The sequence below is a fragment of the Rhipicephalus microplus genome, chromosome 8, assembly GCF_043290135.1.
Source record: "Rhipicephalus microplus isolate Deutch F79 chromosome 8, USDA_Rmic, whole genome shotgun sequence".
NCBI lineage: Eukaryota > Metazoa > Arthropoda > Arachnida > Ixodida > Ixodidae > Rhipicephalus > Rhipicephalus microplus.
In genome coordinates, this window is record NC_134707.1 from 19,605,110 (window position 1) to 19,666,844 (window position 61,735).

At 44.8% G+C, this 61,735-nt stretch overlaps 3 protein-coding genes across 5 annotated transcripts in view; 2 read left to right on the forward strand and 1 right to left on the reverse strand.

The window, feature by feature from the left end:
• Positions 1–785: 785 nt before the first annotated feature.
• Positions 786–28,617, reverse strand: LOC119165242 (alpha-(1,6)-fucosyltransferase-like). 3 transcript variants are annotated; one of them, XR_012885500.1, is made up of 11 exons: positions 28,474–28,617; positions 22,524–22,722; positions 20,810–20,895; positions 20,046–20,199; positions 19,011–19,125; positions 11,622–11,886; positions 10,876–11,065; positions 7,806–7,979; positions 4,715–4,754; positions 4,142–4,295; positions 1,244–1,604 (listed from the first exon to the last, which is right to left on the reverse strand). XR_012885500.1 is itself a non-coding variant. In XM_075871230.1 (10 exons), the coding sequence occupies exons 2-10, from the start codon at positions 22,712–22,714 to the stop codon at positions 1,230–1,232; spliced, it is 1,704 nt and encodes a 567-aa protein (XP_075727345.1). In that variant the 5' UTR covers positions 22,715–22,722; positions 28,474–28,617; the 3' UTR covers positions 786–1,229. The 3 variants fall into 3 exon arrangements, 2 of the variants coding, with proteins under 2 accessions (XP_075727345.1, XP_075727348.1); XM_075871230.1 differs by lacking the exon at positions 4,715–4,754 and having other exon boundaries at positions 786–1,604; XM_075871233.1 differs by lacking the exons at positions 4,715–4,754; positions 20,810–20,895; positions 28,474–28,617 and having other exon boundaries at positions 786–1,604; positions 22,524–22,655.
• A 9,814-nt stretch (positions 28,618–38,431) lies between these two features.
• Positions 38,432–39,667, forward strand: LOC142769382 (TNF receptor-associated factor 6-like). The gene has a single exon (XM_075872596.1). It carries the CDS (start codon positions 38,432–38,434, stop codon positions 39,665–39,667), a length of 1,236 nt encoding a protein of 411 aa, XP_075728711.1.
• Positions 39,668–57,309: 17,642 nt separating this feature from the next.
• Positions 57,310–61,735, forward strand: part of LOC119164224 (uncharacterized) — a 30,709-nt gene continuing 26,283 nt past the window's right edge. The window contains exon 1 of the mRNA XM_037416365.2: positions 57,310–57,947. The gene's annotated coding sequence lies outside the window, so the exon portion shown is untranslated. The remainder of the gene's footprint in view (positions 57,948–61,735) is intronic.

A 61,735-nucleotide genomic window follows, 5' to 3' on the forward strand; every position in this document is an offset into this window, starting at 1 on the left:
ATAATACAGACTATTTTGTCCGCTAATTAAATATTTTCAACTCAGTTTATGAAGACCTTAAGCCACCAATGGTAACAAGTTTTTAAGAACAGTACGTATTGCCGATACCCCCGACAAAAATCAGGAGACAAAAAAATAAACTTGATTCCTCATCAAAATTTGTTCACGAGGCTTCACAGACACTTGAAATGTTTCATTGAGAGCATTTAATGAAGATTGTCATGCTAGCATAAAACATACATTAGAGGTACGTAATTGAGAGGTGGAATGAAGTAAAATTAAGCGCGTAATTCAAAAGAACAAGGCCCCCTAAAACAAAAGGCCGCCACTTGCATGATAACAGGATATTGCTTTTATGCACAACTGGCATTCTAGTCATTGTGATGCTGGACCACACCGTTGCACCAAATTTAAGTCGCATGCTCAACCTCATAATGTACTAAACTTTTCTTTGAAAAAGTTGGGTAACGAAAAGAGATGTATATACTGTGGGGCTAGACACAACATCCCCAAAAGCCATCGTGTCGATAGTAACACACTTGACTTCCGTTACAATAAGTTCACCAATACACACACAGTAGTGGTTTTCTCAACCACACATTATAAGATAATACGAAACGAGCTTGTAGCAATGCGATAGTTTCCTGAACCGGTCTCACTGCATTACACTACGTCATTGTAGGATGTACTTTTCACATGGTGCTTTGCCTTCATTTGCAAGCAAATCAGCTAGAAGACCTGTCTAAGAACAAAAAACTGTTTTAAGAGTCAAAGCCATGGACTCGGTGATACTGACCCAGAGAGGAATCAAAAACGAAGATATCTCAATGCAGTTCTTCAGTCGCTTTCCATTTTTGTCACCATGTGAAGCTGTATTCTGGTATGAGGAAGAACATGTTCCGTACAACACTAATAATCAGGCATACGCAATATGGTTAAACCATGAAATAACCTCTACTGTCAACCATGGCAAGGTTCCGAATAGGAGTACGCTTTTTGGCACCCTCGCATTGGCGAAGCAGCACAGAAACCAGCTGTGCATGTCCACAGGATATACAGCCGAAATCTCAACTACCCGTTTCGGTCACCTATACGGGCACAACCTTGCCCCTTAGGCGTAGCACTCAGCTGACGACGTGATGGAGTCGCAGCTAACCTAACTGACCAGAAAATACTTCTTTGGAATTGTAACACACTGCACACCGCACTGCCCATCTACGCATCTACTACTACGTGGGCGAGTGGTTGAAAGCACCGTATGGCACCACGGAGTAAGTCCGCACTGTTTTAAAGCGCGGAAATATCGTGAGGATGCCGTTCACACGAGAGCCAGCGAGACGACCAGCGTTGAAACCGTCCGCGTGTATCTTCTTCTTCGCCTCGGATATGGGCATGATCTTATCTGTCCATTCTATCGGCAAGCCCGGAGCCGTCCACTCCAGCTCGTTGTGGAAGACGCCTTTGTTGTAGTACAACGTTCGTCGAGGGGGGAAAGGCACGTAGGCGTAAAAGTATTCGATGTCCACCGACACTGCCTTGGGCGTCGCGTCCGCACCCGTTTCCGCGTACCGGGCCTGCATCAGCTCGTAGGCGACACGGCAGAACTGCGTGAATGAAGGAAGGTTTCTTGCGTTGGCATAGCACATCAATCTGCATATAGAGCAACATAGCCGGTCTGATGGGGCATATACACACAAGAGCTAGCCCAATAGCACTGGTTGGCTATATGATTATAGAACCTAATTTTCCAAACTGCTTTTCTGCACCGAAATGCTTCGTTTCACCTATTCACATGTTTTGTTGAAAAGTGTTAATGGCTAAAAAGCACCTCAAAGGTAAGCGCACTAATGAATACCAGCCCAGAATTTCTTGCCCAGATATTTTGCATAACTTCGACACGGGTGTAGGGGAGTTCGGATATGACCGCTGGCCCAGCAGGACCTGCTTGCGTTCTACGAAGAGGTGATTTTTTTCACAAGTCTGCTGGTGTCCCTAAAATCAAACCGCAGTACACCCTTACTGCATAAAGCAGCTGCAACATCATTCGGAATGCATAACCGGCACGTGGCGCACTCTGGCGAATGTACAAAAGGGGAGAATAATGAAAATAAAAGAGCGTGGGAAGGGCCAAGACATTGTACAAGAAAACTAAAGCCAAAAAGAGTCGACACCTAACGGAGTAAGCAACACATGGTCACATCACAGTCTCTGCAGCAATGAAGACGAAAAATACTGAGGAGGGGCCCCGACATTACTCTAGAAGGAGCTTTGGTGAGCCAGGAAGTCGGCCGTTTTGACTCAGTAGATTCTCCTCTCGTTCACAGGTGAACTGTGCAGTTAATACAAGCTGTGCCGGTAAAACAAAGGACACACGAGAGATTTGCAAGTGTTACTCCGAACACAAGTAGAAGCCAACACTGATGGCCCAATTCATAACCACAGAAGCTTTTTACGTGTGTGGTGCGTTGATATCCTTTAATTTCTTGAACACTCGAATGCTTTCAAAAGAACTAATGCAACGGTGATAGCCTCCTGTGGAATAGTTACTTATGCTAATATTGACGTGGCAGCTGCGCCTGCTGCAAATGAAAAAAAAATTTTTTTGACACCATGTTTATGTACCACTTTTCTCCAAACCAGTAGGGCCGGAAACTTCGTGGTGAGGAGCCCAAACGCAACTTTCACATAATTGCGCATGTGTAAACATTCCCTGTAGAGTGCAAAAAATATAGTAGCCACGGTAGTCATTCGTCCGCCAAGGTCTATAATGCACATCCAGCAGCGGCTTAGCTAGGCTATGCCAGAATATGTGTAGCGTGAGCTAAAGGGTCACCGCTAACCTAACGTTTTATCTATAAAACTAATTACCAGTGTCAAGACTTTGAGGTGCCACAGACTTTCACACACGTTGCACACATATCCAAACGGATATTTTACGAAGTCCGTCACGATGGTCCGAGTCGCACTGGTGCTTTCGTCATGTTTCAGCACATAGTAAATCGGCCTCGTGGCGATGCCGCATTGCAAGACGTTCCTCGCTTTGCTCCAGTGTCTTCGCAGCATTTTTAGCCTTCTTAGGTGGCTTCTTCCTATGCTGTACTACGCCGCGATCCAATGAGTTAAACTTCTCCGCTCTTTTGCACCGCTGAGAAGCGATTTCGCTTCCTTCTCTATGGCTATAAGCGTGCAGCCTTGCCCTGTTCTTCCGAGGATGCGGAACTCCTTCCTGGCTGTAGGCTCTCCTTGGTTTGGTGACATTTTGGTGGAGTACCATACTGGCAGACGCGCCACTAAACGTATAGCACCTTGATATGCGCGACCAAAGAGAGCAGCATGGCTTGAGGTGCACGAGAGAAGGGTTATGACCAGAAGGTGTCTGCCGTGGCCATGACGTCACTCCTCTGGAATGCGCAGAGCGGTAAGGCGCGCGCTGTCGCTGCTCTTCGCCCATACGAAGCACGGCTCTTGTACGAGCTCGTGAAGCCACTTTGGCTCGGCCACTTACCCTATCGCTACAAAAACTCGCCCCTGTTTAGCAGTTTACCGCCGTAGCTGCAATGCCACTACGGTAGTACATATTTACAAGCATCATTCTTGCTTAATTCTGTCACAATACCAACTGCGAAGACGTTGTACAGACGGGTTCTTTCTGCGGTGTCATAGTAGTATTTCCGTCTGAAGAAACTTGGTGATTCACACGAAACAGCCACGAATCGCTTTCCAGTTAGTCACGAGCATATTTTACTGGCGTTCAGAAAGTAATATTAAGAATTGTTAGGGTTTACCGTTTCAAGACCACCATATGGTTTTAAGAGACACCGTAGTGGAGGACTCCGGAAATTTTGACTTCCTGGGGTTCTTTAACGTGCGACCAAATCCAAGCACACAAGCCACAGCATTTTCGCCTTCATCGAAAATGGCAGCCTCCACAGCCAGGATTCGATCCCGCGACATGCGGTCTGCAGCCGAGTGTCTTAGCCACTAGACCACCGGGGCGGGGCTACTTTAAAAAAGTGATCACTTATTCACTAAGCGTGAAACTTACACTGAAACAATGTCAAGATGGTAATAGCTCTAATTTTGAGCGACCAGGTAATGCTAGAATCTGTCCCCAGGAGAACAAGCAAGCCATTGGTCTTACCCCAGAAGAAAAGGCACACACGAGGTAATCCGACTCGGCCAGCAAATGAATGTCGATGAGCAGCCCGGTAAGAGCCGTGCTTTTAGCTCGAGCTTTCAAGTCAAAGGCCTCACGGGCAGAACGCCCATTGGAGATGATTTTGTACTCTGGAAACCTGCGTTGTCAGAAATAGGTACAGTGTTGACAGATTGAAGCATGAATGTTTAAGGCTAAGTTATGCCAGTGCGTACCTGTGAATCACCTAAATTTTGTGTAATTTTACGCAATATTGACTGGAGCACTTGCATCAGAGTTGAGAATAAATTCACGGGTCTAATTCTCAGCGACATACCGTGGTTATCAGAAGTACTAGCGTGTAGCAGTAGCTATACTGAAAAAATTTTAAAAAAGAACGATATCACATTTTGCGTGTACAGTAGATCAAAAGTGTCAGTGTTCCAGTTGAATTAACATAGAAAGCCTTGTCGACAAAATCAGCGAATTGGAAAGTTGCGCTAAAAGTGAGAAGGCACGAATCGAATTTGCTCAACAGCTTTTAAACATAATCGTGAAAATAACGGGCTTTATACTTACGCGAATTAACAGTTCCATGTTGAGCACTCTGAAAATACTTCTAAGAAAAAAGAGAGCAGAAAAAAATTTAGAAAGCTAATCACACAAAATTGAAAGTGTACTGCTCCTTTCGTAATTCCTTTAATATACTGAATGATCGGAAATTTGGCATTTTTGAAGGTACCTAGAAAACAACTGCAACATCGTTGCCTTATGCCACTTATGAATTTCTTGGATTTCTTGGATATCTCGGTACCCCACTTTATCTTTACAGTATTTGAACAGATTGTACATTGCACCTCTGACACAGGTGCACTTTGTGAACAACTCCATTTCCTTGAGAATGCGACTGACATATTCCCGCTAATATTTCTTCAGTATGTATATCCTTTACTACTGCTTAGAGAAACTTCTTAGTTGTTATCTAGCAATGATTCATCTCAGAATACCTTCAGAAGATTACTGCACATTAGCGCAACTATGTGCAGCGAGAAAACAATGCTTAAAGCTGACATAAACCATGATATGAAGCTTCTAAAATTTGCACTCATCCAACAAACACTAGTGACACCATACCATGCCCTTTATACAAAGACATGAAGCATGGCATGAACGATAGCCATAATTTCACTTGCGCATTAATCACTAGCACATGATATGATTTCCACGCACACATGTTCGGAGTCCAGCCGCGGTGGGGAACTGTTTATACACACAATACATGTGGGCAGTTCATTGTACACAAATGTTCCTGCGAAACAATGGAACACCACTAAATCTAGAGTGGCCATCAATTTTTGTACAAACAGGATGGCTGATTGGACGAGTGGGTAATATATATATACTATAAATAGCAACGCAAAACTACAAACCGTCTTTGTTTCTCTCTTTTTGTGCTCCAGCGCAATAACGCGCTCGTACTTTGAACACCATTTACAGAGGAATATAACACCTGTTGGTAGTTTAGCATCCCTAGGCGACGATATGGTTCCAACAGGCACCACAGCAGAGGGCTTCGGAAATGTTTACCACCTGGCATTGTTTAGCATGTGCTTCAATCTACGTTCGCGGCGTCTTTCGTAGTGAGGAGACGCTACGCCACATCTTGTGTGACGGCTGAAATGAAGAAAATTTGAAGAAAATTTTGAAATGAAAAAAATCACGATGTGGCGCTACGCCACATCGTGATTCTAGCTGAAATGAAGAAAATCATTTTTCTTCTGTTGCTGCATTTATTTTGGTACAATTTGCCAAGCAAAGCATGGCAACTGCTGCATTTTCTTGATAGGTTCTTGTAAGGAGGTTTCCATTCGTCTGTGGCAGTATTAATTATCTTTCATTTTGGTCCGTCTTGTCTTGGAGCTAAATACCTCAATTTAAAAAATACACAGGCATTCTAGTATTCCTCCTTGCTTTTGGAGACATGTGTGGGGGAAATCTGGACTAATTATTGCCCTTCAATTGCATTGCTCTCCTATCCTGACTAATATTTTACTATTATATTGTGTGCAGATATTGATGAGATTATCAACCGAAGCGCAGTTTTACTCTAGATAATTGGGTGCCCTGGTCATGCCATTAAAATAAGGTATGTGTGAGGTGCTTCTGCCGGAAAATTTATAAGGCTTCGATTAGCGGACCTACATTCACTTCCTACGTCTTTCACAGTGAAGGTGTTTGAGTTGTCATCGTCTCCTTTTTTTGTAATCTAAATTTTGAACGCGTTTTGATAGCACAACGGGAATATCAGTGTTGTGTTCACTTACTTTACTCTCGACTGCATCCAAATCAAAGGGTCGCCTATGTAAGATAACGGTCGTTTTTTAAATAAAAACTAAGTATTTGCTAAGACGGGCAACTGAACAAAAAAGTGCAAATTGTCACTGCTATCTAATACCACAGTATTTCATACCAGGTACATCAAACTCTAAACAGGTGTTGCGCACTAGTTGAACAAGCAAAACATTTCGATGTTCGTTCCTACATTGTCCAACGTATCCACTGAACACTTTAAAATTCACAGTGGGAATAGGCGGCCACAAGTGACCAAAATGTGCCTGCAACTAGCCCGCGGTCGTTGCAGACGCAGCTACGTTAAGTCTAAACACAGTGTAGACGCATGGCAACCGCCTTTACCCTCGTTCCTGTATCCTGCTCCTGCGGCTTGACAGGAGGATTCTTGAAATGGCGTTACATATAAAAGCAGGTATAATTCCATGATAGGAAAGAAAAAGCAACCCTTTTATACGAGTGCAACTCGTGAACACAAAACGCGGCACTCGTCTGACTTCGCGTCTTGATCGGGCTGTTATTTTTTTCTTCGACAGTGACCTCTATACTATTACAGCCTGCGAACTTCACAACACAGTAAATTTCCAGGACGCGCGGATCTCTTGCAGAAGCATCGCAATTGTAAGTGCTCTATTATGTTGGTACAAATCTGCCGCAAAAAAAAGCCCATTGTGAGAATATATACGCCCAAGCATTGGCTTTGCCTTTCGCACACCTTGGCCCAACTTTTACAAATGAGTGAGAAGTTGTCCACTAGTGCTAAACCATTTTTTTTTCTCGGCGCATGTGCACTTTGGCAACAACTCGGCAGCCTTTTAGACCATACCAAGCAGTGCGCAGTGCGAAGAAAAGAGCAGGCCACGCCGACCTCTGGAAACAAGGGCTTTCCGTGCAATATGGATGGCCGGAGAGAAACCCGCAGCACGCCCGCCATCTTGGAGGCCACGCCATCTATTTCATTCTCATCGTTTACACACTTCTTTACACTATCACAGAATAATAGTATTCATAATAAAAATGATAATAATATCACTAGGAATAATAAAAATTATATTGAAAAGAGGAAAGGCATACAGAAGTTTGGGAGCAAAGGACAATGACGAAAATACATTTTCTCCTAGTACAGCTCAAGTGCGTAGGATAGCTTCAATGCACCGCTTTTCTCTAACATGCGCACTTCGGTTAGGGTACCACTCGAATACAAAAAAATAGTGTGCAAGGGCTGAAAAGCAAAAATGAATTTTTTGTGGGACCAAATGGCGCTCAAACTTTCACCCGTGTCTGTACAGCGACTGCGGATCAGTAAGAAGTGTTTCCTTACTTCGATTTCAGCGTGGTAATCACTTCGGGGTCATCAGTAGCGACGAACACACGCTTCTGGACAAACTGGCCCTTAAGCGCCAGGGAGCTGTAAAACTCTTCAGCATGCTGCATGTACTCAGCCACGTCGTGGAAGCCAGCTTCCTTTTTCTTGTCCGTGCGCCGAATATGCATACTGTAAATGCAGCAACAAAGAATGAACCATATCATAAATCACAATGGCCAACACAATGCGATTTCTTTGTCAGTGCACTAATTACAAGGACGTCTCAGCAAAACCTACCCGTCTATTATTGTAGCTCAGGTAAGGGGGTAAGGAAATCAAAACGTCACCCTATCAACCCCCCCCCCCTAAAACACACTTCGCCTTCGTTACAGACTCTCCTCTAGGCACATATGACCGATTGATTTGATTTGATTTGTGGAGTTTAACGTCCCAAAATCACTATTTGATTATGAGAGACGCCACAGATGACCAAGTGAATATGAAAAAGATGAATACTTTGCTCGGAATGTCTATAAAGCCTACACTCTAAAAAAAGGGGGGGGGGGAGGGAGAATGGAGAAACGGGCTTTGTTTTCTCCTTCGGCGCAGCGACGTTCTCTCTTTCGGCCGCTTTACCCATCGCACCCTCTCGTGGCAAGGACCAAAGGAGCAACGTTTCTTCTTCAGTGTCCAAGTTTCTCCCCAACTACGGGGGTCTTGCCCGCGCGCATGCACACACCGAGCCTAGCCGGCCGCGGCCAGTCGCGAGCAATTACTATTACCTAAGATTTATGCAAGCAATGCTGGAGGGACGTTTATTTTTTTTATTGGTGCCTCTCTTTTTTTTTATTGCCTGGCACTCGCACGATGATCCACACACTTCCGTGTGTGTCAAGTGTTGTTTCATACTACCAATTTGTCACAAATAGAAAGAGCTCTACTTCCCTAAACAGTCAGTATTTATCAGTCAAGAATCGATGTATTTGCTAAGCCTACTCGCTTCGCTAACGTGGTGCCAGCCATCTAGATACTCATAGGGAGAAACACGTTTCTCCGTGGGAAAAGGAGCAACGTTTCTTTATTTAAAGATGAACATTGGGGACATCGCCGATTCTCTCTAAATGGAGTGAACGTCCCTCCATTTTTAAGAGTGTACCTCGATGAGCCAATCAATGCATGTAATTTAGATGAAAAATTGGGGCAACAATAACCTTTTCGTTTGAGAGCTGAATGCCAGTGTGCTATCCTGTGCTCAGTGCGTACTTCAGACAATAAGTCCATACTTTTCATTGTAAGATATATTGCTAGCGAGGCTTCTATTGTTGGTTATACAATCTCGTTGATAAAGTTAAAAGTGGCTTGTGTCAGTGAAGCTTTTGCATATGGCTGCTGTCTGTGTAATGGCCGGGTAGCACGCTTTAAACTCCGAGCAATTATGCGCGCCAAATTTTTTGCAAATTACTACTCACCCACTATGTGGTCTTATGGAAATACGCGCAGTAACGTGTGTGCCTTTTATGACGAATTGCTGGGTTTAATTAACGAGCTCTTTATAAAAATCACGTAATCTTACAGCCGATGACAATGTACGCTTGTACCACGCAATATTATTGCAATATTACAAGTCGTACTTGAAGCCTGTATAAAGAAAGCATGCATTTGCAAAGTATGCACGTTAGTTTCACTGTATTTCCAAGCAGAAGAAGTTAATTATTCATTTCTCCAAGCAAACGCATGGTTGTGCGATAGAACACCCGCTTGTCATGCAGACGGCCTGGCTTCTATCCTCAGTAGGACCCGAAAATTGTTAATATATATCTTATTTGCATTTCCCTCATCTCTCAGACACGCACTAGATGACGATTTTTGCTCACAGCCTACGACACCGACGCTGACTCCAAGACCGGAATTTCTGTGAAACGAGCTTTTCAACGTTGTCTCGCTAAAAATAGCTCGAAAACGGGACAGAGGAGGTCTTCGCGAATTCTCACCACCACGAGGAGCGCAAAATCCGAGATCTGGAATATGTATCGAAGACCAGAAACAAGAATATAAAAAGGCCAGCATTACACGCTTTGAACTGCAGTCCTGCAAAAGGAAATTGAGAATTGAGAGCGCTAATGGCATCAACCGTGACACGTGGCTGACAATGCAGTTGTTAATTTGTTGCCATCGTTCTAAGTACTTCACAAGTGATATTTTTGGTCCGGTTTTTGTTGATATTTGTGTACATTTTTTCTATTGCTAATAACACGCACACAGTTGTTCGTGACGATTCTACCGCGTGATCTTTTCTCTCAATCTCATTCTCGCGAGATTGATTGAAACAAGATGAAGACAAAATATTTCTTTAATTGATATTGCAGGGCGAGGGGCAGTGGCGCACCTAGGGGTTTGTACAACGGGCAAGTGCACCTGCCATAGCTTCTCTGCCATGGTATAAGCCGAGCACGAAAATGACACTCGACCATTTGAAAACATGTTTAAACTGCGCTAAAGCGGCATGTTAAAGATAGAGAACGCACACACTGATGCGTGCATGTGTCGTATCGTTTGCGTGTGTGTTCTACGTTTCCAACTTGTTGTTCCTTTTGTGCAGTTTAAACATGTCTTCAGTGAACCAACTACATGAACAGCACGCATTAATACATTCCGCCACATGTGCTTGCCCGGCCTCTGTGTCATATGAATGACATGCCACCACCGAAACAAAGAAACTGCGGAGAAGGGGAGAGGGGCGGGGCACTTTTCGACGAATAATATTGATTGACTTGTGGGGTTTAACGTCCCAAAAGCACGATATGATTATGAGAGACGTCATAGTGGAGGACTCCAAAAATTTCGACCACCTGGCCTTCTTTAACGTGCACCCAAATCTGAGCACACGGGCCTACAACATTTCCGCCTCCATCGGAAATGCAGCCGCCGCAGCCGAAATTCGATCCCGTGACCTGCAGGTCAGCAGTCGAGTACCTTAGCCACTAGACCACTGCGGCGGGGCTCAACAAATAAGAGGTTATTAGGGCTCCCCTTCGCTTTCGGAGCGTATTAATCGCGAATCACACGTGAATATGCAATAACTCACGCTACAATAGGATGCTTGTAGCCGTTCTTTATCTTGAAGTCTTCTATCAGCTGCCGTGTCGAATTCTGCAACCGGAAGATGTAAGCCATGATCTGGCCATACCACCAGGCGTACGGGTCACCGTGATTCGCCACCAGGTCCTTCGCTATAGACACTGGTAGATCCACAATGCGACTTCGCTCCTTCAGACCTGAAAAATAAAATAGTTGCCAAGTGGCACGATAACCTTACCATAAGTCAAGCTTGTATAAACGTAAAACAAAGTGGAGTCAGCCGATAAATTGCAGAAGGAATCGACGAGACGTGTACGGCTAGTTAGGAAGCAAAATGAAGGCTTGAATATGTCTAGGCTAAGCCATTTTTACAATTACACCAAAAATCCCCCCCCCCCCTCTATTCAAAAAGTACACTTTGCCTTCGCTGCAGCCAAACATTTGAAAATTGGTCTCCACACCAGCACTCTGCGTACTACGAATAAAGGAAAGCTCGGATATTGTTTATTCTCTGCGTACTTAGCCTGCCTCACAACAGAACGCGAAAGTGATGATCGCACCATTTTGAGAACCTAACTGCGCTGAGGACGAGACACAAAACTAGAAGAAGACGAAACGAGCGCTTCTGCTCTGGTGCAGCGTCTCCGATAGATGGTCGAAAATTGACCGGGCACATTTGATACAAAATGACACATATATATATATTTATAAACCGCAGTTATTATTAAGGGAGCAGACAACAAGACAACTAACCCGAATCATATCCAGGGTAGCCGTCGACTATCATGTTGTGAGAGCCAGCACCGTTGCAGGAAGGACCGGTGAGAGGTCGGAGTGCGTTTGTCCAGCCACTGTCGCCTGGAGCATAGTGCCACGCAGTGCTGTTGAGAATTAACGTGCGACCCATTTGCAAGGCTGCCACAAAGCACCAAAGTACATCATGGGCGCCGGCTGCGAAACCCCACGGGTTGTCAAGGAGGCAGCTCAGCTTGGGCGCTGACTTGCAGTCGACAGGGTTCTGTAAGACAGAGAGAAAGAAAACAAAACTGCATCCCCCGCTAAAAGGAACTGTGCGTGCAGCTGCGTTAACGCTTACACTGGCAGCAACGCTGATGACTGCGCTCATCGTGGCGTTACGCCGGAGACAAACCTGGGGAGGCGCAAAGAACGCAGTGATGGACCAGTGTTTCCTACTGGAGCATGCCCATCACTTTTAATAGGCAATGAAAGACAGTGGACTCTGATTGCACACAAGAACCCACTGACCGCTTTTAGTTAAAATGCACGCTGCGAATACTTATCGTTCAACAACACACAGAGAAGGTCTGCTGGAGGGGAAGTCTACCTAGGAAATCAAGATCCAGAGCCCAAATATACAGGGTGTATATTGAACAGTTGTGTAGCACGAGCAGTCGGTTGTTAAAGACGCTGGTCTTTCTTGAGAACCTTCGGCGGAAAAGTTTTGGTCTGTCCGTCTGTCTGTCTGTACATTTGTCTGTTTGTCCACCCTTAACGGTACTCTAAACGGCACCAGAGTGATCAAACGTTACTCAAAGCGGCCAACCCCATCCGCAGCACCCACCAATATTGCTCAAGGTTCAGCGTGCATACCGGTGCGATTGTCAATTAAAAAGCAGTCATTGTGCATATGTGAGGCATTAAAACAACACGTTTTTACTACATTTTTACTAGAAAACATTTTTACTAGACATTAACATTTTTACTAGAAAAGCCACACATAGGTAATTTTAGGATCGTAGCCTTTATAACGCTGCGCTGGCCATGCAACGCTTGCACAAAATGGCAAGTGTTTCCAATGCTTTGCTAAGACGACACGGTGGTGGCACCTACCCGTCGCCTTGCGTTCTACACCTTATCACCTGAGAGACTGGCGCGCACGCCGCGAGCCCCGTTTTTCAGGATAGCTGTCAGATAGCGCTCATGTCTCATGTGTGACGTGTCTTGATGCGCTCGTCTGCCTCCGCTGCGCGCTCCAGGCACTCTAACGCAGCGCCTCCGAAATACCATTCACCGATTTCCTTGCACAGAAAATTGAACGTTTTGTTCACTCCCTCCAGACGCAAGACTATCATCTTTCGACGACATTTGTGGTGACACAGGGATACGGGGCCAATTTTTTAAATGGGTAAACTCGCTAGCAGACGCTGCCTAGGTAGGTGCTGAAAGGCAATGGAGAGGGGAGCTGGCGAGAGAACAGGGGGGTGAGGCGCATGCGCACTGAGGGTGTAAACGCCGCGGGGAGGAATGCCTAGAGAAGAACGAGGGGGAGCGAGCGCAGATAAGTGCAGGCATCCTGCATCGGCATTGCGATGCGATAGAGAGATGAGCGTAGGAGAGGAGAGAGGGGAAGATGACGTGCATGCATAGTGAGGGTGATCCTAAGCTACTTCACATCTAAAAAAATTCGGCAGACCCTCCCCCCCTCCCCCCTATCTGGGAATCGACGTTATGCGAAGCATGTGGAGGGAAGGTGATCGTCTTGCAATTTTTTATTGATCGACACGTCATGAAATGATGCTAATTATATTTACAAATGTAGCGCACATAGATATACGTTGAAGAGCTGCAAAGTTTATATAACCAGTTGTTCACACTTGCACAACGATGCCAACTAGAACATGCATATTAGCAACACCAGAAACTGATATAAAGCGCTGATGCTCGCGAGGATGCTGACCCTGGACACTGCTACATAAATCAACTTCAGCGCATGGCAACTAACCACAATTGACGTTAACCTGACGGGACGGCTGTGTCAAAGGAGTAAATAAGTCATCTTCATCAAAATGTGTAGGTAGCACTGCAACCAGTATTGACGTTTCTCGAAGACTATTTGAAAAGTAGTTCTGAGACCTGGCGTAGCTCTTTAGTAACATTCTTCATTGCAACGCAAATCCTTGGGTTTGATTTCAGCTGGGACCCTGACATTTATTCTTTGCATTCTTCGGGTCGACGCTACTGATATCGGGTATTTCTTTACACTCATGCGTTAAAATTGCCCATGTGTGTTCTCCATCCACGTTACTGGATGTATACTGAGTGTCAATCACCTGTGGCACATAACTGCATGCCAGTGGCACAAACCCATCCATTGGTATGTGCCATTGCCTGGCGGGAAGTGTTTGACGAGGTACGCGATGGCATTGTCAGCATTGTCGATGGCATTGTACACAATGAATGTCTATCATATCTTGACCAGCGCGTCATATTCGTCAAACCATCTTACCCATCAATGCTAATTGCCCCGCCGCAGTGGTCTAGTGGCTAAGGTACTCGGCTGCTGACACGCAGGTCGCGGGATCAAATCCCGGCTGCTGCGGTTGCATTTCCGATGGAGGCGGAAATGTTGTAGGCCCGTATGCTCAGATTTGGGTGCATGTTAAAGACATCGCATTGCTGAGTAACTCAGGGGACGAATTGCAACTCATGATTACGGATTTAGACAAGGAGAGCAGAAAGGTGGGTCTTAAAATTAATCTGCAGAAAACGAAAGTAATGTACAACAACCTCGGAAAGGAGCAGCGCTTCGAGATAGGTAATAGTGCACTTGAAGTTGTAAAAGACTATGTCTACTTAGGGCAGGTAATAACCGTAGAGCCTAACCACGAGATTGAAGTAACTAGAAGAATAAGAATGGGGTGGAGCACAATCGGCAAGCACTCTCAAATTATGACAGGTAGATTGCCACTATCCCTCAAGAGGAAGGTATATAACAGCTGTATCTTGCCGGTACTTAGCTACGGAGCAGAAACCTGGAGACTTACAAAGAGGGTTCAGCTTAAATTGAGGACGACGCAGCGAGCAATGGAAAGAAAAATGGTAGGTGTAACCTTAAGAGACAAGAAGAGAGCAGAGTGGATTAGGGGACAAACGGGGATTAAGGATATCATAGTTGAAATAAAGAAGAGGAAATGAACATGGGCCGGGCATGTAGCGCGTAGACAGGATAACCGCTGGTCATTAAGGATAACTAACGGGATTCCCAGAGAAGGGAAGCTGGTTAGGGGGAGACAGAAGGTTAGGTGGGCAGATGAGATTAAGAAGTTTGCGGGTATAAATTGGCAGCAGCAAGCACAGGACCGGGTTAACTGGCGGAACATGGGAGAGGCATTTGTCCTGCAGTTGACGTAGTCAGGCTGCTGCTGCTGCTGCTGCTGATGATGATGATGATGATGATGGTGATGATGATGATGAAAGAACCCCAGGTGGTCGAAATTTCCGGAGCCCTCCACTATGGCGTCCCTCATAACCATATGGTGATCATGGGTCTTTAAGCCACACATATCAATCAATCAAATCCCATGCTAATATTGGTTGATGCCAAGTCAGGGGGTCACCACGAAAGCATCCAATTTTTAGCGGCTAGACAGACAGACAGACAGACAGACAGACAGACAGACAGACAGACAGACAGACAGACAGACAGACAGACAGACAGACAGACAGACAGACAGACAGACAGACAGACAGACAGACAGACAGACAGACAGACAGACAGACAGACAGACAGACAGACAGACAGACAGACAGACAGACAGACAGACAGACAGACAGACAGACAGACAGACAGACAGACAGACAGACAGACAGACAGACAGACAGACAGACAGACAGACAGACAGACAGACAGACAGACAGACAGACAGACAGACAGACAGACAGACAGACAGACAGACAGACAGACAGACAGACAGACAGACAGACAGACAGACAGACAGACAGACAGACAGACAGACAGACAGACAGACAGACAGACAGACAGACAGACAGACAGACAGACAGACAGACAGACAGACAGATAGATAGATAGATAGATAGATAGATAGATAGATAGATAGATAGATAGATAGATAGATAGATAGATAGATAGATAGATAGATAGATAGATTCAAAGTCGCCGTCATTCGCTGAGAAATGCTTTGCATTTAAAACTTTTATTGATAAATCACTAATGACGGACAGTTCCTTATTCAAATACCGCTCTAGCCTGCCCCCTCTCCTCCCCACCATCCCCGCGTGACGAGTTAGCGCTGGTCGAACAGGTCGGGCTTGGAGATCACAGCCTCCAACTATTCATGGAGGAGGTTTTCGTCTGCATCTATCGCTGCTACTTATAAAGCTGGGTGTCTTCGACGTTGCAGTGTAGGCAGGTGCAGCCGTACGACAGTGGTGTAATGTGTTGCAATAGGGTGCCGTCAGTGAATGCATTGCTTGTATGTCGCCTGTAGTCACCACCTTAGTTTCTTGTGTGGGAGTGCTGAACCAGCATTCAAGCTGGTTTAGCACTCCCACACGTTCGGCAGTACTGCATGGTAAATTAATGATATTTATACCTTTCAAAAAGAAATTGTGGTGTTCTAGAATATTTCTATTGCAAAAAACATTGTCCCCAGCGTGATGCCAGTACATTTTTTTTTTGGCACTGGTACATGCTGGAAACGCTGGTACACGCTGGTATTTACTGGAACTTCACTGGGCGCACTGGGAAAGAGATGGGCCACACTGGTAAGGGCGCTGGCTTGACTGCTGTGACACTGGTGCGCAATGGGAAGATCTGGAAGCGTAGGGTCTTTCACTGGATTGATTGATATGTGGGGTTTAACGTCCCAAAACCACTATATGATTATGAGAGACGCCGTAGTCTTTCACTGGAGTGCGCTGGTGTTTACAGAAGCACGCATGTTTCTTCCAGCACCGCGCGCACGTTTATGTAGCGTGTGCAGTGGTACGTTACGGTATTGTTGAATATAAAATGCTTGATTGGACGGCAGGGATAGATACTACGCTAACAGATCCCGAGCATGCGTCACAATTTTGTATATCACACACGATAATCATGATCTGTGATATGCGAAATCACTGTCACATTTTATGTTTTTCTGTGGAATGAGAATAAAATTGCGTTATTAACATGAAGAAACCAGCACTGAAGATTTCGCTTACTAGAACGCTTTACTTTCATAATTCACGTAGTGTCGATAACAGAGTTAATTCTCAGTGAACGTGCATTATAGCAATTATAATGCACGTTCTTGCACGTTCTAATGCACGAGCTTGCATGTCCCCCACGTATTGCATATACCAAATTTCGCATGAGTGATGTGTTGCTGTAAAGATTCCGTGTTGCAGTTTATATAATTCAGGAGTTAATCGCCACTCCGAACACAAACAGCAAATCGTTCATGCCCCAAAGTGGACGACACATAAATGAGCTCTCTCTGCCCTTCACAAGCTTTCTCAGCAGAGGCGAAAAAAACTGCTGTCATTTGATATCACTACGCCAGAAACGCATGTCTGATAATACTTGTTCTTCTATTTACTTCCGGTAACAGTTGGAAATGTTCTGAAGCTCAAGTGCATGAAACTTCAAGCATCGCAACTTCGCTGCTTCGAGAGTGATATTACCCAGTTCCCCGTCCGCAAGCATTAGGCCTATTGTGCCAGCCGCATCGGTATACATGTTACCCGCGCTTGAACCTTTGAGTAAGCACAGTTGTTAAGTGTAAGAATGGTTATAACGTATATTTCAGACATCCGTCAACCTAAATCAACCATTTTTCCTCGTGTGCAGTGCCCGCACAAGCAGCGACGACGATTGATGTGCCATATTTTAGCAGCGCAGGCTGTCACGAAAGCAGCCGAACGTAGTAGCTTGTACTTCTCTGATTAATATATAAGAATACCTCATTTCCAGTGGGTAATTTGGCTCGCCTTAGTGAATGAACACACTGGCATGCTTTTTCAGCAGATTGCTTTAGTATTTTCTCGTCCGAATAGTTTAGTTGTAGGTATAGATATAAATGCGAATCTGTACACTAGCACGCCAACTGTATACACTACTATACCATCACTTGCGTGAGAACACTGCTCAATGTTCAATCGTGTATGCACATATGTATCGAACAGTCATCATAAAACCTCTGTACATATTGATCAGTAGCAAGAGCGAGAAACGGATATCAAAGAAAAAAATATCGGCAGTAACAGCTGGAAATTTGGCTGCTCCTACAGCCCAGTTTATATTTTTCGCAGTTAAGATGCGAATTTCTCAAAAAAATTTGTGCTCTTGCCAATATGCGCAAGTCATTTCGTGCCCGGCAGTCATTCGTTAGTGTCGAATAAAGGCGCAATTGTTATTCGGAAAGGAAAACCACGTTTATGTTGACTGCGTGACTTGTAAACATGAAGCCGAACGGCATGTTCATTGGATGAATTGTTATTTTACTAATGCCTCAGCATGATCTGGCGTAGTGTAGCGGGTAGAGTACTCAATTGGGAATCACGAAGTGGCAAGTCAAAATCCTGGGGCTGAACGTTTTTTTTGTTTGTTTTTTTTCTATTTAATACGTCAATCCTTTCTCTACGTCTTTTTACTAATATATTTATTTATGGTGAACCCGCACCTCCACTTTAACGCTGCAGAGCCGTTTTGCGCTCTGTGCCCAACGCCTCCCATAACATACGCTCCAGCGTCCCAGTATCCAGCGTCACACTGGGCCCATAATACGGCGAGGCACTAGACGCTGGTAACCAGTGGCGCTGGGTTTTGCAGTAGATATAAAACAGCCGGTGCTATTTCATATAATCCTGTAGTTTACATTCGTTTCTGTTAGGTGAGAATTCCAGCTTTATTTGGAAGCTTGCGCATCAACTAGGCCCCACCGCAGGTGTACAGGTATTACAATGCTCAGCTGCTAGCCTGAACGTCACGGGTTTGATCCCGAGTGATGTGGTCACTTTTCAACAGAGATGGAAATGAGAGAAGTTGGTTTAAGTAAATTTAGTTCCATGTTAAAGAACCCCTGGGGGTCTAAATTCATGAAGACCTCATTTGGTCAGCAACAGAATCACATCGCGATTTTGGCGTGCAAAACCCCATTAATCACTGTCATTCGTCTACACATTTAAGTTTTGATTGTGAACTGTTTTCCCCAAAGTTATTTCGTACATCTCTTCGGTAAGGGAGTAAGAACGCATTTTTCTTTTGCTGAATAGGCACACCTGAATTTCACAATTGGTTCCCAAATCCTGCTTTAGATTGTGATTTTGTTGTTAGAAATACTTTATTTGTGCTATTGTGTGAACTTCAAAATGCATCCAGCTGCACGTAGCTTCGCTCACCTGAAGCCGTTCAATTGTGCTCTTGACGTAGTCGCGTAATCTGCGCATTTTTTCCGCACTTTTTCTGACAGCATGGTCTGTCTTTCTGATAGCTTCTACATCTTGCTCCATGACCCTGAAAACAAAAGTGATAAATTAAACAATACTCTGACAGCTCACGTTCTTTCTATTCAGAGGTTATTAAAACATTAAGAGAAATTACAGAAACAACAAAATGTGGCTAACAGACTACATTAACACTGATTTAGCTCAGCTTCAACGTGGACTTTGTTCGCCATTAGAGTAGGCTAAAGTAACATCATTGTCTCCATTAGGAGTTAGTGGTTTCAACAGTGTTCATTCCACAATCAGGTTGCATACTTGTGTAGAGAAAAATGGCACAGCTAGATTGGGGAGTTGAGTTGTGCAGACTGAAGATAAGGTAAGCGAACTGCAGAACAAATTAAAGCTTGTCTCAAAGCTTCTTGAGCTCACAGATGACCTTTTGGTAGAATAATGAATAAAAACGAAAATTCGCAATTCATTGTCAGACAATACCTTTAAAATCAACGTTAACTGTAGGCTTCCCATTCACTGTGATGCTGATACTCGCAATTGGTTCTTTTGAACACTGAATCTGGTGGGCTACTTCGTTGGACAACACCGATAGCCGTTCACAATTCATAAATGGCGAATGAGTCCACACGCAACCACTACAACTGCATGACAGCAAGTAAATGTTTGCATGAAACTTGGGGCTAAGTTTAACCTACGCATATTTTCGAGTGCTTACTCAATGAACCCGGGATCAAGTCCGTGCCACGGCGGCCACATTTCAATAGAGGCAAAACGCTAAAGGCTAGTGTGTTTATGTTCAGGTGCACTTTCAGAAGCACCAGAAGTCCGAAATTGGGGCACCCTCTTTTACAGCGTTTCTCATTACGTAGTGATTTCGGAACGTAAAATCACGAGAGTTATTAACTTGGGCACAATACAAAAAAACAATTACCCGTGCCTGTCACTATGAACGTGTCAAACAGCCATGACAAAGCCTACCTCAGGTAATCACGGGCCTTGACAAGGGTCGCTGCGGCTCGGGTGTTGTCTGCAGGACCAGAAGACACTTGCATGTGTCTCACCAGGAATTCGCGCATCCCTTTGATGGTGGCCTCCAACCTGGCCAGTCGCTCGACGTGAATGTCATCTTCACCTGTTGAGAGAAGTCTCTGTTCTAAGTTCTGCACCTTGTGACTACAGTTGTAAAAATGGCTTACTGGTGAGCTGGTGATTCGTTGTGCTTGAAACACGATCGCGTAACTTAAGCAGGGACTTAGAAAGGGAAGGTCAAGAACATGCTACCAGCAGAAAGCTTCTTTGAAAAGCACTGACATATATGTACGGGCAGGTGAATATCTATGACGCAGAAATATTCCGCAAGTTTATGCACTCGCAGAATATTTATCCGACGACATATAAGGGTCACTGCTTTCTTAATAAACAGACAAACACCATTTAATATATATAGATGTCCGGCGTCCTTCGCTTGCATGCACTGCCACAACAGGTAAGAACTGGCACTGAAAAAGCATTTAGTACATATTTGTACGAGCCAGCGTCTTCTCTTTTGCTCTTTTCACGATTGGATGCACACTAAAAAATAGAGCACGTTTTCCCATTGCTTTTACAAGCATGTCAAAGTGAACGCTACTCTTCAAATGTATATGCACCATTCACTGCCTTTGTACTTTTTAACATGAATTGTATAAGAAGAAAGCTATGTCGGAACACCCCGCAATCAGAACAGTACGGCACTGCCTCACCCCTCAGCATTGTAGGGTCCAAAGTCCCTCCATCTAGGGAGGACTGTGTGACCAGATGTCTCTTATCAAAGGGTTCTCCCGTCGAGCTGAAATGTAAAAGAAGGGCCGTAGAGAAACCGCATTGCAATTAGTAGCAGGTAAAGTTTAAACTATAATCATTTTTTAAAAGTTTCTTTGGCTATACGAGTACCATTTTTGGCACCGGTAATGAAGGTTTAAGCTTCCATTAGAACTGCATGTCAGAAACTTCAGCAACCACGGTGCAACACGTACCCGCCTGACACAACGGGTATGACAGCGGGTACGTGTTGCCTAACCCCGCCTGACACCCATACAAATTCTTGTATTTAATTTACGCATTTCTTCTAATTAATGCTAATTATCATTGGTAACTCAATAGATATGACACCTGCTCAAAATATATATTACAGCACTAATATTGAGCCCATTTTTGGCAGGACTGGTGCTGAGTACTTAGTTTGTGACGTTAACTATCGTGTTGATCATCAGCAGCTTAGACTGTGCAACCTTGTCATGTGACCAACACCATTCCACCATGAGGCTAATAACTAAATGATCATACTCTGAGTATACTAGCAAGTTGTATCAGCCACCAACTAGGTAATCTGATGACACCAAATATAGCCATTTTTAATTAGATATGTAGATCCCCTTTAAGAATACCAATGGGCTTTGTTGACATCCGCCATACTTCACTTCTGTAAGTGGGTTTATAGACATGCTATGTAACTTTTGCGCATCAGTGGAAAAGGTAAACAGTGAACGTACTACGTTTCTTCACACCATGAATAGCAACATCACTAAAGAAAAAAAAACTGTTATGGAAATTTCCTTGAAATCAATGCTGAATGATGGGCTTACACTTTTTATTTATACTAGATAAATTGTAATAAGTCCTCTGCTCTCTGCTCATTCCCTTTTCCAGGTGAAGGATTTCAATTCAATTATAGTGATGCCTCCACTTTTACACAACCATTTACAATCTCTCTTAAAGGCATCTTTCGTTTTAGCGCTTGTGAGAGCAACATTTGAGGGCGAGTGTAACCCATAAATGTTAAAAGCAACAGCCTGCATTGTCACGGTTGACTTCAGCTAGGACTAGTAGCAGAAGAGCCTCGTTTTTTTTGTTATCAATATTACACATTGTGAAGCTCCAAAAAGGTGTACAAGAAGAACTGACTGAATGAGCCCTTGAAAGAAATGAACGCCATGGAACATCCGACTACTGATCACACCGAAAAGCCCTGAAGTCTGCGTTGTGTCAATTTTACTCTCTCGGAAATTTTTTTCCAGATTCATTCTACATTCGTTCATAGTAATTTTTTTTGCGAACACTGTCTCAGCAAGCAGAAAAAAGAGACCGCCATCAACATAAGTTGCCTTAAATACGAGTGCGGAAGGTTCTATATCAAGGATGGCGAAGTGGTCAAATGTTAAATGTAGCGCCTGCACCCCCCCCCTCCCCACCACGCCCTTTTCCACACAGCCTACCACTAAGGACTTCAGCACAACACAGTTTAAAAAAAGCGAGGTTAGAAAGAGGCAGCCCTCCTTATCCCATCTACGCTATTATACGTTCATTGGTACTTTTCAGCTCCTTTGAACATTGACATCATTTAATAACCCCATTTCAGCATTTCAAATAAAACAAATGAATCCTTGTTTACCGAGAACTCAAAAGTGCTCCACTCACATGCTTCGCGGCGAGTTGCTCAACAGCCCAAAGGCCATCAATGGCGAATCCTCGCTGTTAGAGATCTGCACCTCGTAGCGGAACGTGCCGCACGAATACCCGAAAATGATGACCAAGCTGAGACCCAGACACGTCATCAGGAGTACGCCGCTGATGGCCCTGGCCGACAGTCTGTTTTTGATGAACAGCATGACTCTTCCTACGACACAAGACATACGCGGTTAAGGAAGCGCTAACTATATTTTCTTTCAAGTGGCCACTTTTTTTTTTATTCTTGCAAGTTAGTTGTGTGAGATACGTTTGTAAGCTGCTAGGGAAAGGTGTTAATGAAATTCTCAGAAAAATCAAGGCAGCTTTACCATGGTGGGGCCAATCTTAAAGGTGTACCGGAGCTGGGCAGCCCTCTTTGTTTTGCTGAACTCCTTCACTACTTTATTTATTTATTCCAAATACCTTACATGGCCACATGGGCACTGAGTAAGGGGGGATTTACAGAAATTTTATACACCAAACGTGTAAACCCAATTTTCATGAAGAAGCAAAATATGATATGCAAGAACAGAGCATGTAAAACATGAAATTAGTACAATCAAGATTTTATAAAAGGTGAATGTTACAAGAACTAGCAGAAAAGGTAACACTAAAAAGTGAAATACAACGTGTGGTATATTATAAACCATGATAAATTTCGACAAGCATACAAGTGATACATAGAATAGAGGAAGACTACAACGTGTAAGCCATTGCACATGATACTGCGCAAGCACCCTAGCAAAAAGGTGAAGGGCCATCGTAATCGGCCTACGAGACGGCTTCATGCTCCCCCGTAGTAGAGTACCTAGCACTCCAAATCGTTACCCACTTTTTCTAAACAAAAGCACTGATTCGATAAGTTAGGCAGAACGTGGTCTGCCGGAGTTATGCACGTTAAGAGATTGCCTGAATTTTTTTCCGAGTTAGTTTCTGCGATTATATCATCAGGTAAGCTGTCCCATAGGCGTATGGCTCGCGGAAGTGCGTAATAGTTGAAGGCGTCAGTGTAACTGTACAGTCGCGCGAAACTTTTATTCTACATTTTACGAGATGTGTGCGTGGTGATGTATGCAGGCCCAATGCATGCCGGTTGAGCTGGTACACCTACTTATGGAATAATTACAACACGATAATGAGTATTTTAGAAGTTACTTCCGGTAGAACGCCCCTTTACAAATCACAGGGAGGGGAGGTGCCTATAGGACACCGTCTCCCGCCCCTTTCAGCTAAGGGACTTCCCGGAGCATTGGCACATTTAAAATGACGATGCTGCTTACAGCAGCATCAGTCAGCAGATATTTTACGAATCGCTCTGGCAAAATATTTGCTCTTTACCAACGTCAATAAAAAAAAAAAGGCGTAACTTTTTTCACGAACCAAGGATTGACAAATCACTCGGGGCCTTGTTACTCTCGAAGGGGTGCTGACATTTTTTTTCGTTGTCAAGTTCACTATGCCAGAAAAATCTTCTGTATAGAGAGACGGCTTTGAGCAGATGTGACGCTCAGCAAACGCTGACATTTTTTTGGTTCGATATCAAAGTCAATTCTCTCGCGGCACACCCACCGTAATCAACACAAACTTGACATAAGTCTACAGTACTAATCCTGTTGACTTCACACAGCAGTCTGGCTAGTCGCGATGGCGTCAATCAGCGAAACACCACAAGATGGCAGCTTGCACGTCGCCTTCTCGATCGTCTGCTCGCGCCGTGTGGTCGTACGGTCACTGTCATCCAGTGTGCCTGTGAAGCGAGTAAGCAGAGTCTGGAATAGTTTACGTGTACTCATTACCGTCTGGTGGCACTGCTGATACCGTGTCCTGGCGTGAGAGTACAGTACGAACCTTAACTAGAGCGTCAGAAAATAGCATACCGCAAATAATTTTCCTGGAAGCACTCATGCTTACCGGTACGTTTTCTACATTGTTGGGGGTTAGGCCTATCATTTGACGCAAAAAAACTAGAAGTGAAAAATGTCATGTCCACGCCCCTTAATGTTCCAGTATAGGCTGCCCATGCCTGTTTTCGTTGCTTCTTGTTAAACTGTTCCGTTATAAGTCACCGTTCACGAGAACGCTTCGAGTGCCTGCCTTACTCGACGCTTGCAAATAGCAGCAGCAAGGAGGTCGCCACCGTCGCTGAGGTTTGTTCGTGATCCCAGATTGACCGTGCGGAGAGCTGGGCTGCTTCGTTTTGCGGCATTTGAAAAGCGCGCGAAGAACCACAGCACACAAGAAGAGAACACACACAACGCTGCGTGCGTCCTGTGGATTTTCGCGTTGTTTTCTGATTAAGGACGGCTATGTTGTGAAATCGAATCTATACTTTATGGGAGGAGCTCTGATTGATTGACTGATTGATTGATATGCGAGGTTTAACGTCCCAAAACCACGTTATGATTATGAGAGACGCCGTAGTGGAGGGCTCCGGAAATTTCGACCACCTGGAGTTCTTTAACGTGCACCCAAATATGAGCACTCGCGCCTACAGCATTTCCGCCTCCATCGGAAACGCAGCCGCCGCTGCCGGGATTCGATCCCACCACCTGCGGGTCAGCTGCCGAGTATCTTAGCCACTAGACCACGGCGGCGGGGCATGGGAGGAGCTCTACCCTGAAGGCTCGAGCGACCTGTTTTTCTGCCATATTCTGATGTTTTCTGTCACCTTCTGATACACATTGACGCCATCTTAGGATTTCGTCAGGAGAAATTCATTAGCCACAGCTAGTTCAGACATTATAAAAAAAGAGTAGCTTGTCCTCACTGCAAAAACCACAAGAACATTGACAACTTGCACATGAGATCATGAACGCACAACATGTCTCCAGCATGCAGCATATATGGCGTCGAGGCGGTCTAATCACGCTCTGAGTATCCTACTTCAATGTGATAACTTTTTAACAAAGTCAACGGGCATATGTGCATGAATAACGAAGGAGCCGGCATGCGAGGCACTGTTAACACAAGAACATCGCAAAATTCCTTTCCCACCATGTTGGTGCTCGAACGTGGTTATTCAGGTGAACAGCCATGCTATGACCGCCTTCACAAATAAATTGCGCAAACTTCACACAGTTTCGTGTGAAGTGTTGGACACGCCAAAGAAAACAAAAAAAAAGCTTGACAACAGTCTTCACATTACTCTGTATGAGCGGTTGCGTCTGCTCCGATAAAATTGCTTCGTGGTTTCTGTTTCCGATCAGAGGTATTGTGGGATTCAACCCCCGAAAGTCTCCTGGCCAATGAGAGGCGTCGTAGTAGATGGCTTCGGAAAATTGACTGCCTAATGTTCTTAGCTGCACAATGACATCACAGATTACACGGGCATCAAACGCGAGTCTTTAGGGTCTAACAATGCGGTAGAGAAGCATACTTCATGCGATGCAGATAACCGTTGCAATCTATGTTTCGCGTATTTATTTTTAACTCGAGTTCCCTAAAAGGACACAAAAGAGAAACAATTAGTTGTTTTATATTGAAAAACTGAGAACTCTAATTTCATACGTTCCGCTGTCATAAGTTGTTTATTAGCGAAAAAAATGGAGGTTGAACTTTCATTTTTAAATTTCCCGCCAAAACCACCGTGCGTGACGTAAGGAATTTTATAATGCAATTTTTGTATTTTCACAATGGCTCGATGAAATTTTTAGAGTCTTCGTATGCTAAGTCTATGGCACCTAAAAATTAAGTTCAACTTCGTTGTTATTGATTAGAAGCTACGTACGACCCTGTAGACGCCTTCAAAAATTGATGACGTCATAGCGCTTAGTGCGGGAATCTTGATGTGTCTTCTTCCCCCAAATTGTTTTCGCGCGTTTCCTCGTTTACGAAGTGTCGTGTCGCAGTAAATGGAGTGTTTTTGGGATTGTGAAAGTATGCTTTTACTAATACACGAAAGAGCGATTTCTCTTTAGTGTCCCTTTAACGCGTTCCGCCGACTAACACAGCAAAGCAGGCGATACCCTAAGTGGATGTTTCAAGAATATCAGAGGAGGGTTAGCATAGGGGGGAGAAGCAACCAGAAATCTTGGGTTGGCAGCTGCATCCCAACCCATTTCCCCCTGGCACTACCACCGATCTTAATATCATCGTAATATGGTCACTTTGTCAAGGAAAGAGCCACGGCTACACGACACGCTACAAGAGAACGACAAGAGACAAATGCGCACATATTTACGATGTACAGAAAGATAATATACTTAGTACCCGAGACTACTATACTCGGCGACAACTTTTCTTGGCACTGAGCTACGGGGGCGGAGCTCCTGCAAATGTATCACTACGCGAGGTAGTCCGTTTTGGCGCGCGTCTCGTAATGCTGTGCGAAGTGACGGGGGCGCACTAGCAACGGTTCATGTAGACACACACGCCGCTTTAGTGTTTGAGGTGCACCTAAAAGGGCGGGACTGTCTCGTGTGTTCAAAAACGCGAAGCCACGTAAAATAAACTACAGGAAATTTCCTGGAAAATCCTAATGGTCTGAGCTGCGTCCTCTCTCAAATAGCTCCACGTAAAGAAAATAGAGGAGGACCTTTTATATTTCACATTGAAAACATGGGCGATATTAAACGACATTCACTGGTGGTAGAATGCACGTGATTTGGCTTCGTAGCCTTCACCCCAATGCTAAGAAAAGTTGTCACCGAGTATATCAGCCTTTGTTTATCGTCGCTGATAATGAGGCGTATTCACAGATAAGAGCAACACTATCTCCGTTGTCGTCTAGCGAACCTATTTTAGCCCTTGACCGACCAAACAATGGGCACTCACTAGTGTTATCTTCGTCCAAAATCGTAGGAGTGGAAACTTACAGCGGAAAGAAACGCTTCACATAACTTGAGCTAATGCTGCATAGAAATAAAAAATAAGAACACGCGTAGGGTAGTAGTGGGCAGAACATAACGAACGGAGTCGAAAGAGCCGTACAAATGCAATCGTAAAAAAAAAACATATTGGTGCCAATTACGGTGATTTATTACACTTTTTTCGTGTTATGCAACACTTAGGTAGTCGATGTGAGGCACAGATTTTAAACAACTAGGTTTGCCAGATGTGTTGTGTACAGTTTCGGAGAACAGATAGTTGGGCAAATTTGCACCAATCGATGGCGGTACTTGGCAACCTAATATGCACAAGAAGAACCAGGCAAGAAGAGCAATCTTCTTGTCTACAGTTCTTAAGCATTTCGCGCTTCCAAGTACCATCATGGTTATGTACAGTATTTCACTGATGTTCTGTATTTTCTATATATGTGTAAAACAGGAAGACGTGTTAACGTTAGATTAATGGAGGATGATGCACGTATAAACGCAGCAATGCCTCAACCCACACTGTTGTGTAATGCCAAAAGCGTGTTTGTTAATTTTATTTCGGCGAAACCACCATCGTTGCGAGGCACCATGATTGCAAAACTTAAAAGCGATTCGTGGCTTGACATATACAAAACCAAAAAAAAAAAGATTCGCGCGTAATATTTACATCCAGCACTTCGCCGCACAAAAATATGCATTTAAATTGCGAGAACTTTACTTCACGTTGCTGCTGTGAATAAATCTTGCAGTTGAGGATCGGGTGCTTGTGTTCAGTGATACTTGAATGAGTTGTCTTATCTATTGGTGTCGTTTCATAACTATGAATATATACAAGTTCACGCAGTTGTCAGCCGTGCATAGACACTTTTGGCTGGCAAACAACTATTTGTTTCCAAAGTCTGTTTTGGCCGCTGTCACACGAAAGGCATGATTCAGGACGTAGATACGTCACGTAAATTGCGCAGCTCATCTAAGGTAAATCTTAAACGAACATACACATAGCTCTACGAGACACACCGAACTGACTGTATTGCTCCCTACGAAATAGATATATTCTCGGTAAGCTGCCTAGGCAACACTTTTTTCCTCCGGCAAGGCCGACTCACCTCACTGAGCACAGCGCGGTAGCGCGCCCGTGATACGAAACACCCGGTTGCCGTTCCGCCGTCGTGCGTGGGTTCGTGCGAAGGCTCTCAATGTCGGCACTTGGGTTGCATCAATAGCCGGCGACTGGATGAACTTGATAGCGCGGCTGCCACACAATACACAGAAAGAAAAAAAAACACTCACACGCGGGGGAAAAAAAGAGCCTGTTGTCACGCGGCAGAGGTATGACGGAAAACCATCATACCTACGTTGAGACGAACAGACGAAGTTGTCGGTCGCGAAGTCGCGCATCTACATCCTCATTGGTTGAGGCAATCTAATTGAACATTCCTCATTGGTTCAGACAATGTGGTTGTACATGGCAGACGTCACGAAAGAAGTCACGGCTTGATCACGAAAGGCATGTCGGCTCGCACCACAACACCGATTCACGAACGTACGCAGCGGCGTACCACGCCAACGTGAAACCTCCCATGCATGGAGCGGAACACAGAGCCCGAGGACGCCGTGCGATGCGTGCTGCTTCTTGTGTGCCGTCGACAAGAGAAACACACTTCGGGGAAGCCGTTGCCGGGAATCCGCGCGATGGCGGAAGCAGACGACGAAGCGGCTTTGCTCACAGCACGGCAACGCAGCGAACCGGCCCCGCACGTGGATTTCATTCAGTTCCCGCCCCACACGACAGCAACAAAAGGACGTCAGAGCGCCACAAACATCGCGCGAGCAACACGATAAAGGAAGGAACAAGGTTCGGCGCTGGCAAAGGCGCGAGGGGAGTTGCAAACGAAACCTGCTTCCAAGTGCTGGCGGCCGCTCGCGGCGCAGGGCAACCACGACCACGTGACCAGAAAGGGAGGTCGAAGTAGAGCAGAGACTGTGGGCGACCGACAATAAAAGCGCAGGAAAAAATGGCGAGGAGAAAGTGCGCGGGAAGGAGAGGTGATCACGTGACAATAAACCAGTTTTGTTTTCAGTTTTTTTTTTCTTTTTTGCACCCGTTGTGTCATTTAGCGCGAAAACGTACGTTCTTATTCATTTCACTTTTAGTTTTCCCGGCGCAGGAAAGCTTGTGGTGCCGCCACTTTCGTCAATCACTGCACCTCTCGCGATGTGCTGAAGGTTGCGCCAGAGTGCAGCTGACAATTTAGAAGCCGCACTTGCGCGCGCACATGCGACCTTTAGGCGGCGCAACACGCGCTGAATGGAAATGAACCACAGATTAACAAACTTTATCCTTTTTTTAGTTCTTACTGTGTTTTGAGACCAGGCTGTGTTTATATGCACTCTGCGCCCAAAGCATAACCGGGAGTGTTTTCGGGGGAGAAGGAGGAAGGTTCAAGCATACTATACGAATGGTCATGCAAGCTTTTGGTACGTGTGCTAATATACATGCATGCAACATTGCGAAATTTTAGAGGGGTTTAAACCCCCAACCACGCCACACCAGTTGAGCCTATTGGTATCTGGTAGAAAACACCACATTTCCTACCTTCATATAAATGCGCAATCAGCCAGAAACAAGGCAGATGAGATAGCAATACTGCTTGAATCGTTTGAGTTCTCCTTTGACGTCATCATGGTTACTGAAACCTGGTATCGCCATGAATCCGACGTTCTTCGTATACCTAGCTATGTCACGTATTTCTTAAACCGCAGTGATAAATTAGGTGGTGGTGTTATGCTCCTGGTCAAAGATGTGTTTGAGTGTGAAATACTCGAGGCTTTTTCTGTGGTTACTGACGATTACGAGATTATGACTGTAAAATGTTCTTCGGGTATTTTTTCTGTGGTATACCGCCCCCCCAAATGTAACATGTGCAACTTTTTTACGTTTCTAGACACTTTCCTGTCGTGGGTCAATGAAAATGGTTACAATCTTACTATCGGGGGTGACCTAAACATTGATATGCTAACTTCCAGCCCCCAACGTCTTGAACTTTGCAATATCATGGAATCAAACGCATTTAAAAATGTTATAAATCACCCCACTCGATTTCATGCCCAATCCTGCACACTTATCGACGTCATTATAACAAATAGCACAAGTGCACCTCTTTGCTCGGGTGTCCTTAAGACACATAGTAGCGACCATTTGCCTGTTTACTCAATTTTAAGTCAAAAGAAGCTTCAACTTAGGGATGCAAAGCCACCGCCTACCCCATTCCGGTACATATGTCCTAGCACAATTGATATGTTCGCTGCATATATATCCAAGATAAAATGGGACGCTGTTTTCCGTGAAACTGATGCAGACACAGCGTATAATGTTTTCATCGAACGTTTTAGTGAAGCCTACAACAAGTGCTTTCCGCTCAAAGCAAAACGCAGACCACGCAAGGCAAGAAAGCCTTGGATTACTTCGGAATGCCTTCAAGCTATAAAAGTAAAAAATGCACTTTACCAGAAATTTCTAATATCTAGAGACAAAGAAGACTTGAAGACATTTAGAAAACATAGAAATACTACAAACTCTTTATTAGGGAAAAGCAAACTTGAATATTTTAGCAACCTTTTCAGCCCTGAAAAAACCAAAACGTCCGAAGCCATCTGGAAAAAGTTAAACATGTTGCTCCACCCACACTCGGATGATAGCACATACCCGACTAAACTCATTGTAGACAACCGCGTTCTAACTGGTGATGACCTTGCTGAAGCTTTCAATAAATTCTTTACCTCTATTGGAGAGAGCTCGCACGACAATAATTTTGCGCGATTCATGGGTTCGCAAGTAGGCGAAAGTGCATTTCTATTTCCAGTGACTACACAGGAGGTTACGGCAGATTTCATGTCACTGAAGAATAGCAGGTGTTGTGACGTAGACGGCCTGGAAATCCGTCCAGTTAAGCATGTTATTCATGTCATATCTCCTATTTTAGAATACATCATTAACTTAATCTTCTCATTGGGCACGTTTCCTAGTCGTCTTCAGATAGCCAAAGTTTCTATTATTTTCAAAGGTGGTGACAAAAATAGCATGACCAATTACAGACCAATTTCTATTTTACCTGTATTTTCTAAAGTAATTGAAAAGTTGTTACATAAACGAATAGTGTCATTCTTAACCAAGCACCACATTATGACGCCTTTTCAATTTGGTTTCACAAAGCAGCGCTCAACAGAAACTGCCCTACTAATGCAAAAAGAAATCATACTCGATGCATTTGAAAAGGAAATATATACACTTGGAATTTTTGTAGATTTCTCAAAAGCATTTGACAGAATCAACCACATTACATTAATTAAAAAACTAGAACACTACGGTTTTCGGGGGAACTTTATAAGTGTCATAAAAACCTATTTGAAATACCGACAGCAAAAAGTAGATATAAATGGCTACGCATCTAGTTTTAAAAAACTGTCACATGGCGTGCCCCAAGGAAGTATTCTGGGTCCCCTGCTTTTTAATCTGTATGTGAACGACTTGACAAACATCGATAACAATACAACATTTATTATTTATGCAGATGATACCAGCTTATTTTTTAAAGACTGCGATTTGCATAAACTAGTTGACAAAGCAAATAGTGTCTTGAAACTGCTGCACATTTGGAGCATAAGAAATTCGCTAATTATAAACACCTCAAAAACAAAATCTGTGCTCTTTCGTCCAATAAATAAGCCCGTAAACTGCGATTTATCATTAGTGATTGGCTCAGAATCTATAAGGATTGAACCGATAGTGAAAACTCTGGGAGTTTTTTTCCACGAAAACATGCTATGGAAGGATCAGGCTGAGTTTGTCCATGCTAAACTTTCTCGTACTGTAGGTATCTTATCGCGCTTACGTTTTCTCTTGCCACAAAAAATTAAACTCTTACTATATAATTCGCTATTTTTATCTACATTAAGCTATTGCTATCTAGTATGGGGCACCACATCGGAAAAGAACTTAGGCCGAATATATAGATTACAGAAAAAGGCTGTGCGCATAATTACAGGTGTTCCTCGCGATGAACATTCCAAACCCATTTTCGAAGCCCTTAATTTACAACCAATGCCTGAGATATACAATACAATTTTAATGAAGCGATATCGTACTTCCTTAAAGAATCACGACTCTTTTCTTACTGATTTAGCGCGTTTGACACCCTATACCTGCCCCTATAGCACACGAGCTACCGATGACTGGAAAATTCCTTACACACGTACTAACTATGGTCGCCAGATGATGAGCTACTTACTGCCACTAACCTTAAACAGTTTCTTACAATAAACCATTTATACTGCTCCGTTCTGTAAATGTTTTTCAACGTGTTAATAAAATGCAAATCGGCATGACCTTGAAGTACATGTTTTGATATTGTATAATAACTGATGATCTCATGCTGCTGTTGCTGTTGCTATGTTGTCAAATGGTGCGAAAGCCTTCGTCAAGCCTTAATGGCTTTTTGCTTTCGCCCCACAGCATCACTGTTGTGACTTTTGTAATGTCTCCTGTGATGTCGGAATAAACTGAATTGAACCACGTCCACCCTCCCTGGCTACGCCACTGCTGTGAGTTGCTATTCTATTTCATTGCCAAAAATAAGTGAACTGAAGACTACAGCGCCTATAGCTCACAAAGAGGTACAAAATTATAGGATAAGCCAATACAAATTTTTGTTACATCTAAAACGACTAATTTTCATACCCCATATCTTGCGCCCAATAATTCGGCGATTCGACCACATAAATGAGAAATGTCATATGGAATAAACGGTAGCAACTCCAGAGTTTTTTGTCCTATGCTTTACTGCCAAAGCATGAGAGAGCAGTTATCGCCTGTTCTATTTGAACAGACCGTTCAATCTCAGCTTGTCATATTAATCGAGTAAGGCCACTGAATCGGAAAGAATATACGGGTCTTCTAAACATTTAAAAACAGCTAAGTCGCGATCAGAGAACAATAACTACTGTATGCATTTGCATCAGTATTAATTAGACAGAAATTACAAATAGGCTGTGTTGACATTCGTAGACAGCACGTAGGCAGTCTACGCAGACTGCTTAGAAGACAGCACCGAGTCCACGCTGTCGAAAAATTGGAACACGCCTGGACGGCTTTTACGCGACGATGCGCCAGCTCGCGTCGAGAAGAAAAAGCTAAAATAAACAAACGTAACAGTTTTATTTTCTGGTCTATTTCATGTTGAAAGCAAAAACGAATAAACGTTACTCATATTGAGCGTCTCGCGAAGCATCTGCACGTGTGGAGACGACCATTCCGGTGAGATCCGATATATCTCAACAATTCGCTGACCCGCCATCTTGTTTAGACAGCAAAGTAGCCTGCATTGTATTTGTCTACGATGCAGTCTTCTCGGAGCTGTCTATTTTGTCGGCTACGTCAGAATTGGAATGGGACTTAAGATGACCGCCGTCCATTTAGCTGTCTATTTAGCCGTCTACGGTGAGTATTGGAACACAACTATGGTGCAAGTTGAATAGACGTGAGGGTAACCTTCGTCACCTCGCCGCGGCCTAGTGCATGGTTGCTGGACTCGACTGCTAACCCGAAAGTTTTGGGATCGAATCTCGGCTGCGGCGGCTTCATTTTCGATCGCGGCGAAAATGTCCGAGGCTCGTGTAATTGCGTTTAGGTGCACTTTGAAGAACCCCAGGTATCAAAATTTCCGAAGCCCTATGGCGTCTCTTATAATCATGTTGTGGTTTTGGGACGTTAAACCTCACTTATAATTGTTAGTATTGTACATTTTATCAGGTCATTCTGCAACGCGTTTAGCCGGGATAGAAAACTTGATGCGTTGTACTTAATTGCTTACAGCAAATCATCCATAACAGCCCAGTGTAAATTGATTTATTCACATGGCAAAATCCACCCACATGCACTTAAAGATACTTCGTCGGCTGGAAGATACTCTAATAACACTCGTTGTGGGGCTGGTTGGTGCACTGAATCTGGAAAAGTTATTACTATTCAAAAAAAATAATAAACAAACGCGGGAAACGAAAGAGACAGGAAAACGGCTCGACTACCAACTGTTTCAGCAAAACTTGCAGCTAGACGAACTGGTTCACTTTTCAAGATAAGCTGATGTGCGCAAATAAAAAGGGCACAAAAAAGATGGGACAGGGACAAGCGCAACCCTGCGCTTGTCACTCCCTTACAAAAAATTAAAAAAAAACATGCATCACATCTGCAGAAATTCTACTGATCATTAGCCACACGCGATGCGTAATATATGAAGAAGGCAAGTGACAAACTTTCTGTCACCGCCTATCACCTCCGAGTAGGCAATTGAACCCTCACCACCACCCAGTGCAGCCAAAAATTTTTGACTCTGCATATTTGGATATATACGCGCACATACAAAACACACACATCTGCATACATAAACTATACTTGAACCCCCTCCTACGGCTGAAAAATGTTCGAGGTATACAATACTTCTTCAAAGAGAATTACTGGAGCAAACGCATAACTGTAGCACATTAAGTGCCTGATTGAGTTAAGCCTTAAAGCGGAAGCAGAAATATCAGCGGCTGTAGTTTCAAAAATTATTCATGGCCTAGCTTCATGGTACTTGATATGACATTGCCGCAGCTCATAACACTCTGCCACACAACGCCGGAAAGAAAACGCTGTATTTCTCTGCAGCGCTGACTGTGTTAATTGCAGCAATTATTTCGTATTTCACTTGGGAGTTTTCGCTAGACCACACCTACTCTACAGTACGTCATCGGGCAGGAAAAAAAAATGATCTGCTACAAAGAAGGACTGACCATTGTAAAAATTTGTGGTGCAAAACGACACCCACACACACACACAAAAAGAAACTACAGGACAGAGTGAAGCTTTTACCTGACACCTTTTTATTGCGTAATACTCAGTTTATAAAAAAAATTAACGGACTTAACGATTACGCAGAGCCCGCACAATTCGTAGAATCCAACGCGACATCTTACCTTAGCATTCTAATATTAGTTTTCTTTTCAACTCCAACTGGCAAACAACTAAATATCATATAGGCCACGGGGGCATGAATATGGTCTTATAAACGCACTCGTATGGCAATGAGTAAATTGGTTGCTATGTTTCGCGAAACAAGAAGCGGACTGACTTTTGTTTCAAAAAGCGTACCAACAAATCTATTAACCGGCTTAGAGGTGTGTACAAGTAAAGGTGTGCGAAGGGGGAAGTGGCAGGGGGGAGACCACCCCATTATAGCCGCTTACCAGGGGGAGGAGAACAAGGTCAGTGCTACAGATGAAGAGAATCCCTGAAGAGGAACCCTGCACCCGCCTATGTGTACAGAACAATGATACGAGATTCCGTTTTGCTACAGACGCTTCTGCGTAGGTCAGACGGGTCAACGAGTTTAACAGAAATCGTTGGAACACAAGCGATCGTCAACCGGAGGCTAAGGATCTTATCTATTATCTATAGTGTTTACGCTGGCAAGAATTTAAGTGCGCGCCAAAATTTTACGAATGCACTGTGTTAAACGGACGCCGGAAAGAAGGACCTCGTGTAATGCTTGAGGCCCGGTATGTCGATAATTGTGGTAGCGCATACACGAGGTAACCGTCGATTACCTCCCGCAGACCATTCCGCATGCTGGAGTTGTAGGTTCATATTTTGCCTGGGTATTCACAAATAATTTTTTTGTGTGTATACCTTCCTTTTTGCCACTATAAACCTTTTTGAGTTGTGAGGTGGTGTTAGGGTGCCTTTATTTCCCTGTGTCCGTGCTTACCCGACTTGACTCGTCAACATGATTACCTATCAACTACATGTGCTCTGTTTTAGAGAGAGATTGTGGTTATGAAAAGGAAAAAAAGAGAAAAGTGAGCCCCGTAACTGTCTGCATCGAGTGCGACACCTCAACAGTAGCTCACAAGGAATGGGGGTAAGGAGGGATTAAAAGGATATGATTGAAGGTATATATATAGAGAGAAATGCGCAGGGACAGCGAGCGACGACGGAAGTAAAGAGAAGATAGGAAAGATTAAACACGGTCACAGGAGTCCGAAAACAGGGCACCACTGGCGAGAGCTCTTGTCGGCAACAGGAGATGGCGTAGGGCTAATCCAGTCGGCCAGAGCTACGCTGTTGTCGTAGTAGGGTACCGGCGGCAGGAGGTGACGTAGGACCAACCCAGTCGGCCACAGCTGCGCTGTCGTCGGAGATCGCGAGGGCACAACCCGTCGGCATGGAATCCAGCGAGTGAGTGCTCTTTTTTAATACAATAAAAACCTACATCTTCACGTAGTGTATAGATGCAATAGTACATAAAAATAAATTAGCCTTGTACAAAGCTGGATTGGTAAATAAATTTTCTAAAGTCGTACTTCAGCACTGTCTCTAGTTAATTCAACTTTTTATTGATCATTTATTTTATCACTATTCCGAAAACTCACGCTGTTTGTCAGCTCGAACGGTGCTGTTGCATTCTCTTAACCTTGATATGTAACTAGTCACGAGGATCAAGAGAGCTGCGACTTTTTTGATATATAATTCATAAGCAGTTCTACCTCCCCCCACCCTTCAATTACACACGCATACTCGCAATTATTGAGAATAATGACGAAAGAGGAACGGGTAGAAAAATGTTGGTTGCTGAGGGCAATCGAAGTTGGGTACCGTGCACCATGCCCGAGTTGGCTCCGTAGCTTCACAGCATACGCTTAAAAAAAATAACAACGCAAAACAGTTCAAAGAATTAATTTTCGTAAATAGAACTGAACAATCGAAAAGCTCGGTCAGCATTGCGCGAACAAAATTTGGGAATCCTATATTTAACCCAAAACAACGACTAATGTTCATGATGATGATGATTGGTTGCTTTGCCTTTTGTAACGGGTGAACACATATGTTACCTTCCAGCCTAGGTATATAAAAAAGAACAAAGAACGAAAAAAAAACAAAGAAGAGTTTACTTTGAGGCATATGGCAACATAGAAGTGCCGAGACATCTGGTGACGAGAACCGCAACTGCTGTCGCAAAACTTCTGTAAAACACCGCTAGACGACAGTAGCCAGTACAATATTCAAAAACTGGTCTCTTTTTTTTCTCAAAAAGTGTCAGGATCGGACATCCGCTCATTGAGGGCTCCGTACAGAAAAGTGCCTCTTGGATTAAGGTACTTACATGTCATGGCAGTGGATAGTACGTATCTGATCACATATGTAAGGATTGACAATGTCCTGCTACTAACATCCTGTAATAAACAAGCAACTTTCAGTTTGTTTTTCTTTAAGTTAAGCCCGAACGTGCCCTGAAATAGTGAAACCTCATATGAGTAAGTAATGTTTTTATCAGAAGGTGGCCGTGAATAAACTACATAACATTATACCTAATTAGCGTTCAGAATACAAAAATAGACCAAAAAAAAAAAAAAAACGAGTCACTGCTGCAAACCTGTTCGCCGTAAAGAGACATATTTAATTCAAAGAGATATTCACGCGCACACCGCCGTAATTAAACTAATGCGTATTGGGTAACGCACAATGGCGTTCAGCGCGAGCTTTAGCACTGTGAGTTGTATGAGTTTAAGTATATAGACCCTCCGGGAGCAGTCGCTTTTGAAGGCTCACGATATCCTCTATTAGGTATAAAAAATCATAAAATTTTCAGACAATAACCACTCTCAAGTTTTTAGTGTGAATATTTTGCATAAAGATGGCACATTGATGTAAATTTGATCAACAGCGGGAAATGCACTGGTCAAAGAAGAGAAAGAAGCCGAGGAGAAGCCAGACGGATCCAAATCCGGTTGTTTTTTTTTTAGAACACGTCGGAGGCATCCTGTCGCTTCGCTTCCTGTGTCGATGTAGTCGTTGTTTATATTTGCGTTCTCGTGTCATTAACCTCGGGTGTTGTCAATCGGCGTTCGTTTTGTGAACTGATTCAACCCGCACCGATTCCGCAGCATTGAGGTCAAGGATCGGATTCGATCGTCGCTGTCAACACAACCAGCATCTTTCGTCGCCAACGCTGTGCTTCTTCGTGCGTCATGGATGCGGCTCAGCTCCATACGCGTTACACGGTAAGCGGCTTCTCGTCCGAGTACGACTGGAGGCCGATCGTGTTCGAAGAGCCCGTGGACGCTCGTAAAATCTGCGCCTCTTGTCGGGTGTTGTCGAGGAGTACGGCACTGCTGGGATGCGCGCACGCGCTCTGCGAGCCGTGCTACGTGACGTCGCTGGAAAGCGGACAGCGCTGCCCGATAGACGACGCGTCTTACGTCGATGGCGAGGTCCTGTGGCTCTCCACGGCACCGAAGGAACTCGAGGGCATGCGGGTCCAGTGCTGGAACGCCAGGCACGGCTGTCCGTTTGTGGCTCCGCTGAGCGACCTCCCGGCTCACTACTACCAGAAGTGTCGATTCCACGCAGTCTCCTGCGATCGCTGTAACGCAGAAGTTCCGAGGTCCGGCATGCGTGACCACCGAGACGCTTGTACTACCAAACACGACGTCAAGCTGCCATCTCAAAAGAACGGCGAAGCCGTCGAAGCGTCCTGCGTGCTGAACCCGGCCGGCGGCTCGGAGAAGCTTCCGACACTTTCCCTCGCCGAAGTCGCGGATTTTCAGTACAACCTGGAGACAAAGCTCAACTCGCTCGTCGAGCACGTGCACAGCAGGGAGACCTCCGGCGTCAGCAAGTCTGAACTGATCAACACTGCGGTCAGTCTCCTGCGTTCCGTTGGTCTGCTTTCTCTCTCGGCGACATGGCGACCGCGTGGTCTAGCCGTACTGGTCAGCAGGGTTCACTACTTTACCCGTCAGGCCCCGGAGTATGCAGAGGAAGTCTACAGTTCGCCTTCGAACGTCTGCGGCTACTCCCTGAGGCTCGGTGTTCGCTGCGAGCGCAAGCTGGTTTCGCCGGCGAAGTCAGTCGGCGACAATGGGAAGAATAAGCAAGACCTCGTGCTAAGGTTCAAGGTCCAGCTGTGTCCGGCCGCCGCCAACTCGGCGCTGCAGTGGCCCTTCCGCAAGTCTCTGACGTTCTCAGTGATGCATCCGCAGGATTCGACCAAGGAGGTCCGTTTTTTTCTCAACACATCAATGATGTCAAGCGAGCCGCCTTTCCAGATGCCCACCTATGCTGACAACCCTCCTTTCACTGTCGGTGGTCCGCTTCACGTCAGCGCGCTCGCCGGATGCCAGTTCTGGAGCTGCGGTACCTTGCAGCTGCGACTCAGCATGACGCTCTCATCTGGCGGACAACATGAGGGAAGTGTCGAGTGAGACTGATTACGCAGACACGTTCAACCTTCAACGTAATTTGTTGACCATGTCGTAGAGGCCTGCTTTTTCCTTGATTCATGTCTTGTAAAAATGGATCTCACTTTCAGTTGTTTAAGATGGAGCACATGCAGTCAGGGAAAGAGTAAAGCTGAATGAGGGATAGCTGGGAAGGAAGAGGAATGGTCAAGATGCTGCATATGCATTCATTGCAGGTTGTGCATATTCGAAGCTGGTTTTTTTTTTTCAATATTACTACACTACAATGAGTCATCCCTTTTTACTCTGAAACATGGCTTGCTAGTCCCAATTTATTGAACAAAAATGCATTTGTTATGCAGTTCTGTTCAATCTGTTGGAATGTTTTCTGTCTAATCTTAAAAGGTTGTTAATAGTTCGCGTTTTCTGAAGTTTTCATGTTATGCCGCAAATATCGTGGCCAGTTTAGCAAAGTACATTGTGCAGCATATTTTGTTGAATATCTTTCTTTGTGCCAAATGTTACACTTGTGTGCTTGAGGAGCTATGAACTACTTGTGCGGAGGGACCATGCAATCCGTGTGCTGTGACAAGCATATAAAAGGTTGCACAGAATTTGACCACAAATAAATGCTGCATTTCAAGTTGCCAATGATGTCTTTCCGAAGTTGTTTAACATAAATTTTCAGTCATATAACCAAATGCATATGCCGAAATATCAGTGTCTGTGTATGCTCAAAAATGCCAGACTATAAAAAGAAAGCATGACTTTAACTAATCGCCTCCATTCTATTGACCACTTTGCAGAAGGAATGCAGTTTATCATGATCAACAAAATTCTCTTGGAGCAACCAAGGATATGAATCTTAATTCAAGATTGGAGCAGGTGGAGTCAAGGTTAACACTTCCAAAATACCAGTCTGAGTGAGAAAGATTGGAATCAAGACAACACAAGTACTGCTCATTGTTAAACAATGTTATGAATATTGGATTGTAACTGTAGTTCATGTTGTGATAGGCCACTCAGAGGGACTCTGTGTTTTTGTATGATGCGTAGGTTCACATTGTTAGTTGCATTATACAACAGCAGTAACATCACTTAAAGTGAGATTAGAATACCAAAAGAAATAATTTAGAGAAGTATGGTAGGCTCACACCATATATGCTCAAAATGTTTTTGGGAACTTATTTTGTACTCCTAGACTTTGCTAACTACAGCTGAACTGCACAGCAAAATGTGGCCTGCATTCTTGCTGACCATATTGCCGGCATTTCTATGACTCGTGCCATAATTGATCGTAAACTCTTTTTGAGACCAGCATACTATATTCCTACATAATTCTATATAGGCAATATGTGAAAATGGGAACAAACTTTTAGTTGCACCATGGCAATTTAAGAGAAATTGCAAGGCCAAAATATCAAACTGATAAGGAGCACTTCCATCAGCTACATATTATTCCACTTGGGTTGTGTATGTTTTTTCGTGACAAAAATTCTTATGCATTTGTAATGGGGGAGCACTAAAGAAAGCATCACGATTACATGAAAGTATGTTCTTATGTAGAGATTGTTTTGTGATTATTGAACGTCGCTCTATTCGATCTTTTGGCTTAACCAATTTGTAACTCGCTCTTCACATTTAGTTGCCGAGTTTACGCTTAAGCAAAGCACAGCCAAATTAATTATATGTTACATTCAATATCTATGCAGTAATTATCAGTTGGTTCATAATGTATAGAGTACAGAGCAAATAGAAAATCTTATGTTTTCTGGAATGGCATTTATCAAGCATATTTTATTCGCTCCATGTCACGTATTTAGAAGTAAGACGTTTTTCTTGTGATGTTAAATTTTTGTAAACAATTATTGTTTAATTGTGTATTGCTCAACTGTTTCTTTTTCTAGTGCGAAGCATTGCACTATTGCTTTTCTTTTATGAATTTTTCTTCTTATCGGCACTCAGTATAGTTTATCATGTCTGCATCATTTTTCATGCATGGGTCATTGCACAAAAATAGTGCAAGGGATCAATAACGTGTGAACATGGAACATGTCATACTTAAGGTAATTTTTGTTGTTTTTTTTTGTTGATGCAAGCTTGCATCATTCAGCTACCTTCAGTTTGATTGCAATTTTTCTCATGTACTTTTTTGACATGTTTAAACAGCATAACTTAAGCATTTTTAGGAGTGCCATTTTATTTGTTCCCAATTCCCTTGTGTGTTTAGTTTGCCAAAGGCATATCATGAATGTGGTGACTATCTTCATAAACACGTTGTATAAGTCTATATAACTCCTGTTCTTAGCAAGGTAGCAGTCTTCCACATGGTAATAAGGTTTATGTTTAGTCAAGTTGATTTCCTTCTAATTAGTGTATCGCAAAGTGTGATATTACTAGTCAACCCTCTGACACGTATAAAATATGCACAGTAAATACTTGATTTCATGACCTTTTGGATTTATAAAGTTCCTATTAGTATAGGTTGGTGCTTTGTAAGAAGTGTTGTACATGTGTATTATTTGCATGGTGCATATGTGCCAGTGCAGTTGACCAATGTAGACGTATTGCAGCATTTGATTAGCTTTGGTTGAAGTGAATGCCTTAACTTGATACTTCGCGATTCCTGTCATGTCATGAATTAACAACCTTAAAGGATCTGAAAAATGAAAAAACAATATGCTGCAATTGAGTGAATAACATGACCAGTTCCTATTTTCATATGTGAGGCTACATGATAACGAAGCATACTGCTTGGAGTGGCATCATTTTGCTATTTATAATTGTCATTGTTTTATTTTCTATTGTTTTCTGATTGGTCTAGAAAATCAATTATTAGAAAATTTTTGGAACTCTTTGCCGAGCTGATGTTTGCTGAAAAAAGTAAAAAGTAAGGTGCAGTATCAGTTGTATTAGAACTTACTTGCTATGTCTATTGTGCATCACCTCAAACATGTTTAGTATTCTTGTGGTTATAAAATATTTGCAGTTTCCCAATCACTTCTGAATAGAATGTAAGTTTCCATTTCATTACTATTTACTGTGAGTCACTAACTGAAGGTTTATGTGCACTCACTGCTTGTCTTCTAAATTGGAAATCATCTAAACATTTACGGAAATTATTACTTCTGAAGCCATGTTTGCAGACATCATTGAATGTAAACGTAGTTTAAAACACATTGTCAAGTAGAAATGAAGCTAATTAAATCAGATACTGTAGACGAGAAATCCAAGTGTTATGGGTATATGCAATACCAAGCGTTTCTAAAACATTTTTAGTTTTAGTGCATAGTGAAGCGCCCCACTTAAAATGTACCATGTTGCCATGAGAAATAAAAACGTTAGTTTTGAGAGCATGTTTTGGATATGTTACTTGATTGCACACATTATTAGAGGCATATTTTTTGCATTTGTGTTTCTGCTACATCCCATGACACTATTATTTTGACAACTGGACTTGTAAGTCAGTTACTCTGCATCACTAGGCTTCAGAAATTCTTCGCAGCTGTCATTGTAAGGGTGCATCCAGTAGAGACATTGATGAACATATGACTGAAGAAAATGGAAGCCTAAGTGAGTTGGTATGTGGGTATGTGGTCATCTTAGTTGATGCAGCACACACGGAACGATGAAGAAACACAGGACAGGCGCCGACTCGCAACTACAAATTATATATATATATATATATATATATATATATATATATATATATATATATATATATATATATATATATATATATATTGTGAGACGACGTCAGGTACGAAGGAGCGACCGTTTTATTGTCAACCCAGACGCGCGAGCCAGCAACCGAACAAGCAGCGAGCCGCTCCGATGATGATGATCACGGTGCTTTGTATGCGCAGGTGAAAGTGAAAATGATAAGCAACACAATCAGCGCTCACACTATTTCCCCCCTACACGAAAGCGGTCTGCAAGACGTTCATTTAGTAAGTGTATGAGCGCTGGATATAAGGTTTCAGGCGAGACACATGGACGATCTCGGTCCCGCGACGACGGCGATCAGAAGCCGAAGTAACCGGCGCGACGCGATAATTTACGGCCGATGTTCGTTCAAGCACGGTGTAAGGACCCAGGTATCTGTGAATGAATTTTTCACAGAGGCCGGGTGTGCGAACAGGTGTCCAGAGGAGCACTTCGTCGCCTGGGTAGAATGACACAACTCGACGTGTCGCATCACAACGAACTTTTCGCTGGGCCTGAATGGTAGAGGTGTTGGCGCGGGCGATTGTGCGGCAGTGGTTGACACGGGCAGCGAATTCTTCCGGAAGGGACGCAGATGGGACAGAAGGCGTGGACAAAAAGCTGGTGTCTAGAACAAAAGATGGTGCACGGCCATACACAAGAAAAAACGGGCTGTAACTTGTAGTGCGTTGTATGGCAGTGTTATAGGCAAACGTGACGAAAGGTAGTATTGTGTCCCAGTTCTTGTGATCGGGTTGGACATACATAGAGATCATGTCTGACAAGGTTCTATGAAAACGCTCAGTAAGACCATTGGTTTGCGGATGATATGCCGAGGTGGTCTTATGGATTGTGTCAGAGGCCTGTAAAACTTCAGCGAGCACACGAGAAAGAAATGTCTTGCCACGGTCACTCAGGAGAACACGAGGGGCGCCGTGGCGCAGGATAATGGCACGCAGAACAAAGTCGGCTACTTCGCTGGCAGCTCCAGTAGGAAGAGCTGCCGTCTCAGCGTAGCGAGTAAGATGGTCTACGGCAGTAACAATCCAGCGGTGACCGGCGGCGGTAAGCGGAAGGGGTCCGTATAAGTCTATGCCGACGAACTCGAAGGGAGCGGATGGGCACGGGAGAGGCTGTAGAGGGCCGGCGGGAAGAGATGTCGAACGTTTTCGGTGCTGACATGATGAACAGGAAGTGACGTACCTGGAAACACTAGTGGAGAGGCCAGGCCAGAAGCAGCGAGTCTTAATGCGATCGTAGGTTTTATGAAAACCCAAGTGGCCAGCCGTCGGGTCGTCATGAAAGGCTTCTAAGACTTGGAGTCGAAGTGAGCGAGGTATGACCGGGACCCATCGGCTACCGAGAGGATGGTAAGTTTGTCGAAGTAGCGTTCCGTCATGAAGTTTGAAACGCGTGAGTTGTCGTCGCAAGCGGCTGTTGGGAGCACGAGATGAGCCGGTGAGCCGATCGATGATTGTACGGCAGTATGTGTCTGCACGTTGGAGCGAGGTGAGGTCTGCGGATTGAAGGAAGTCATCCGGTGCAGTGGGCTCGATGGGACTAAGACTGGTCATCTGCGTGGTCTCTTGGCTGGGAGGTGCTGCGCAGCAGGTAGATGCGTCATGATTTTGCAACAGCGGACAGCGTGACAAAGCGTCGGCATCTTGGTGTTTGCGGCCCGACCGGTATGTGACACTGTAGTCATACTCCTGCAGTCGGAGCACCCAACGACCGAGGCGTCCTGACAAGTTTTTTAATGATGACAACCAACAGAGCGCATGATGATCCGTGACGATCGTGAAGCGGCGGCCATACAAATAGGGGCGAAATTTTTGCACGGACCATACGATAGCGAGACATTCCTGTTCAGTGATGCTGTAATTGCGTTCCGCTGGGGAGAGAGTACGGCTCGCGTAAGCCACGACTTGCTCTTGTGAAGCCTGGTCACGCTGCAGCAGAACAGCGCCGATTCCGTGCCCACTTGCGTCAGTGTGTAATATAGTAGGGGCTGTGGGATCAAAATGGCGAAGAACTGGCCCTGACGTGAGGCATCGCTTCAGGGTCTGGAAAGCAGCTTCACAGTCATCTGTCCAAAGAAATGATGCACTTGTGGTCAGGAGTTTGTGAAGAGGAGCCGCGATAGTGGCAAAATCACGGACAAAACGGCGGAAGTAAGAGGCTAAGCCGAGGAAGCTGCGAAGGTCTTTGAGCGTGGTGGGCTTAGGAAAGTGCAGCACAGCGGCCACTTTGTCGGGATCAGGTTCGATGCCAAGCTTGCTGACAACGTGGCCTAACACTTTGATGCTGCGGCTCGCAAACCGACACTTCTTGGTATTTAGCTGGAGACCGGCTTTGGCTAGACATGTGAGCACCTCGTCTAGACGTTCTAGGTGTTGCGAGAAGCTGGATGAAAAGATGACGATGTCATCCAGGTAACAAAGACAGGTCTTCCATTTTAGGCCACGCAGCACCGTATCGATCATCCGCTCAAATGTGGCTGGGGCATTGCAGAGCCCAAAAGGCATCACATTGAATTCGAAGAGACCATCAGGAGTAGCAAACGCTGTCTTCTCTTTATCAGACTCATGCATCGGGATCTGCCAATACCCAGATCGTAGGTCGAGACTTGAGAAATATTCTGCACCCTGTAAGGTGTCAAGTGCATCGTCAATTCGAGGCATAGGATATACATCCTTGCGCGTAATTTTGTTTAGTGCCCTGTAATCAACGCAAAATCGCACTGATCCGTCCCTTTTCTTAACTAGGACAACAGGAGAAGACCAAGGGCTTGTGGAAGGTCTGATAACGTTGCGTGCGAGCATGTCATTGACTTGTTCCTCGATGACCTTGCGTTCTGAAGACGACACGCGGTAAGGGCGACGGCGGATAATACGAGAACCGTCTGTGGCGATGTGATGAGAGGTCACCGTAGTTTGACCTAAGCCATCCGAACAAACGTCAAAACAAGTCTTGTGTTTTGTTAAAAGGGCCATTAAGTCATTAGTTTGCGTTGGAGTGAGATATGGACTCAAAGTGGCTTTAAGCGCATTAGATGAGCCTCCTGGTGGCGTACACTTAGCGACTGACGGCGGAGACGATACAGTGACGACACATACCGGTGCTATGTCGATAAGGCTGGCAACAGTGGACCCCTCTGGCAGTAGTTGTGGCTCTGTTGTCGTGTTGTAGGCGGTGAGACTGGCATGACCACGCGAAAACCGCACTAGACAACATGCGATGGCGATTCCTCGGAAAATGCAGCGCTGATCGGGGACAACCACTGCGTCACCGTCAATGGTATCGCTGGATCTAATGGTGAGGATACGTTCTTGGGCCGGGGGCAGTACAAAGTCTGCAGCTGCAACAAGGTGAGGCGACGAAAAATCGTAAGCACTAGAATTTTCAGTGTCCGTAATGCGAATAACGGGCGGACCACACGAAATGACAGCGGAAGCGGCTGACAGGAAGTCCCAGCCCAATATAATCGGATGAGCACATGAAGAAAGCACAGCCAATTGTATATGGTGACGAATTCCGTCGATCAGAACACGAACAGTGCATTGTCCAATAGGGTAAATTCTATTTTCATTAGCACCACATAACACCGGACCAACATATGGAGTTTGCACTTTTCGTAGACGATGACATAGTTCGCGATCAATGACCGAAATGGCTGCTCCAGTGTCCACGAGTGCGTCAACCGAAATGCCTTCTACACAAACAGTTAGTAAATTTGCAGGGCGCGCAGGAGGAATTGGGACAATTCGACGACAGGCAGTTTCTCCTCCAAAAACTGCAGCTGCTAGTTTTCCGAGTGGCTGTCGAGGGGCATCAGGGCAGAACGTAAAGGCGAAGTAGTACGGCGGAAGGGCGATGGTGAACGACGGCGGGGTGAGCGGGAAGAACGAGGTTCACCGTGGGACAAAGGAGGCGAAGGCGAACGTCGTGACGAGGGAATGTAGGTTCCTGGAACGTAGGGGTCAGACCGCGCAGCCCGGTCACTCTCGTACGAAGAATAACCTCGTCGTTCATCTTGCTGGCGCCGACGGCAAAAGCGGGAGATATGTCCTCTTATGCCACAGTAGTAACAGACGGGGCGCGTAGGGCGCCAGGCAGGGAAGTGTGGTTGTGGTGGTGCCTTGGCTGCCATCGCAGCCAAATGGTCGTATACGACGTCCGTAGTTACAGGTGGAGTAGGTGGAGGAGGCCGTGACACGACTTCGGCATACGTAGGCACATGTAAGGGCACAGGCGGCGGGGCACGTGCGACGCTCGTCATCGACGCCAATTCGTCCTTTATAATTTCCCGCAGGTTAGGAGGGGGTGAGCGGGCAGGTGAAGTCGGTGCGCTGGCAGGAACAAGGCTGTGAAGTTCCTCTCTCACTATGGTGCGAATTAGAGCTCGCAGCTCATGCTCGCCAGTAAGACGAGTGTCGTAGGAGGCGTGTGGAAGGCGCATTGAGTAAAGTGCGTCCAGGCGCTGGCAGGTGGTAATAATGTCCTGAACTGTTGTCGGGCTCTGCATGACAAGAGCATTAAAGGCGACGGAGTTGATGCCTTTCATTACTTGCCGAATACGATCGGCCTCCGGCATGTCCTTTTGGGCGCGGCGGCAGAGGGCCAGAACGTCTTCAATGTACGATGTGTACGATTCGTCAGGCCCCTGGATGCGGGTAGCGAGCTTCTGTTTAGCTACCTCAGAGCGTCCTGTAGAAGTGCCGAATATTTGACGCAGCTGCACCGTGAATGCTGACCAATCAGGAAAGTCGCGTTCGTGGTTATGATACCACGTCTTAGCAACCTCCTTCAGATAAAAGGGTACATAGCGCAGCTTATGTGCCTCATCCCAGTAATTGCAAGCACTGGTACGGTCGTAACTGTCCAGCCATTCTTCTACGTCCTCACCGCGAAGGCCAGAAAACACTGGAGGGTCTCGTTGCGAGGTACTCACGGTGTGGTGAGGCCCAGCAGGCTGAGCGGGTGGTGCGAAGAAGGCGGTAGGGGGTGGGTCGTTTTGCGCCATCACTGTTGGCAAGCACAGCCGTCGACCTGATCGGAGCTCCAGGGGTGACCGGTAGTGCACGAGGACTTGGGAATCACAGCACGCTCCACCACTTGTGAGACGACGTCAGGTACGAAGGAGCGACCGTTTTATTGTCAACCCAGACGCGCGAGCCAGCAACCGAACAAGCAGCGAGCCGCTCCGATGATGATGATCACGGTGCTTTGTATGCGCAGGTGAAAGTGAAAATGATAAGCAACACAATCAGCGCTCACACTATATATATATATATATATATAGTTGATGTCCAAAAGAACAAAAAAGCAAAAAAATCACAGCATATTCATGGAGTGCATGATGATAAGTGGGGCGAAGCATCCGTCTGTCCGTCTGTGCAACCGTCCGTGCCTCCGTCCGTACGTGCGTCCGTCCATATATCCGTGCATCCGTCTGTCTGTGCGTCAATCCGTTCATCCATGCGTCCGTTCGTCCGTGCATCTGTCTGTCCTCATCCGTGCGTCTGTCCATCCGTCCATCTAGTGAACACTCCGAGTACCGCCATCTCGCATCCTTTCATCATACCAGCGAACATTTCAAGAGCTATGTGAGAGGTGACAGGACCGGACTAGAGGAACGGCACGCGCACACTTTCTTACGGCCTGCACTACGAGTCTAGTATCCACCTTACACCATCTCTAGTGCATGGTACTACGGCGCAACTCTCGCTAAACCTTGCTAAAACCAAGGAGGCTACGCCCAATGACTTTAACGGGCAGCCCTTTCTGGTCAGATATTGCTCAGAGTGCGCCCTTCTGATACTAGTTTTGTTTAGTAAGCATCAAATTCAATAGAAATTTTGTGGGAGAATACATTACCGATACTCGTCTCTGTCGGTTATTTCATCAGAACAACTTTATTTATGATTAACGTGCGCAGGTTTTCTCCTCAACTCAAATGAGTGCGTGCGTGCCGCTCCCCTAGTCCGACCGTGGAGGTCGCTACCTTTTCCTACGACGCACTACTTTTACTGCTACTACATACATCGTGGACGCACAACCCACGGCTTAAGGAGCTTCGACCCTAAAAAGTCAGCCTTGCTTCAAAGGCGAAGCAATGAATACGATAGCAACAAATTGGAGGGTCACGGGCTCAATGGCAACCAGATCGAAACGTGCTGCACTTTTCTCACGCACAAATTATGCACGAAACTTACTCACAGGTACAGACGAACGCGAATAAGCGTCTCAGTTGTTACTTCGCTGTGTTTGAAAAGCGCATCCTTCTCGCAATCGGAGACTTCGCAACGATTGCAGTGACCTTTGTGCACCTGGTAACTAAAACAGAATTGTTGAAAGTCGAAGGCCAGCCAAAACATACGATTCCAAGTGAAAGTGAAGTGAAAGTTATTCCCAGCGAAAGTGAGCCAAGTGAAAGTTTAAGGCCAGCCAAGATATACGATTCTCCCCACCAAGAGATAAGGGCGCGCGAGTGAGTGGCTACCCCCTCCTCTCCGCGGGGAAAAGTAGGCGTGAGAGATGAGAACGCACGCTGTCGCGTTGTGATGATGTGGCGATGTGCGCTCATTGCGTCATCTTGCTGGTAATGCTGAAAAACACGACAGTTCCCCTCGAGATGCCCGTCATCAGCAGTAAGTGGTATATATAATTAGCTTGCAATTTGAACGTTGAATGAGCTGCCCCTCCCTGGCTCAGTGTTGAGTATTTCGCACTCACGATTTAGAGCTGCTAAGTTTGATTCCGCGGGCCGGAGTCTTTGTAGATTTTTGTCTGGATGATTTTTGTTTCTTGCGTTTACATATATAGAGATACGTATACATATACGCTGAGCGACGACAACGCCGACGACGTCGACACAGACGCCGGCGACAAAATCCAGTCGAGAGTGTCCATACAATTGCTATCCAAACAAAAAGGACAGCCATAAAGCCCCAAGCCAAAAAATACAGATATACGCGGGTATCATACTTTGCAAGTGCTGTATAATTACAGGATTTTCACATCACTGCAGTGAAAATGACGGAAGGCTGGCACACTTACCTTCTTTCCTTCAATTGTGGAAGGACTCAATCGATTCCTTCGCTATCTGCTCTTTACGTTGCCACAGTATCACTGGATCACTAAAAGTGTTCCAAAAATACAGCGTAGCTCCACGAAGCAGCAGTCTGTACTCCCTCCGTAATTCTAACGAAAATTTATGTAAATAAATATTAACGCATCTTGCAAAGCTGGGCGCAGACGCGTTTCCAAAAATTTGAACAGCAGGGAACTGCCAATAGTCACTGAAAGTTTTAAAAATAAGCTGTCCAGGACAAGCAAATGTCTGATACTAAGTTTCGTTCCACTGAAATACAAGAGTCAAGAAGTCTGAGTATGTGACCTTACGGCTTCAGTAGTATTGCGAGAAGCGTTAAGAACTCACAGAAAAAGTTTTTAAAGTGTTTTTGGACACAGAATAGAGGACGTAATGAGGTCCTGTAGGAAAGCCTTATTCTTAAAGACCATGATTATTTTTTTTTGTGAATCATTGAAGGACCATCTACGCGTTCGCAGGGCAACGCACGAACCTACGTGGCTGTGCACTTTGTTGATTGTTCTACTGCTGGCGGTGATCAAATATGTCCGAGTGCTTTACAATGAGTTGACCTTGAAAACACCCACTCGCTGCTCGATTCACATTTTTTCACACCTGGCGTGATTCTTCGAGACTGTCACGCAGTATATGATGCGTTGAGAAGACATATTTCACTACATGGCATTCACTGTTCTGTTTCCAAAGAAGTTTCAAAAAATCTGGCGGCTTTGTAGTATAACAGCTGCTTGCTATGCGAAGGGCCTTGGCTAGATCCTTAGTCAGACCCGATAATATTCATTATTTATTTTATTAGTATCTTTCTCGACCAACGATGCGGATGTTCGCATTTCTGTGAAAAGAGCTCTTTTAACGCTATCAGCTCTTTTACCGCAATCGATATAGCAGATAGACGTGACCCCACCTCCCCTTCCTCGCTAGATGGTTGGGAGCGTTCGTCTATACACCTCCTTTTTTTATGTGGTTCCTAAAGGGAAAAGAATAGAAAAGTGAGCCCTGTAGCTGCCTGCATCAGGTGCGACACCTCAACAGTAGCTCACAAGGGATGGGGGTAAGGAGGGATGAAAAGGATAGGAATAAAATGTATATATAGATAGATGAAGGAGAGAGCGAGGCACAGGGACAGCCAGCGACGGAAGTAAAGAGAAAATAGGAAAGATGGACATGGTCGTAGTATGGTAGTCGAGGACGGGGCACCACTCGACGAGAGCTCTTGTCGGCGTTAGTAGATGGCGTAGTGCGAGCCCAGTCGGCCAGAGCTGCGCTGTCGTCGGAGATCGCGAGGGCACAACCGGTCGGCACGAAATCCAGCGAGCGAGTCCCCCGCCTTCCTTGTATGCGCATACCTATGCGTAAGAATGCAAGTATACTGATAGTCGGGTCGAAAAAATTTCTCACTAATGGCCCCATCCCTTACTAAAGCTACTAGAGAGGTAAGTCGACGATAAATGTCACTTTAAAGCCATAGTTTGAGGCGCAATACCTTATCGATGCTGTGCGAATCGTAGTGAGTTATAACCACCCTGTTAAAATGCTCCAACAAGAGAGAATGGCTATGCCTCATGGCCAAGCGCCCATCCCATGCGATAGAAATTATTGCTTCCTTGCACGTGGGTCATTAGGTTTCGAATCACGTGCCTAATGGCTTTTCGTGCCTTCATCAAGAGGTTGCAGTGTTCGCTAATCTCGCAAGACGAGGCACCTGCTGCCAAGAGCAGCACACAGGCATCCCCCTTGCGTTCTTACACTTACGTTTTTACATCAACAATGTAGTAATTGTGATTGCTATCTCCTTCAGGAGTGGATCATGCGATAAATAATAATTTCGTGTAATAAACATAATTGTTACTACTTGTGGTACGAATGGTTCCAAAACCGCTTGAAAGAAACCTACCCCGCAGCCAGGAATTTTTCGCGGGAAGGGGGAGGAGCGAGGCGGGGAAGAAGGAGGTTTTGATTGAAGGCCTTGAAACACACCCACCTTTATAATTTTTCTTCGGTAAAACACCCCCATTATCCGAATCACGAGGCGAGGGGGTGGGGACACTGTTTGCCTGCGGGCCTGCAAGACAAAAAAGTATAGATTTTTCTTCTAATCTACGTTGAGTCACAAATCACTGGCGAAGCTAGTGGAAGGGTGGCCGGGCGTTAAAAAGAAGCGCCGAAAAAGTTTGTTGCGTATTTATGTGTGTGTGTCACGCATACCTACAGACTAACGCACGAACACAACCAAATTATATTATAACCCCCTTCCCCGCACTCCTCCGTCAAAGCATTTTTTTGTGCGCCCCTACAACAAATCTATAGTTTCGTTACTTCACGCGGCAGTACGCAAGCATTCTTTCTATTCTGGCCTCGGCTAAAAAAATCTTTTCAGTGATGGTATGCTGAACACAATCAAACCTCACCTTATCGTTGAATTCTGCCACATTTGCACTCAAGGTGGAGCTCCTGCCGCATACCGATAGGATCCAAGAATCTGAAGACGTAACTGACGATGCGTGATTGGCCTAGTGCTGTTCTTGTGGATACTGTTCAATTTGTCTGTGTTGTCTAACTGTTCTTTGTTCACACTTTGAAATGATCAGTGAGTGCGTGGCCATTAGGCGGGCTAACCTGGACTGGAAAGAATGAACGTTGTGAATAGTTTGTTGCTTCACGAAACATCGCCGCGAAATCACCCGAGCGCCTAGCAAGGAAGCTATTGTTCGACCAGTACAACGAATCAGTGTGCCATTACAACAGTGGAAGGTGCGGCTAGCTTTTCGTATGAAAAGCCGACTGTGCATACCGGGTCAAAAGTAAAGGCAAACGTAAAGAAACGCCGAGTATCGGCTGAAGTAATTGCGCTCATAAGTTAAATGCCCATTTTACGCCTCAGAGTGACCGTTCTGTCGATAGCTGGCATTTGTAAGGCAGGTTTTGTGCCACCACACGTGGTGTGTCCATGCTTTTTAGCTCACTTTTTGTGGCCATACATCGCACTAAAGTCAACAAATGATGCGATTCTGCAAGTAGCAGTTCAGTCACGCACTGATGTGGGCTGTTCCATGGGTCCCATTCATGTTCTTCCTGGTGCTTTCCGCTCTGTATCTGCTGGTCGAAAGCTATGTGTACTAACGTAGCATCCAGCATTGCTGGCCAGCTCCACATCGTTGAGGCTACAGAGTGTCCTAGAATAATACCCTATAGTGAAAAAATATATTGTGTCTACAAAAGCAGCACGTGGCGTGAAGCTGCTTTGATGTAAGACTATGTCTAGCAAGCGTACATTCAGCAGTTCTACTTTACTAGCTTGACGTTTAGAGGTCCGCTGAATCAATCTTGGTCACAAAGTTCGCAACGATTCATGTTTTTGTCAAGTACAAACGCCTAAACACAACAATAAACAAAGCCGCAAGTGTGTTATTAGAGCTAATCCACGGATATTAGATCTAGTCCATGTACTCATCATGTCCACGGTGGCCGAACGATCGCAGCGTCAGAGTTCTCTCTAGAAAATACTGTAGGAAACTCTATGGTTAAGGCTGTGGCGTTAAACACGCCGCCAGGGTCCCTGACATCACGAGATAACGACTGATCGCTGCGTGCGATAAAACTGTCCAGCCGCCAGGCACGTCTCTCGGATGAGCACCAAAGCGCTTTGTATCGGAGCGCGTTGTGCTGACGCCTCGACTTCGCCTTCGCAGGAGGTCTGCCCTCGGCGATGGGGCGACCGACAAAAACTGCTGGCTTGTTTCAGTTCATTGAACCTTGGAGGCCACTACTGCGCGTGTCGCAGCTGTGCAAGCCCGCTCCAAGGCAAATGCACGGATGACACCGATGCACTTACTGAAGGTCTCTAGCTCACTCTCTCATCATGCATTGGCGACAGCCAAGCTTGGGTAGTTTGTTATTCTTTGCTAGCGGCGATATGCACTGAGGAATAGAAATTTTATGGCAGAGTATAGTGTAACTGAAACACCCCACATGTTCATAGGTCGCGAGTTCGCGTTGTGGCTTCAATAAGCGTCTTCATTCTTGAAAGCAGACCCCTTCAGTGAATGCGTCGACAGTGTAAGTTTGTTTGTGTAATGACTAGGAAGTCAGGTATATAACGAGATATTTGTTTTCTGATTATGATAATATATAGCTTTATTCTATGCAAGAAATACTGTTGGCCAATGAGTGTCATTACTCTTGATGGGATGTTTACGGTGTTCTTCGAGTCGCCATGTTACGATGTAGAATTTTGTTATGTGGTGTGAGCATTGAGCAATGATGCAATGTTGCTTTCAACGTGGTATGGTGGGATGCAACGTGGCTTTCGAGAAGCCTTAAAATAATATTTGCTTTCCGTCATGTCGTTATACATTCGTTTTACGTTGAACATGGCGGAGTGAAGGCAGCAAACCCATTTAGGTTGTGGGTCCCAATATCTGTCTACACGTTTTTATATCATAGTGCGATATTGCAGTGCTGGTTTAAAGATACCGCCCGATAAGTATCGACTCATATATTCCCAGCTAGTCATAATCGTGACTTGACAATGCGATCTAATACCAGTCCAATGGAGCTATGTGCATATATTTCTGAATATTACTCATATCTTGTTCCTGAAAATATTTCTTGAAGAAGAAACAAAGTCTGCAAGCCTATGCGCGTCTGAGCATCATTAATTTCACCTTAAAATAAGATATTTCATGTCTGCCGAACTGCGCCAGTCACCTTTGCAAAATGTGGAACTGCAATGTAGAACAACTTCTGATTTGTCGAAGTGCTTCTTCAGCGTCTTTACATTTGAGTTGATTTTCCTAACGATGTACTGATCTGTAACCAAGTTACATAATCTTGTGGTTTAGGGCAAGTGACTTCTTTATGGGCATACACATAGCTGTTGAATGTAACAGACGCTGTTTACTATCCCGAAGTTTCATCTGACCTGCATCGAAAAAACATGATACGCTGCAAAGTTATGCGCAGTGAACGCACTAGATATTAGTGCAAAATTTTTAAGAAAGATAGAACTGGGGCGCAGTATGTAACATGGACTAATGGAGAGAAGAACAGCACAAGTGCACACTCCAACTGAAACTTCAATGAAGTTGCAACACATATATAGCTTGCAAACGTTGTAAGCTATACATGTGTTGCAAATATATTTATGTGCAACACATATATAGCTTGCAAGAATTGTAGGCTATATACGTGTTGCCCATTAAAATATATGTTTCGCAGATAGATATGTATTTAGAACTTTTTGCAAAATGGCGATGGTTTTTCCGCTTTTTTGTTTTTTTGGTAAGAAAACTTGTGCCACGTGACAATTTTTGTAAGCTATATATGTGTTGCACCTTCAATAAACTTTCAGTTGCGAGTGTGCGCTGGTATTGTTCTTCTCTCCTTCAGTCCGTGTTACATACTGCAACCCTCCTCATCTTCCATATTGAACCACGACCAACTAGCCCAAGTGGCTGTTCTGCAAAAGTTTTCTTTGATAGTGTGCTACAGGGGCATAGTTATGGACACAAAGTGCAATGACGACGTACGAAGGCTTACTGCTATGAGAACACTTCAGAATACGAGTCATGAGAGCATGTATCCATAATTGCTGAAGAATTGTCCACGCAATTTGACTAAGGACGTGAAAAAAAAGCATCAGTGAAACACAAACTTTTCTGACGATTCAACCAGGCACGGAAAATCATCAATGAAGGTCTGCGATAAAAAATGAATTCCTTGTGAAATGTCAGAGTAAATGTTTTCACCGCAACTTTTTGTTGATATCTTCAATCGAATATTGCTAGTAACATTCTTCCGAAAGTATACCTCAGCTCGACTTTCTGAAGTTTGTTCTAATCTTTTCGCCGTGGGGCGGGGGAATGTGCGAACCAGCAGCATGAGACTGATTGTCACGAATTTAATGCAGTCCATATCATGCGAGGAAATGTTTTATGGCACGGAGCTTTCATAGGAGTAATAGACGTAGTAGCATACCGTGCACAGAATATAACTGAACGGTCTTAGTATAAAGTGCGACTTTCATACCACAGGAAGCACAAAAGTATCGGTTTATTTCTTTTGAATCACCAAGAGCACAAAGCGATGAGATCACTGAGAGCTTGAGAATGAAGAATATGTTTTTTCTATTCTGCCTATTTAGTTAAACGCGTGCCTACATCAAGGCGAACAGAGCAAAAATACTACTTTATTAACTTACAAAAGCCTCACGGCTTCCATCTAGGAGTGTTACGTGGGGAGACCAGATAATATTTATTTGCGAGAGAACTGCAGCGAAAAATCTACAATATTGGTATTACATAAAGCAATTGAAGATATGCTGTATAAAGTAGGTCGTAGTGATAGATTAATAAATAATGAAAAACGTAGAATAATGTCCTGTACGTGAGTCATACGAGGCACCCTGGTTTGGCGTAACGCCTGGTGCATCTGGAATATGCCGGAAAGATGCGTTCGAGAAGAAAACCCCGATCAATGTGTTTATCTTAACGCCTCCGAGAGCGATGTTTGCGCACTTGCGAAAGAGCGACCGGGGCTCGAGGAGAGGCCTTGACCCGACCTGAAATGGCTAGAAAAAAGAAAGCTTTTCATCATAAAAAAAAAAACTACCAATGTAAACAACACCACACCACGAAAAAAAAAAAGACAACCTTGCTAATGCGTGCCGTCGAATGTGCCAGTGGTGCGGAGTGGTGCCACTGGCGGCGCGTCGAAACATATCCAGAAAAGCAAGCGCAAGGCCACCGGCGTCGCCCCAGAACACCGCTAAAGCGATGACGAGTTCTGACGTCACGCCCACGAGATCTGTGACGCCGCAGTGACGTCACGTGAGGTCACGTGTTAATGTAGCGGTAGCGGCGTCCCGCCAACGCTCGCCAAGCCCCGTCGGCGTTAGCAGACGACAACAGAACCGTATCGCTTCGTAGGCGACCGCTCCGCTGCGTAGTCCTGTGTAGCTGTACGCGCTTCCCGCTGCTCCTACCTGACGTGGGCGCAAAATTGAAGCACTCCACTTTTTTTGTCGCTCTTCTCGTAGTCCCGTGGTGCGCCGCTCCTATTTTGGCGTAGTGTTGTGGGTGCGGAACACCTTTGCGAAAGTTTCTGTGGACCGGTGTTCGCGTAACCCGGCTGTGCTGCGCAGTTTAGAATTTTCTAGAGGCAAGTTGGGGGGCGGCCTTACCGTCACCGGCTGATGTCATCCCCAACGCGACTGGTGCGGCACGAACGGTAGCGCGCGGTAATTCTGCATCTCAGATCCGAAACAACCGTCTCAGAAAGAGCAACGCCAGAAGAAAGCGTCGTCGTTTCAAGCAACACTTCTGGGTCCAACCATCTCCGCCGGCTTTTGTCTCCGCCAAGTGTTTGAGCGAGTGACGGCTGTCAACTCTGACGTACGCGCCAAGAACGTCTGCTTCGTGTAGGCTACTTCGCCTGCAACGGGATTGTGTGTGCTGTCATCTCGCTTCTGGGGACTTCACGCTTTCAAGGGTGAGTCATTTTTTCTATCGATCAAGTAAAGCGCCTCCGCGCGGTCCGTTTTTTTTTTCCGTGAATGTTTGTTTCGTCATGCATGACAGCTTTGGCGTTCGATATCATAGTCGAGCGGTTTTCTTTGTTTCTTGCATCTTTTTTGCGGCATGTGCGCAGCGGGCATGTCCCAACAATAGCGACAGACTCTGCTGTTTTGTGCGTCCGGATGCATAGAGGACAGGTGCCATGCCAACCCTCCGCCCTTCTCCCATCGCTTCCTTACCCTCCGCTAGGAGCGCAGCGGGTGTCTATCACGGTGCGAGGAATGCGCCACGCGCGGTTTTAATGCGGACCCGTCTTTTCCGGCATGTAACGGGCGTTCTTTCCAAGCGGTGAACGACGACACAGCAGGAATAGGTACCTGTCTCTTAGAGGAGAGGAGTAGCGGTCAGGTGTGGAGCTTTCATTGTATTTTTTTTGGGGGGGGGGAGGTGAGAGGGATAGGGGGCATGTAGAGAAGCTGTATAGAGAGGGGTGTCAGTAGGTCAGCAGGAAAGATAATGATGGTTGATGCACATTTTCGCACTAAGATATCTTGGCAAAGGAGTGCCATGAAGTTCCTATTTATCGTATAGCATGGTAACAAAATAATTGGAAGCGAATATTTTGTCGGATGTAGGCTTCTGAATGCAGAAAAAGTTTAAGTGGCCCCGGCGGTCATGGCGAGGTTTCTTAGGTGAAAGCTGTGGACAAGATAAAATCAAAAGTAGCTCATAGAAATCTCTGCGGATTAGACCGAAGAAGAGGTGAACCGGAGATATGCAAGGTAAGATGAAAAATGAAGTGCAGCACTCCGTATATTCTCACACTGCGGAGCAGTTTGGTAGCTTAAACTGCTTGGCTAATACACTAAGAGCAGGAAATTAGACAAGGATAATGCACTAGGTTATGTCCTTGTAAGCTAGTTTTCAGTTTGCATAAAGTGAATAAACTAAACAAATTCTTCCATTCAACGCCAAGCATCGTGAACTTGTTAACAGCGCATCACTTGAAACACAGGACAGGGAAGAAACATAAGAGAAAGAAGCCTTCATGATGAATCCCAACCAACTGGCCCAACTTAGCGTCTTACTGCAACACCTAAACTTCTGGCATACTGACTAGCACAATCGCAGCTGTTTGGGATGACGAGGCAGCTTAGAGATGCGTCCGAAAATAATGGTTCTCATGAAGAAATGACTGACGAAATTGTCTAGCTTCCTGTTTGAACTTTTCTGCAGGAACTGAAGTGACCAGAATTGCCTCTAATATGCTCGTCTTATAGTGATTTCTACTGAATTCACTAGAGGTAACTCGAAACTGAAATGAGATTAAAAAGTTCGCAGGTACAACGTGGCAACAGAAAACATGAGACCAAGTTGATTGGAGGATCATGAGAGAGGCCTTTCCTCAGCACTTGGCGTAGTCAGGCTGATGACGATGGTCATGATGATGAACTTGAAAGTGAAACTCAGAAGAGCATGAAATGTACGGCTAGGGCTTGTGTATTATTGATCTTTAACCTTTTAATGGGTTTCTTTGCGACTTGGCCAATTTTAGTTTCTCAGAACATGTTATCTCGAAGTGGAACGATGACGCACGCGCGCAGGTAATACTTTCCGTTGCGTGGCTAAAACATGAGTGAGTTTTAGAAAGGCGAAAGCTGTAAATAATAGACACAAGTGCGGCTGAAGCTACTAAGCAGCAGCGTAAGCCACACTGACGTGTTGGAGATGAATGTTAACTGAATGAACCTAGAAACAGAGATATGTGCGGCAAATTTGTAGGGAACTTTCTGATAGGGTGTACAACAAACTTTGATTTTGAAGGTTGACTGCAGGACTTGCATGAATTGCAGAAAGTCGGCGTTTTCTTTAAAACATGTTTAAGATGACGTGATTTGTCCGTACAGCTTCATTAATGTTCGCAGCAATGGACAGCCCCGCCGCGGTGGTCTAGTGGCTAAGGTACTCGGCTGCTGACCCGTAGGTCGCGGGTTCGATTCCCGGCTGCGGCGGCTGCATTTCCGATGGAGGCGGAAATGTTGTAGGCCCGTGTACTCAGATTTGGGTGCACGTTAAAGAACCCCAGGTGGTCAAAATTTCCGGAGCCCTCCACTACGGCGTCTCTCATAATCAAATGGTGGTTTTGGGACGTTAAACCTCCCAAATCAATCAAATCAGCAATGACATTTTGTTCATTTTATAGACGGTGGCAATGATAGCGCGTGGCATGACTCAAGTTCAAGTGTCCTGATTACGTAACTGTGAACACTTATCAAGTGATAGCCAAAATGTTCTTGCGGTAGAGAAGGAATAAAAAGACAACCACTTGTTTACTAAGCGGACGTTTACTATATTACCCAGTTCTATTCCGTTTACAGAAATTTATTCTCACCAACACCGACCATCAATTACAATCCGACACAACATCGCGACGGAACACAACCTCCACAGACACAGTGAAAATTCTTACAAGAAGAGATGTTTACATGTGTGCGCAGAATGCAACATACACAGACACACCAAAAATTGTTACAAAAAGATATGTTTACATGTGTACATCACATGGTAAACGAATAACACACAAATGAAGCGTAGATCTATATGTTACGTATTTACATGGTAGTTTCAAGATATTTGTGCGAGTACTAAACAAACATAAACCTACCAAAACCAGGCAGGCCTGAAAACAAGCTTTGTGTTTAGAAAAAGTGCTTAATGATTTAGAATACAAGGTACTTTACTATGGGAGAGCTGAAAGCCGTTCCTTGGGCTTCGCACTGAAGCTTTACACGTGTTTAGAAAAAATTTATTGTCACAGATGTGTTTGAAAAAGTGGGTAACGATTTTGAGTACCTAGTACTCTGCTATGGGAGAGCTGAAAGCCGTCCCATGGGTAGCTAACAGGCCAACAGTCTTGGTAGCAATATTCACTAGGGTGCCACAGTCACTTGAGCCTTCACCCGAAAAGATTTAACAATATTTAACGGTTCATTCGACATATATTGACTGTCCTTCTACTACAACGAACGACTTTTTATTCCGGTGTTCAGTTCAGTTAGCTTGTACTGGTTTTACAAACAGCGTTTTATATAACATTTTTTGGTGTATCAGAACTTCTGATCAGATGATAGCTTGACTTTTTTATCTGCAAGGTGTAGTTTGCCTTTTTACGGCGCGTAGTTGTTTGAGTCATCATCATCATCATCATCATCATCAGCCTGACTACGTCCACTGCAGGACAATGGCCTCTTCCATGTTTCGCCAGTTAACCCGGTCCTGTGCTTGCTGCTGCCAATTTATACTCGCAAACTTCTTAATCTCATCTGCCCACCCAACCTTCTGTCTCCCCCTAACCCGCTTGCCTTCTCTGGGAATCCAGTTAGTTTGACATTGAATACTCAAATAACTTCTCTGGGTAACTAACTGGATTCCCAGAGAAGTTGTTTGAGTATTCAATGTCAAATCTGTTGGAACGAAGGTACCTTGCAGGCTACTGACGGTGCTATGCATGACAAAGTGACCTTTGTGGGCCTGGCAACTAATGTTTTTGTTGCAGTGAAAGCCGAAGGCACACGATTCCCCATTAAATGGCGTGCGCACAGGCATCCATTCATGGGGCAAAGTACACGCGAGAGATAAGCACGTGTCGGGTCATCGTGCCGAGCTCGGCGCCGAACGTGGGCGACTTGTTTTCTTTGAGTGTTCACATATATGTCACTCTTTTCGGGCGATGTCGTTCTGGGGTGGCACGTTGCATTAGTC

Coding starts and splice junctions, on each gene's coding strand:
- LOC142769382 (XM_075872596.1), top strand. CDS start 38,432: ATGGATGCGGCTCAGCTCCATACGCGTTACACGGTAAGCGGCTTCTCG.
- LOC119165242 (XM_075871230.1), bottom strand. CDS start 22,714: ATGCTGTTCATCAAAAACAGACTGTCGGCCAGGGCCATCAGCGGCGTA. Junction 7,980..10,875: donor TACAAGCATCCTATTGTAGC/GTGAGTTATTGC, acceptor CTGCATTTACAG/TATGCATATTCGGCGCACGG. Junction 4,296..7,805: donor ATTACCACGCTGAAATCGAA/GTAAGGAAACAC, acceptor CTGACAACGCAG/GTTTCCAGAGTACAAAATCA.